Source organism: Orycteropus afer, unplaced genomic scaffold (assembly GCF_000298275.1).
Source record: "Orycteropus afer afer isolate SDZICR_OR568_19922 unplaced genomic scaffold, OryAfe1.0 scaffold00196, whole genome shotgun sequence".
NCBI classification, from domain to species: domain Eukaryota; kingdom Metazoa; phylum Chordata; class Mammalia; order Tubulidentata; family Orycteropodidae; genus Orycteropus; species Orycteropus afer.
Window position 1 is genome coordinate 4,299,557 of NW_006921783.1, and position 70,569 is coordinate 4,370,125.

The 70,569-nt window shown below is 45.1% G+C and overlaps 4 protein-coding genes across 4 annotated transcripts in view; 3 read left to right on the forward strand and 1 right to left on the reverse strand.

The window, feature by feature from the left end:
• The first annotated feature begins 586 nt into the window (after positions 1-586).
• On the forward strand, positions 587-6,826 carry ZNHIT3 (zinc finger HIT-type containing 3). Its single transcript, XM_007947883.1, has 5 exons — positions 587-672; positions 769-800; positions 2,921-3,007; positions 5,089-5,169; positions 6,645-6,826. Exons 1-5 carry the CDS (start codon positions 587-589, stop codon positions 6,824-6,826), a joined length of 468 nt encoding a protein of 155 aa, XP_007946074.1.
• A 936-nt stretch (positions 6,827-7,762) lies between these two features.
• MYO19 (myosin XIX) lies at positions 7,763-41,782 on the reverse strand. The gene is made up of 24 exons (XM_007947928.1): positions 41,771-41,782; positions 34,527-34,665; positions 34,034-34,182; positions 32,388-32,501; positions 27,586-27,718; positions 26,860-26,929; positions 26,186-26,288; positions 25,481-25,577; positions 25,266-25,342; positions 23,647-23,737; positions 22,767-22,941; positions 20,942-21,015; positions 20,055-20,176; positions 19,734-19,847; positions 19,282-19,458; positions 18,785-18,937; positions 17,620-17,727; positions 15,899-15,969; positions 12,991-13,094; positions 11,141-11,307; positions 10,903-11,032; positions 9,898-9,983; positions 8,932-9,237; positions 7,763-7,891 (listed from the first exon to the last, which is right to left on the reverse strand). The coding sequence occupies exons 1-24, from the start codon at positions 41,780-41,782 to the stop codon at positions 7,763-7,765; spliced, it is 2,901 nt and encodes a 966-aa protein (XP_007946119.1).
• A 5,394-nt stretch (positions 41,783-47,176) lies between these two features.
• Positions 47,177-48,685, forward strand: PIGW (phosphatidylinositol glycan anchor biosynthesis class W). The gene has a single exon (XM_007947929.1). It carries the CDS (start codon positions 47,177-47,179, stop codon positions 48,683-48,685), a length of 1,509 nt encoding a protein of 502 aa, XP_007946120.1.
• Positions 48,686-56,126: 7,441 nt separating this feature from the next.
• Positions 56,127-70,569, forward strand: part of GGNBP2 (gametogenetin binding protein 2) — a 44,947-nt gene continuing 30,504 nt past the window's right edge. Inside the window, exons 1-2 of the mRNA XM_042781926.1 lie at positions 56,127-56,219; positions 66,018-66,098. Of these exons, the coding sequence (XP_042637860.1) occupies positions 56,127-56,219; positions 66,018-66,098 (174 nt within the window). The remainder of the gene's footprint in view (positions 56,220-66,017; positions 66,099-70,569) is intronic.

The window sequence follows — 70,569 nt, forward strand, 5'->3', positions numbered from 1 at the left end:
GTAGAATTGCCCAACCTTCCTTCCGAGGAGTGGCTGGTGGGTTTGAACCGCCAGCCATCTGGTTAGCAGGCAAGTATCTTAGCCACTATGCTACCAGAGCTAGGAGCTCAAAAACATTTCTCGGTGAAGACGGCTTGCTTTTCTTTCCTCTGAGAAATAGCCTGGGCTGGGAAGGGTGGGTTCCTATGTGCTGGTTTGGTTCATTGTCTGGTCTTCTAATCAGCTACAGGGAGAACCTAATGCCCCCGCAGATAAAGTCCGAGTGGAAAGGCGCCTCAAAAGCCGTTTAATGCCACTCTATCACTTTATATACAGGACAGAGTCAGGGCTACAGAGCGAGTTCTTCCACAAAATGACCTAATCAAGAAAAGTCTCCAAAGCTATTACTTTCCTGTGTACGTCGAGTGCATCGACGTTCTACCTACCTGGGCTGGAACAACGAGCAGGCTCATTCCATTGCTTTTGTCTGTCACGAAACGCAGAGCGCTAATTGGTCCTGGTTTAGGAAACAGGAAGAAAGCGTGCACTTAGTATCTGCGCCTAGGGGTGGGCGTGCGTCCGGTAGGCGGAAGTTCTTGGATAGATCATGGCGTCGCTCAATTGTAAGACCGTTGTCTGCGTCGTCTGCTTAGAGAAGCCTAAATACCGCTGTCCCGCCTGCCGCGTGCCTTAGTGAGTGGTGGGGCGGTGGGCCGGGGCGGCGGGCCGGGGCGGCGGGGTCTGCGCAGTCAAAGGGGCGGACACGGACTGTGGTCTCTTTTGTTACAGTTGCTCGTTGACTTGCTTCCGGAAGCATAAAGGTAAAGCTGGGTGCCTCTTCCTAGCTTGGGGCAACTCCCCTGTTCCGCACCGCAGACATCTCGCGGAAGTAAACCTCTCAGTTTTGCGGAGCCTGATGCTGTCGGAGATCCTCACTAGCGTTTCTTGTCGCAGATCTCCCTTGCATCCGCGCAGGAACCTTCGTTCCTAGGACTTCATCTCTGGTGTCCTGGACCTTTGCCTGCCTGCGGGTCCTTCACCTCTGCCTGTAAATGCTACTGCGCACTTTAAATAATAGTAACAATAATAACTTTCGTAGCCTCTTTTCCTTCTGCTTGCCGCCCTGTTTGCCCTTTTAAGCTTAATCGACTTTAATCTGGCGTAGTCCCTCAGCATTTGGCAGAAATGTTACCAAGTACACTTTATTTCCTTTAAATAATGTGGCTGATTGATCTGTAGCATTTTCAAAAGAAAGCTTTCATCTCAAGATAGAAGAGGAATGGTACTTCCCTGCTGGAAACAGGGTTGGATTTTTGGATCCCACTTTTCTATCTGCAGCCTTTTGAGGGCCCTCCAGGAACACCCAGGGCAATCAGGAACCCCAGCTGCTGCCAGGGCTGATTTTTCTGGAAATGCAGATGTAGCAGTTCCTTCCCCTTTTGGAATCTCTACATGACTTTCTAGCATCTAGGGCACAGTGACTCTTATTCTGAGTTACTGCTTTCTCTAGGGCATATTTAGGTGCCCTGGTGGCACAGTGGTAAAAGCGTTTGACTGCCACCCAAAAGATTAGTGGTTCAAACTCACCAGCTGCTCTGTAGGGGAAAGAGGTGGCACTCTGCTTCTGTAAAGATTACATCCTTTGCAGCCCTATGGGGCAGTTCTACTCTGCTATAAGGTTGCTAGGAGTTAGAATTGACGGCAGTAGGTTTAGGGGACATTTGTTGTAACAGTAGCTGAGGAGGTGTTGGGCAGGTCAAGTAAATATCTTGTTAAGACAGCATGGTGCCGTCCTACACTGCTAAAGACCTTCCTACCCTGGATACACCAGTACTGTCCTTTTTGAGAGACATTCTCTTGTTCTGGCTTCCTCTTGGGTCCCTGCCACCTGCCAGGCCTGTTCTACGAATAAGTTGGCAGTTCCTCATCTCTGTCTCCCTGGCAACTCAATGCCATTGAGTTGATTGTGACTCATAGTGACCCTATGGGACAGAGTAGAACTGCCTCATAGGGTTTCCAAGGCTGTAAATCTTTACAGAAGCAGACTGCCTCCTCTTTCTCCCACGGAGGGGCTGGTGACCTTGAACCACTGACCGTTTTGGTTAGCAGTCCAGTGCTTTAACCATGATGCCACCAGAACTCTAGCCATCTCCCTGTACTTGATCCTAATCCTTCAAGTATCTGGTCCAAGCATAGACCTTTCTCTGCCAGGGATGCTGCTCCTTCCACTTGGCAAAGATTCTGGCTCCAAAAATCCTCTTGGTTTTGTCTCCTGACTTTCTGAGATGAATTTAGACCAGACCCTGCTTACCCTCGCTATGCCTCTAGCTGTCTTTCGTGATACAGTTGTTTGTTGACTTATTGCTACTCCCTAATACTGGGCGCTCTGGTAGCATAATGCCTAAGGCACTTGACTGCTAACCAGAAGGCTGGCGGTTCACACCCACTAGCCACTCCTTGAAGGAAGGCTGGGCAGTCTACTTCCGTAGTGATACTGCCTCGGAAACCCAAGGAGGGGTCGCTATGAGTCGGAGCCGACTCCATGGCACATAACAAGGCCCCCCCCCCCCAATACTACATCTCTTTGAGGATGGCCTGGTGTTTTTCTCACTTCTGTATTCCTAGTGGCACATGGCATGTGCAAATACAGTGTCTGAAATTCCTGAGAAAATTGAAGTTAGTGCCACTTAATCCTGGTGAAAGCCCTGTGAGATTAGTCAGGGCAGGAAGAATGGGAACAGGCTGTAGGGGTGCATGCTTCGTTAGCCCTCCTGACAGGTGCAGGGTTACTTGTGGTTTTCCTTACACTACCCCTTGTTTTGATCTCTCAGTACCTCCATTCATCTCTAGCCTACCCACATCCCTTACTGAGTACCTATGCTGGCTTTTGGGGGGGTGGGCAGGGGCAGCTTTGTGTGTCTAAGATATATGTGTCTTTCAGAGCAGTGCAACCCTGAAACACATCCTATAAAGAAAAAAAGAAGTTCATTTCTTCCTACAGACTCGACAAAGCCTGTGGAAAGCAAAGGTAGGTTGGTTGGTTTAAAAACCAAACAAGCCAACTGACCTAGAAAGGGCTTTCAAATAGAATATGTTGAAAGGAAAGAAAAGAGATTTGGTCTGGATAAGGGGTCAGGACCTGCACCCATCATTGGGGGGGAGCAGCTTCCTTACCCTGAGCACTGGGAGTGGGGACACACATTGTCATGGGTGGCATTGATAGGGCTGCCTGAGGGCATTGTTCAGGGAAAGAAAAATGGGGCCAGGGAGCTGAGAGAACAAAAGGCCATGGCAGAGGTTTGGGGGCATGGGGTGGGCTCTGCTGACCTTCTCTTGTTGTGGTGTTGGGCCTGGCTGGGGCTGTCAAGTCACCTGAGCTGGGCCTAGACAGGAAGCTTCCTTGACCTAGCTCACCTTGCTGCCTCTCACATCTTACAGCAGTAGCAGTAGCAGGTTGTCATCCTATCCATCTCTCTACACCTGCTGTAGTACTTCCTGAGTATCGGGTGCCACACATGCCAGGCTCCAAAAGCATCCTGTTCCAGTGCTACCAAAGAAGTACTGAAGCTTCACAGCAAAGGGATGGTCCACAGTTTCTCTTTGAGAAACTTTACAGGTTGAGCTCAGGCAGTGTTAAGCAGTTTTTGCAAATGCAGAAAGCAGAGAGGCTTTATGGTAGCAGGTTTTTACAAGCATTGAGGTTTTTTGCCCATGACAAGGCTGGGACCATGGTGCTAGGAGGTGGGGTGATTTAGAAAATTGGGCTCCAAGCCCAAAGACCACAGAATTGTGTGTATGAACACTAGGATGCATTTGTTAAATTAAAAGTCACCAATTCTTGCATGGGAGGTACAGACAACAAAGTTGAACCCTTTTGTACGTACAGTACTGCGTTGTCAGTGAAGGCAAACATTGATGTGTAGGTGGATAGATGGGTGGATATGCTGAATGATTAGGTAGGTCTATGCAGGGGGAATGTGCCCAAGATCATGTATAGGGTTGGTAGACAATGTTTCTACAAGTGTACTTGTATGTTCTGTAAGAATTCCCAGGTATATAGTAGAGCTAACACAGGATAAGGTGGTAGTCACTTCTTGGCCATAGCCAACTACCCAAAGGGAGTGAGTAGTTGGACCTGTGGGCTTGGGACCATAGTTGCAGGGGACATCAAGCTGAATTGGCGTAACATACTACACAAAAACATTGTTCCACATCCTACTTTGGCGAGTAGTGACTGGGATCTTAAAAGCTTGCAAGCAGACATCTAGATGCAATGATCGGTCTCTCCTCATCCAGAGCAAACAAGAATTAAGAAAACCAAAGGTGCATGGAAACAATTAGTCCAAGTGACTGGTACACCATGTGATCCTCAGCCTATAAGACCAGAACTAGATAGTGCCTGGGTACCACTGTCAACCACTTGGAGGGGGGGCTGTGTAGGAGATGTGGGATAGAGTGGGAGAATAATATGGAACAAAACTCAAAATCATTAAAAAAAAAAAGGGGGGGTGGTGGCAACCAGGTTTGCTGGTCTGTTAGAGCCTGATGGAACTACTGAGACTGTGGCCCCTAGCTGCCCTTCAGGTCTGGAATTGAACCCATCCTGTGGCTTCCAGATAAACAAAAGACAGTTTATATGAGCTGAACATTTGCATTAGGTAGATACACTCTTTGGAGAGATCAATCATGGGAGAATAGGGCTGTGTATGCACAGGGAGACAGCTTGGGGGTCAGCAGTGCATGGGAGGGAAGGGCACAGGGAAGAGGTAACTATGGGGAGGAAGTGGGAGGGGAGCTGTTGCTTTGTGGGAAATTGTAGTCAATGTCATGAGACAAAGTGTGAGCTGCTGTATGGAAAGTGAATTTGCTCTATAAACTTTCACCCAAATCACAATAAAAATTAAAAATTCTGATTTTCATTATCCTAATGGATGAGTGTGAGTATGGTCACAGTGCCAGAGAAGAAAGGGTGGTGGTTTTTATTTCAATCTACTGTCTACCCTTCTGTGTGTGTGTGTGCACATACATTCGTAATCTATTGGTAATTTTAAAAATCTGTGCCTACGCTTTCTTTCCAATCTTAAGCAGTTAACTTATATTTTTCTTTAGCTGATGAGTCATCTATAGCTGATTTTCTCAATAGTGATGAGGAAGAGGACAGAGTTTCCTTGCAGAATTTAAAGAATCTAGGTAAGTCTATGTTGTTTGTTTCTTTGTCAACCTTTGAGATACATTTTTTAAAACACACTATTTTATTTTATTGTGTTTTCCATGAAGATTTACGTAGTAGTTTAGGTTCTCATTCAGCAATTTCTATACAAACTGTTCGGTGACAGTGGTTACGTTTTTCACAATGTGTCAACATTCTCAATAATTTTGTTCCGGTGGTTCTGTTCCCGTTAATCTAGTTTTTCTGCCCTCTTGCATTTTTGTTTTGGTTTTAATTGTTGACCGTTTGTCTCATATAGATCATTTTTAAAAAGAGCACAGTACTCAAGGGTAATAGTCTTTCTTTTCTGAGCCAGTGTTATCTAGCTAAATGGTGACCTTTGGGGCTAGTTTTGTTTTCAGTGTGTTAAGAGTCTCTCAGGGCAATCATCGTGCGTAGTCTTCCAGTCTGTTACATACATATAACCTGTTGTATAGAATGTAATTTTTAAGAGTTATTAAATACCTTGGCATGGCAGGCAGGGCCCTTTTTCTCCTTCCTGTAAATATGCAGGACTTTTGTGGCCTCCCAGCCTGCCTGCAGTGCCATTCCCTCTGCCTGAATCCTCCAGCTGCCCTGTGTCTTGGCAAAATTTGGCTCCTCCTCCAAGGCATGGTTTAAATTTCCTCAGTGAAACTTTTGACCTCATCTCTCAGAATTGGGCCCATTTTCAGCTTCCCATAGTGGACTTACTGATACGCCACTCAACACGCTGTATGGTAATTTGTCACTCACCAGTCTGTAGGGCAGGGACCTGCATTTATTCCCATGTCCCTTGTGTTCAATTTATAGATGCCATTAGTGCAGATTGGTGATCATGGGATTTTTAAGGGGGAAATGGGTGTTAATCATGCCCAGCATTTTTGTAGCAGTTCATTCAGTTCCTCATAATGGTTCTGTTATGTGTGTAAGTAAAGGTGGACATTTCTTTCCTTCTGTTTTCTAAAATCAGGCTGAAAATCAGTTATTTGCACTTAGTCCCCTAGTATGAATTAGACCGAAGTAGGAACTGAACTGGTAATAGGTGTGAAACGTTTTGTAGACCGCAAAGTACTATATGGATATTAGTGTTTTTTACCTATGGGTCCTTCGCACTGGATGCCATGCTTTTCATATCAGTTAGAGTATTGGGCATAACTGTCCTCACCATTGAGAACCTTTACGCCTATAAAGAAAGTAAAAAGCCAACAATTTAATGCTGTGCTCTCTATTCGTGCCGATTTTCTTTAGCTGAAATGGCACGAAGCTGCAATATTTATAGTATTTAAATCTAACCTACAAAACATTTAATACGCTGATTTGACCTTGCTTATGTGTCAAGCATTGGGTTAACTTCTAGGTTTAAGGGTTAAGGGGATATATCTTTGAAAGTTGATCATTACCTTTGAAACGTTTAGCCTTCAGCTGTCTCCACCTATTCCCACTTGTACTCAGGCTGTCTTTGTTAATTTTTCAGGGGACTCGGCACCATTGAGGAACTTACTGCTCAATCCACACCTTAGACAGTTGATGGTCAGCCTCGATCAGGGGGAGGACAAAGCAAAGCTCATGAGAACTTATATGCAAGAGCCCTTGTTTGTGGAGTTTGCAGACTGCTGTTTGAAAATTGTGGAACCTCTTAAGAATGAGGATTCTTAAAGATGTCTTAGGCATGTGCTTGATTCCCAAAGCCTGTCCCCTTCTCTTGGGAGACCAGCTGTTATGGAGGGAGGCCTAGCTGGAGCCCTTTGGAAAGGAGGTTAGTTCCAGGATGCTGACCAGCGGAGGTGGTCATCTCCAGTGACACGAACTCTTGTTTCAGGCAAGTGGGAGGTACTCAAAGTGAAGAGAAAAGTCAACATTCAAATGGTTGTTCTAAAATGTTTTATTTTTGGTACATTTAAGATTAACATCATAAGAGATGATTGATTGTTTATCAAGTTTTTTTTATAACTGTTTGAGCTAAAAACTTGACCAGTGTTACTAAATAAAATCAGGATTTGGTGGGTCTATTATATATTTCACCATCTTTGGTTTATGATATCCTAATTACTTGACATTATATTAAATAAATCAAAAGCTTGTTAAATCCTACGGTTTTGTTCTTTTTTTAAGGAACTAAGTATGAAATTTCCCCCAGCCAAGATTTTAGAGTCAATAATTTCAGGCTGACTTTGTGTGTTTTCTTTCAAAAGTGCTTGTGGGAAGTTGGAGGTGTTCTGATGTAGTGACAGCACATTTATGTGTTGGACATTTATGTCCAGTGCTGAGTCTGACAAGTTGATGTAGTGAAGGTCTCCATAGCCCTGATAATGTCTGATTCCTGGTTTGGTAACTCCCAACCCTGATACTCTGTCAGTGTCTGAGAGGTAGTCTGGAGCCCCCAGACCCACTGGTACATTTACCACTGCAGTTTGAGCTCTGAGGCTAGAGCTGGCATGCACTCAACGTGCATTGTAGTCACTGTGGGAATAGTTTGGCAGCTGTGTGTTGATGATTAAATATCTTTGGCAAGGCAGCTAGAAGGAAAAGGCCTTGGAGAAACAAAGGCACCAAGGATCACCCACCCAAGAGAGGGCAGAGGGCAAGAAGAGCTCACACTTGGATCAGCCTGTGTCTTTCCAGCAGAATCTGGTTAAAGCCAGTAACACTGTAGGGTGAAGGTTCAGGGCAGATGTCAGCATGGCGGAGTGGAGACTTTCTGCAGTGAAACTTTATCGAACCCTAGGGAGAAAGAGATGCAGCTAAGGTTACCCCAGTTCCCCGGAGTGCCAGGGCCTGCAGGCGCCTCCCAGGGGGAATGCTGGAAGTGCAGTAAGGTGCAGACGAATCACTGCTGGTATGGGATTACGGCAATAGCAGGACTGAGTCAATCAGCGTGTTTTTTTCTTTATTCTAAAACAAGGGGAAACTGAAGCAGTATTAAAATATAAAATTTCACATCCATTCAGTGTGAGACTGATAAGGAAACACTAGGAGGGTGTCACCTTCTTGGGAGTGTTTATCCAAATTGTGACCTGTAGTAATTCCTCTGGTGTGGAAACAATGTTTCCTTCCTCCTGCCTTGTTGATTTCACTTAATACTTGCTGCAACCCTGGGTAATAGGTTGAGAGTATTAGCCTCATTTTATAGAGGAACTGAAGGTGCCAAGAAATGAGACATGACTTAACCAAAGTTATCCAGTGAATGGGGACAGACCAGGACCTGGACCCTGGGGTTCTGCCTCCAGCAAACATGCCTCTCACCTTTCCTCACCTACATCATTTCTGATGGAAATGTGGGACATCAATTTCCTGAGTGTGCTGGCTGACTGTTCTTCCTGGCTGCCCATAAGATAAAAAACATGGAGGCCTTGGACACCAACTCGCTTGTCATTTCCTCGGCTGGAAAAGGAGGTAAACTAAGTAATTTGAGAACACAGTGCCAAATCCAGTGATGTTTGAGGGAATAAGCTGCACTGTAATCCAATTTTTTGAAAATAGACTAAGATTCAGAGGAGATGCTAAAATACTTAGATACAGTATGAAAAATGTGAAGGGGCTCTGGAATATTCCCAGCTATAATTATGGAAATAATCCAAACCTACAGCCAATTGGGACACGCAGGCTTGTGGTTTACCCAGTAGGGCAGTGATGGCTCTTGTCACAGTCATAGTTCTACTCTCCCTATAGACTCCTAAGGTTTGTCTCCTGCCCTTTATGGTGGGGTGGGAGAGACCCAGAGTTGTAGGGCAGGATAAGTCATCCCATCACAAACAACCTACCTGAGGCAGCGCTCGTACAGATGTGACACCAGCGTGATCCTGTTGTGCGGTCTGGACGGTGTAGCTGCTGGACCTTCCGGAGGGAAGCTGGAGGCAGGCCCAGACCACCAGTTGCCTCTGAAAGCCACGCACACCTGTGGCTGAGTTGGCCAAGACCAGTCCCAGGGGCCACAGGCGGATTATTGCCCCCAGGAGCCTGGTCTGCGCTGGAGGCAATGAGGTGGAGCTCAGGGAATGGAGATCTCCAGACAAGTGTTTTTCCTCCGCACCATCCAGTTCTTTAGAAGCAAGGGAGGCCATCCTGATCTTAAAAAGAAAACATTCCTTATCATTTTATTTAGATTTATCTAAAAAACAAAAAACCAAACCCACTGCCAGTGGAGTTGGACTGACTCATAGCGACCCCTCCTTGGGTTTCCGAGGCAGTATCACTACAGAAGTAGACTGCCCAACCTTCCTTCCGAGGAGTGGCTGGTGGGTTTGAACTGCCAGCCTTCTGGTTAGCAGTCAAATGCCTTAGGCACTACGCTACTAGAGCTCCCTAGATTTATCTAGCCCTATGAATTAATTAAAACTAATAAATCAGTTTATCCAGGTAAACTGAAGGGCACATAGCTGTAAACACCTGGAGGCTTTGAACTAGACTGGCTCTGTGCGGTAACAGTTCTTTAGACAAGAGGCTACAAGGTCAGTGTGCCTGGCCCTAGGCCTACTCCTTTCATAATGAGGTACTTAAAAAAAAGCTTTACTGAGGTAAAATTCACATACCATAAAATTTACCCTTTAAAGTATCTACTTTAGTGATTTTTAATATAATCCCAGAGTTAACTATGCCAGTTATTTTATACACAAGGAACAAGGCTCAGGTAGACAGGTGACTTGGCCAGGCGCTCCACTAGCTATGGCAGAGCCAGCCCGCTCCCCCACCCCCACTGCCCACCCTGCCTTCCTGAGTCAGACACTCACTCTCCACCTCTGCCATGCACGCTTGATGACGGTGGCAGCTGTGTGCAGCCTCTGGATGCGCTTCCGAGTTAACCAGGAGCGAGTGGCTAAGAGGTTTGCCCAGAAACAGGAAGGAGATAACAAAATGTTCATTAAGCTCTTGGTAAGTACATGGAGTCGCTGTGAGTCAGGGGCTGACTCAATGGCAACTAATAGCAACAACCTGTAAAACCAAATAACCCCCTGCCATGGAGTCAATCCCGCCTCACAGTGGCCCCATGGGACAGAGAACAACTGCCCCATAGTGTTTCCAAGGGTGGAAATTTTTTTTTAATTGTGATTTGAGTGAAAGTTACACAGCAAGTTGGTTTTCCATTCAGTAATCCATACAGATTCTGTTTTGTGACATTCACTGTAATCCCCACAATACAACAGCATTCTTTCCACTTCTTCCCCAAGCCCTCCACTTCCTTTCTTCCTTCCTTCCCATTCCTTCCTGCCTTCTGAGCACTATTCCTGGGCAAATGCTGCCCTCTTAATCTCATGTGGTTGATTGTTGTAACAACATATGTTGATTGCTGGTATCACTGTTCACACCACTGCCTCAGAGCTCCTTAACAACCTATAGGGCACCCTTATTGACAGTGGTTTCCACTATACTGTGGAGAGATGGACAGAGAATTCAAATCCTATATGGGGACATGCATCCACCTACTGAGGCTGTGACGGTGAGCTTCAGAACGAGCAAAGTTCACAAGGAAACCAGTATCGCATGGGGTCTGTGTGCCACCACTGACAAGCAGTGGCATCCAGGCTCACCTGCTGGGAAGGCTTCCTGGAGGAGGTGATGTCATGTTAAATTGGATTAGCAGGTGAGGGGCTCTCCACATATCAGAGTTAATCTAAACACCTCGAAGTATGAGACAGTACTATGTGTATGAGGAGCCCTGAGCCATTCAGCACGATGCATAAAGACAAGGATGGTGGGAGGCCAGAGCCCCTGGGTTGTCTGGGTGCCACTCCTACCTGCTTGCATGAGCACAGCAGCCCGCCTCTGCCTGCCCTGCTTACGGCGCAGGTGTCGCCTCCAGCCATCCTGGATGCATCGAGCACACTGCCCCAGCACCTGAGTGCGCCCGCGTTCCAGAAGCTGCAACTGGGAGAAGAGGTGTCCACTGAGGCGCTGAGCCCTCCTGGCCCCGTCCTGAACACAACCTGCAGCTGGCCTTTGTGATCCCTGCCCCTCACCCCCAAACCAGCTTACCATGCAGTCAGTCATGAACACCTTGGTCCTGCCACAGTGTACTGGGGCTGGCGTGGCCTCAACTGGGTCACCAGGTGTGGCTGCTGACCAAGTTACAGCTGGCAGAGTGTGGAGGATGTCCTGGAGGCGCAGCTGCAGTGTGGTCTCCTCGGTGTGAGGGCGCCCTTCTAGGGGACAGGAGACAAAGGCCCCATCAATGCTGCTCATCTCCACATGTTCCTGTGCGTCTCCCCCTTTTCTGGCCTGAAGAAGCTGGGTCTGACCCCCCTAACACTCAGGAGCCTCTTTCCTGGCATTCTTGCTTCTAGTAATTTCTATTTCTGTATTTGAGGGGATAGGCCAGAGCCAGTTTGTGATTCTCTCAGGACCTCGGGGCTCTGGCTGTTCTGAGGAGTCTCAGAATCCCCATGGTGGCTGTGCTCTAAGTCTCCGTTCCCATGGGTCCCCCTTGGATAGGCTGGAAGAGGGTACTTGACGCTCGGTAGAGCAACTTCCAGTCTGGAATCCCAGGCTGCTCAGCATTTGTTTCCAAAGCCCTAAACATCCTGAGGCCAAACAGGGCAGCCAGGCCTCCTCTCAGCCCGACCCCTGCCATGAATGGGAAAAGGGACAGCAGCAATCTCAGCCCTGTGAAGGTCTGGAGGGTCCCTGTGCCTACCCTCCTGCATCTCACAGGTGCCTCCTGGAGAGGAGGATTTACCTGAGGGCTCTGACCACCTTTAGCTGCCCAGTGCCTCGCTGGAGACAGGCTGCCAAAGGAGACACCGCAGACGAGAATCAGCAGCAAAATCAACCAGGGGCCAGAGGGGCTTTGGGCACAGAGCAGGAGGCAAACCATGGAGAGGGAGGAGAAGAGAAGAAAAGAGAGAAGGGGGAAGAGAGGGTGAAAGGAAGTGACAAAAGTATGCCCAAGAGGGGCAAAAAGCAAAGTGGAATCGTCTCACTAGGGCCTCATGGGCCCCTGGGTAAGGGGTGGGGGAGCCGCTGCTGCTGGGCTGGGGTTCTGCTGAGTGGAGCCTCGTGCCCACCCTCGGCCTCTTCCCCACCCGTTCCCGGGCTGCCTCATTCACTCCCAGAGCTTCTACATGCCATCAACTAGTAAACTGTGCCACAGGCCAGACCTTCCTTAACACTCATCCAAGTGCCCTGTAGACACATCCACTGGATGACTCAAGGACCTGGGACTCGGGGCAGCAGGACCCCAGCTTCTCCTCCTCTCCCTCTAATCAATCAGACATGCATCATTTGGTCAGTTTCTTCTCTTAACATTTCCTGACTGTGCCTACACCTCTGGCTTCCATCTGTCCCAGCCTCCTAAGCAGCCTCCCTCCTGAGTCTTGCCTCACTCCTCTGCCCTCTGCAGGGCCCCAGAGTGGTCTCCAGAAAGCTGACAGAGACACTCCTTCCCTCACATATGGTATCTCCCCATTTGCCCAGAGAAGAAAATCCAGGAGCTTTGACCTCCCACCATCCTTGTCTTTATGCATCATGTTGAATGGCTCAGAGCTCCTTATACACATAGTACTGTCTCATACTTTGAAGTGTTTGTTTAGATTAATTCTGATATGTGGAGAGCCCTTCACCTGCTAATCCAATTTAACCTCAGAAACCACCTCCTCCAGGAAGCCTTCCCAGATTTCCACCTCCCCAGCACTACTATAAGCATCCTGTTTATAGCACTGCCTTCCCACTTTCCACACTATTTGTCTTTCTTAAGTTTGTTTCTCCCACTGAACCTAGAACTGAGGTCAGGGCTTTGAATCCCCAGCCCCTAGCCCTGAAGGAGCATGGGGGTGGTGCCCAGTAAACCACAGCTAAATGGAAAAACTAACAAATGGCCCCCGACTCACCTGAGTGCGCTTTGGCAGGAGATGGGCCGTGGGGGCCAGGGGATGCACGAGGGCGAAGCCGTCTCAGCAGTGAATATCGTTCCACAAAGTTCTGATGAGAGACCCTGGAACCCAAAGCAGATGGGAGAAGAGAATGAAGTGACTTCATCTGTGAGCCAGGCAGTGCTGGGGGCTCAATCCCATTGCCTTCATTTAATCTGCTCAACAACCCAGTGAAGTGCTGCTCCAACTCCCCAATCGGTGGATGAGGGCAGCCCCTCTGGGATGAGCCAGTGCAGGCCATTGTAAGCTGGTCTGCTGTTGCTCCTGCCTTGGTGTCTCTGACGAGTCCTAATTGGGATTTGCAGCCTGCTTCTTTCTGAAGGGCTCACAGGCCTCACGCCTCCCTGTGAGTGCTCTCTGCTCGTGTCCCCCACTCGGTGCTCATCTCTCTGCTCCGTCACAGCAGCACTCCTCTGAACAGGTGATAAGGCTGGTATGCGCACTTTCTCCACCCATTTGTGGATCAGCCCTCCTGAATGGCTTCTGTCTCCAACACTGCACTGATGTGGCTTGTGTCACAGCCATCACAGGCACTGTCACCAAATCTGGTGCTTGGTGCTCAGTGTCCCTCTTACCTGGCCTGTGGGCCATAGGTGCCTGCTGGCCCCTCTCCCTATAGCACACACTCAGCCACCAGGCCCCCAATCTTGGCTTCCTCCTTCACCCACGACCCCTTCCCGGCTGCCCTTGCTAACCAGCTGTCCTTGCTCATCACCTATCCTCTTTAAACGTGAGCACTCCTCAGGGTGGGGCCTCAGACCCTCATCTCTCCCAGGTGATTTCCTTCTAGCTCATTGTGTTAACATCTGACGTGCACCTCCAGCTCTTCAAGCTCTGCTGAGCCCCAAGCCCATCTTAGCCCTCTCAGCCCAGACAAGACCTTCAGAAAATTCCTGACCCTCTTCACCTGTCCTCCAGCTGGACTTTCCCCAGATAATCACATTTCAGTAAACTGTCTCCCAATTCATCCATTGGCTTGTGACAGATATGTAGAAGGTTGCTTCTGCAACCTGGAAGTTGACTGCTCCCATGCAACACCCTACAGTCAATGCAGGTCCTGCTATTTCTATCGCAAACCATTCTGCTGTCACCCACTTCTCTCCATCTTCACTGCTGCCACTCACCTGAGCTGTCACTCTTGCCTGGACACATGCAGCAGGCTCCTCACCATCTCCTCCCTTCTATCCTGACCCACGTCCAATCCCCTCACGCCAGCCACAGGGATCTTCTTAGAATACGAGTGAGATTACACCATTCCCTCTGCACAATGTCCAGCATTTTCCATTGCACTAAGGACAAGCTGCCAAGTCCTCCAATGGCTTACATGGCCCTCCATGGTCTGGCTTCTGCCATCTCCCTCTCCCGTCTTGTCCCACCCTGCCTATTCTCTGTGCTCCAGTCACTTTAGCGTCTCTCAGTTCCTCACCTGGAGCTTTATGATTGCTGTCCCTGCTCTCTGAATACTCCCTCCACTCCCAATCTTTCCAGGCTGCTCCTTCCCGTCCCACAGGCCTGAGGATCCTCTGTCCCGTTAGTCTATTTAATAGCATCTTTTGTTTCTTTCCCAGCACTGATTATACTTATTTTCTTGTTTCCACGGGAATGTTGCTCTAAGAGGGCAGAACTCACCTTCCTTATTGACTGACACATTACCAGAACCAGTGCCTGGTACAAAAGAGTGCACAGTAAGCAAATGGACACCGCCCCTGGAGCAGTGGTGGATTACCAATAAACAAGGTAAGCACAGGCTAACTTGTGCTTACTTACTAATCTGTAGTGAACAATTTTGTATTTTTTCACCATTATCAAAGATTCTGCTTTAGATAGGGATGGTATCTGTCTCTCTCCAAACCTCATAGCACCTTCCTACAGAAATACAGCCTCTTTTCAAATTTATAATCCCTCTTGGCCACAGCCAGCTACCCAGGGGGAGCAAGTAGTTGGACCTGTGGGCTTAGGACCATGGTCACAGGGGACATCAAGGTCAATTACCATAACATACTACAGAAAAACATTGCTCCACATTCCTACTTTGGCGAGTATCAACTGGGATCTTAAAAGCTTGCAAGTGGCCATCTAGATGCAATGATGGGTCTCTCCTTGCCCAGAGCAAAAAAGAATGAAGAAAACCAAAGACACATGGAAACAATTAGTCAAAGGAACTGGTGCACCACGCGATCCTCAGCCTATATGACTATGAGACCAGAAAAACTAGATAGTGCCTGGCTTCCACTGTCAACCACTTGGAGGGGGATCTGTGTAGGAGATCCTGGATAGAGTGAGAGAACAATGTGGACCAAAACTCAAAATCATTTTTAGAAAATGGACCGGGTTTGCTGGTCTGATAGAGCCTGGTGGAACCCCTGAGACTATGGTCCCTAGCTGCCCTTCAGGTATGGAATTGAACCCATACCTGTGGCTTCCAGCCAAATAAAAGAAAAGCATATGAGCTGAACATTTCCATTAGTAGATATATTCCTTGGAGAGAACAGTCATGGGAGAATAGAAGGGCTGTGTATGCACAGGGAGACAGCCTGGGGGGCAGTAGTGAATGGAGGGAAGGACACAGGGAAGAGGTAACTATGGAGAGGAAGTGGGAGGAGAACGGTTGCATTGTGGGAAATTGCAGCCAATGTCAGGAGACAAAGTGTATGTGAGCGGCTGTAGAGAAGATGAATTTGCTCTGTAAACTTTCACCCAAATCACATTAAAAAAAAAAATTGCAGTCCCAGAAGGGGACTGACTGAGTACTCAGCAATCAAGTACCTTGCTTACTGCCCTGGACCTCCAGGTTGACTTCTGAGCCCTGCCTCTTTCTCTTCAGCTCCACATCCCAAGTCCTACCCTAGCTCCTCTGCCCACTCACCGGATAGGGAAGCCAGCAGCACTGATGTGGATGGTTTCCACGAGACCACAGGCCTCCAGCTGGCTCAGGACCTGCAAGAGTGGGGAGATAGGGTGGGCACCTGCAGCTCGGGGGCCAACGGGCCACAAACACCATCCTTTCAGCCTTCTTCTGAGGCCCTCACCAGTGTAGACTCGCAGCTTCTCCCAAGGCTGGAGCTGGTGGGGGATTTCTCTCTGGGGCAGTGAGAAATCAAGGGACTGTGAAGGTATCTCCCCTCTAGAAAAGGTCCTGATAGTCCCCAAGTCCTTTTAATTTTAATCTGGTGCATGGCTTCAGATCCAGCCATGGCTCTGTCTCACCACTTCCAGCAGTGCCCGAGAACTCTCCAGCTCATAACACAGCCCAACCAAATTTTCCTTTTCTTTTTAGTAGGTGATACAGTGATTCACAGCTGAGGGGCAGAGAGGTTATATTGTGAAGATTCTTCTGTGACCTGAACTAAGGTTTTTACCACAGAGCAGAGTGGTCTGGCTATAGACCCCAAGGCCAGAGACGCTAGCTGACTGTGGGGTACTCTTCAGCATCTCCAGCACCCACACCTCATCCACATGCCTGAGTCTGCTACCAGGAGGAAAGGGCAGGGCTAACCACAGGGTGCTTCCAAGCAAATTAGAAAAAAATTACATCTCCAGCCAGAAACCATGGAATGTAAAGTTAAGCACACTTGAAGCTAATCACAAAAGATGGCCAGTCCTCAAGTAGCGACTGGGATCTTAAAAGCTAGCAAGCTGCCATCTAGATACAACGATGGGTCTCTCCTTGTCCAGAGCAAAGAAGAATGAAGAAAGCAAAAATTCATGGAAACAATTAGTCCTAGCGACTGGTACACCATCTGATCTGTAGCCTATATGACTATGAGACCAGAAGAACTAGATGGTGCCCGGCTACCACTGTCATCCACTTGGAAGGGGATCTGTGTAGGAGATCCTTGATAGAGAGGGAAAACAATGTGGAACAAAACTCAAAATCATTTGGAGAAAAAAAAAGGGGGGGGGGGACCAGGTTTGCTGGTCTGATAGAGCCTGGTGGAACCACTGAGACTATGGCCCCTAGCTGCCCTTCAGGTCTGGAATTGAACCCATACCTGCGGTTTCCAGCCAAACAGAAGACAGGCATATGAGTTAAACATTTACCTCAAGTAGATACACTCCTTGGAGAGAACAATCATGGGAGAAAGAAGGGCTGCTTATGCACAGGGAGACAGCTCAGGGGGCAGGAGTCCAGGGAGGGATGGACACAGGGAAGAGGTAACTATGGGGAGGAAGTGGGAGGGGAGCTGTTGCATTGTGGTAAACTGTGGTCAATGTCATGAGACAAAGTATATGTAAACTGCTATAGGCAAAGTGAATTTGCTCTGTAAATCTTCACCCAAATCACAGTAATAATAATAAAAGAAAGATGGCCAGTCCTCCGGAAAGCTATGGTCTCTTGTCAGGGTACATGGCTTGGCGAGTAGAGAGCAAGATGCCTCCTTGGCTAGGTCACGGTGCAGTGCACAGACCACACAACAATCCATGACTGCCCTGCAAGAGCAGGTGAGATAAGCCCTCCCCAGTGTCAGGCTCAGCCTGAGAGACCCCTCCAGTCACTCCACTGGAGCTGATGGCCCTGATATTCAGCCCCCCAGGGCCTTGGCAGATGGCTAGCATTCAAATCAGCTTTGGCCCAGAGTTAATTACCTCCTCCCGGACAAAGGTCTGCGCCTGGCCCTGGCTATTGGGCTTGATGCAGCGAATGTAGTGGGGTGTGGTACTATGCAGGACCTGTAGAAGCTGCTCCAGGGAGGCCTGCATTGGGGAGAGACGAAGGTTAGGTAGGGATTGGAACTGCCCAGGCATCAGCTAGGCCCTGTTGAGTGGCTGGATCAAACACCTCCTCGGGCCCTCTGGCCCCAAGGCAGGATCCTCACATGCCCTGTGGTCATGATGGTGGGCTTGCACTGAGCATGTCCAAAGCACACTCCTCTTCTAACCTTCCACTGCTTCTCAGCTCTGGCTCTGGGATGCTTCTTGACCTGTAGCCCTTCACCTGACTGGTCTCCCTGCATCTATTTTCAGTCTCCTCCCTCATTACATTCCTCCCAGAGCAATCTTCCTAGAAGAGAAAAATCTCATAATGCCCCTGCCATTCATTTAGACAACAGCTATTATTAGCATTACGCTCCTTCCTTGTGCTGGAAGTGGTACCAGGGTCCACTGCTCCATCAGATCTCACAATCCAACAGGTCACACAAATGTTGAATGGGTACCCTCAGTTCGTGTCTGAGGCTGGGACAGAAAATTGCTAATTATCATAGCTGTGTTTCCCAGGGTATGTCCTCAAGGAGGTGATAATAAAGCTGAGATTTGATGGATGTGAAGGAATAAACTAAGAAAAGCAGCATGGATGGTGGGAATAAGGGTGAAATTGAGGGGGCAGTGAGAGATGATGGCTCCGTATGTGCAATGGCCGAGTGACAGCAGAAAGCACCAGAAATTGGAGGAAGTAACAAAGCTGTTCTAGTTGAGGGTGGAGTCTGAGCAGGAGGCTGGAGAATTGGGAAGAAGTCGATCACCTAGGTTCATGCAACTACTGCTCTCCCATGACCACCTATCAACAGTGCATGGGAGGCTTCTGTGTGACCCACTGCCCCTGGGCTTCCATCAGACCAGTTATACCCCATTGTCTGTCTGTTTCAGGTTTCTGTCCTCCACACTGGACCATATACTCCGTGTGGACTAGGACCACATCTCCTTGGCTTATTACTATCCCCCAGCAAACAGCAGCAATTGGAGAGGTGCTCCAAAAACATTTGAGATTGACAGAGTAACCATGAGTACCTCAGGTTAGCACCAGGAGACCTACCTTGAACTTGGACACCACAGTCAACATGGGGGCCCTGCTCTGGACAGAGGGCTCCTCTTGGGACTTCTCCTTGGGATTAGTAGGAAATAGCACCTTGAGCAGAGGATCCTGGGACTGCTGTAGGAGTGTGGTCAGCTCAGGGGGGATGGGATCCTATTGGGAAAAGGAAAGGGCAGCAGGTGAGTGCAGGTAGAGCTGCTACCTAGGGTTGTCCACAGGCAGCTTATTCATGGCCACCTCAACCCCAGAAGATAGGGCTTCCAGGGAACAGCAGGGCCCAAGTCCAAGAGAAGAGTGGGTCCACTGGAAGGCAAGAGACCCAGTCTAACATGAATCATTTGTAATCAGGTAAGGCCTGGACTAGCCAAGAACTCAGGCAGATGGGCCCAAGAGGGTGATCTGGATTCTGGGAGGACATTCAGGAGGGAGAGGACACATGATGGGAACTCCAGCCTCTCACCTCACCCAGGCTCCCACGGCCAAGGTGCAGCACTCACCTTGTTCTTCTCTACCAGGCCGGCAGTATGGTAGGACACGGGCCCTGCATAGTGCACCACGATGAAACTGGGCTCCCAGCTGAGCTTGTTCTGGCCTAGGCAAGGGCTGCCTGCCAAGGCAGTCTCAATGCGTGTCTGGAGCTGGGCTGCACTGCTTGGCCGATTAAGGCGGCACTCCTGTGTGGGAGAGCAGTAGGTGCTCAGCCATGGAAATGAGAGGGTCTCACCACAGTACTCACAGTCCCACCCTGTCATCCCCATGACAGCAGAGTTGTCACAAGTATCTCCCCAGGCATCATAATAATCCTGAGAGGCAAGGAATGTAGAGACTAGCAAGCCCATTTGGCAGATGGGGAGGCAGAGGTCCAGACAGGGCATGGGCTAGTCACCAAGGCCCCAGAGAAAGCCCAAAGACATCTCTGATGCTCAGCTCACTAGCTGACCCTCCTCACCTCATTTATGAGGGAGCAGATGCTGATTGGGCTCCCCTCAATGAGATCCAAACAGCCCTGGTTGTCCTGGTAGTTGACAAATGACCACTCCAGGCCCTCAACTGCATATTCTTCCTAGAGGACAAAGGTAAGAAGGTCAGGAGAAGAGTGTGGACTGAGGCCCAAACTGGCCAGTCCATGGCTGGCCTCAGTACCACAGCATGTTCCAGAACAGCATCAAAGAAGGAAGAAAAGGCTGCTAGTCAGATCCTGGGATGGGGCTGGAGCCAGGAAGAGGTCAGAGCATCCAGAAGGACCACCCCACACTACGCTACCACTCACCTGCTGAGCCCTTAGGTAGTGAGCCACGAAGTGCTGCTGTAGCTTCTCGTTGGCGTAGTTGATGCACAGTTGCTCCAGACTGTTGTCAGGAAATGATTCAAATCCGTACACATCCAGCAGGCCTGCAAGGAGGGAGGGGAACCCATGGGGCCACTGTGAGGAGTAGTGGGGGTGGGAGGACTATGGGAGCCTGGAGTGGTTGAGCTGAGCTGCTGCCAAAGCCTCATGCTTGGCCTGGAGTTGAGGCGGAATGAGCGTGACACTCAGCAGTGGGCAGAGGAATCTCTCCCCCAAACACGTACCCAGGGGAGCCTCCATCTCACCCCATGCCTCCTCAGAACCCAGAAAAGGTAGAAAAATGTGTGAGGAGCAGCCCAGGGCACCAAGCCCACTTTTGAGTCTGAATCTTCTGGACACTCCTGAAAGGGAATGAGGTCTCAGGGGACATTTTCTGCATCAAATCCACTTTGGAGGGGCCTGGTCTCTTCTTCCCAGCTGGTGCTTAGAATTCCATCATTCCCTGTGCAAACTTCACTGGTAACTGAGCTTTACTTCCTCCCCTATCTGACAATCCCACCCAGGTTTCAATGATTTTGACCTCAGTCATGTCCCTCAAGTCCTTTCTAAACAAGCCCACCCATCCCCCACTACTCTCCTTGAGATAGACAAGGCACCATCCGAATCAGCCTGGAGAGCTATGGATGGGTCAGATGGCACTGCAGAGAACAGAGCTCTCCCTGCCCGACGGCGGATGGATGAGGAGACTTGGGCACAGACAAGGGAAAGGAGTTCCCTAGAGTCACACAGTGCATCCAGGGTTCCCGACCCTCAGTCCAGGGCTCTATTGTTCTTTGAAGGAATGCTCCTGGTATGGTGAGCCCTGCTACCTATGAAAGCGGTCCATGAGTTGGGGTCTGCACAGATGCTGCTGTTGATCACTGATACCAACCAGTCAAAGAGCCTGTTGAGGAGAGAGAGTGGACTCTGGTAAGCTTAAGGGCTGGCAAAATAGCTTCAGCAGCCAGGCTGCCACACCCTGGAAGGCCCTGCATTCTGAGCCTGACATGGGGGATACACCCTCTCCTCCTGTTTCCTGTCCATCTGTCTTGACCTCTTGCACCTGTAGGCTATGGCTAGGTATGTTCCCAGGGACACGTGAACCTGGACTATCCTCCCAGCAAGACTGAACCCAGGATCAACTGGAACACACGGCCTGACACCCAGCTGCGGTCTTGACTGGAAGGGGCTGGTTGGCAAGCCTGAGTTCGTAAATAACTGAGTTTACATGAGTTCCCTACAAAGCTCTACCGGTGCAGCCCAGAGCCCAAGGTCCTGCCACCTGCTGCAACTCAGTCCCACACAAAGGGGCCCAATTCACTCAAGATCAACAATGGCACCCTCTGCTCTGGAGCCACCCCCATCCCTGAGAAGATGACGTAGTTACTGTACGATGTGAGGAGATGTACAACACTACTGAGGTGTTTCTTCTTGACCACTTTTCTTAAAGTAATTGCCCTGCAGCTTTTCCCAGTTCGGTTGGATTTCAATGCTCTCTTTTTGCAACAGTGGTTTCAAATACTCTTTAAACCAAAAAACTCACTGCCATCGAGTTGATTCTGATTCATAGCGAACCCATTGGATTTCCAAGGTGGTAAGTCTTTAGAGAAATAGCTAGCCCCATCTTCCTTCCACAGATTGGCTGGTGGATTAGAACCACCAACCTTCTGGTTGGCAGTCAAATGCCTTAGGCACTACACCACCAGAGCTCCTTTAAGATACTCATTAGAGGTACCGAAATAAAGAAATACTCACTAACTAACCTAGTGCCACAATGACCTGAGTAATGGTTATCGTGTGTAAGATGCCTTGGTCAGAAACTCATTCTAATTATCACAATTTATCTGTTCACTTTTCAGTGACATGCAGGCAAAGGCTGTTAAAAGTCTTTGACCTGAAATTTGCTTGAAAACAGTGGTAACTGAGTCTCTTGCTGAAATGGTCTCGTCTGGGCCCAGCAGCTCTGGGCCATTCTCAAACTGGAGGATCTTGTCCCTCAGTGGTGCTTCTCAGACTCTTGGTTTTTTGAGAGGCTCTTAAAAGTGGAAGGGGAACCGTCTCCTAAAAAGAGTGCCCAAATTCCCATATGCACATGCTACACATACACACGTATATTCTGTCTCATAATTTCAGAGGATTCTGAGCCCCTGAAGCCCTTCTTAGGGAGAAACCAAACCTTAAGTGTTGGTGGTCCCCAATCCTTAAGTGGGCTCCCACTTACTGCTCAGTGTGTTGCCCAAGACTGTGAGTTGAGTTTCTAACCCTACCCCCAGAGAATAAATAAGGCCTTAAGTGAGACAAGGGTACAAGGAGACAGAGAATCCTATTCATCTAAGTGGAGTGCCAGGTGGGTTTCCATCACTAAGGGCCAAGGTCAAGGCAGGCTTCTGTACAGCAACTGGAGCTGAATCTAGGCCAGGTATGTGGCAACTTCCCCACTTAGAGCACTCAGGAGTAGAGGCCAAGGGTTCTACCTCAGGGAAAACTTGAGAGCTTCCTCCTGCCCTATCCCTGGGATCTGAGGAACAGGGAGAGGAACTGGGTCTGCTTTATCTGGTCGCCTCCACCCTGCCTTATGGCAGCTGGTCCAACCTCAGATGAAAGGGGAATGTGAGAGGAGCCCAGGGCAAGGCTGGGCCCAGAGGATCTGCTCACCGTGCGTAGATCAGTTTGGCCAGACAGTCCCTGCGGGTGTCACACTCGGCTCGGGAGCAGGGCTTCTGGAACACCTGTTGCTGCCGCTTGCCTGCTCTGATGGTTCTGATTCGCAGAGTCTCCAGCAGTGTGTCCTCGGGCAGCCACAGCAGTGAGGCCGATGTGCTGACAGCGCCTGGGAGGAATGTATCCTCCTTAGGCAAAGCACCCTCCATCTGAACAGTCCCCTCCATAAAGCACTGGGAAGTCCCCACAGTGCAGCCATGACTCACCTGAGTGGACAGGGGAAACCTAGGTTCTGATAGGTGAAGAGCCTTGCTGAAGGCCCCCTACAAGGGGCAGAGCCAGGATTTGAACCTGGGACTTTATGTCCTAGCCCACACTACCACATGTGGGATAAATCATTTTAAAAACTCTCTTAGTCTTATTTTCTCATCTGTAAAAACCAAACCCAACCCACTGCTGTTGAGTCAATTCCAATCACAGCGATCCTATAGGACAGAGAACTGCCCCAGAACGTTTCCAAGGCTATCAAACTTTATGGAAGCAGACTGCCTACTCTTTCTCCTGCAGAGCAGCTGGTGGGTTTGAACTTTTTGGTTGGCAGCTGAATGCTTCAACTCCTGTGCCACCTAAGCTCTATCTCATTTGTAAAGTGACTCCCTCACCAGAGATGGAGGGAGGAGTAAATTATTCAGAACAGAACTTGAGATTTAATTTTGGTGGCTTAACTGAAGGCACCAGATTCAAAATTAGTCAGAATCAACCTGACAGCAACTACAACAATGAAGAAACTTCCCACTCACCCACTCCCACCCCTACCCCCACCCCCACCTATGTTGAATGACTTCCTGGGAGGACCCCAGCCTGCCCTGCTTACATGTGGCATAGTCCATCAGCTGGCAGGGCTGGCCTTCATCCTCTGAGTCAGCGAACTGCATGTTGCCAAGGTGCAACAGCCCCGCTAGGACCTAAGGGAGAAGAGAAAGCATGAAGTGGCCACCTTTTCCTCAAGGGCTAAAGCCTAACCTGGGAGGCACCTCTTTCCTGCTGAATACAATCATGATACAGGATAATAACAGTAGCTCACATTTATTGCTCACCTACTAAATGTCTCTTCCAGGCACGATGGAAGCAAGTTCCATGAATCATCTCAATTATACTTTTCAACAATCCTATGAGGTATGGCCTATGATGATGCTCATTATTGGAGAAGAAAAAGGACAAGCCTGAGGCCATATAGTTAGTAAAGGGTAAAGCCAGGATTTGAACCCAAGCAGTCTGACTTCAGATGCTTCCCTGGGCAGCCAGTGGGTACCCACATCTACCCACTGTCCATCCCTCTGCCTCCCACTGTCAAGGAAGACTGTGTGAGTGGGAATATCACTTTTCTGTTACTTGTGGATCAGATTTAATGGACAAGCCCCCAGGGGCTGCAGAAAGGAGACTCTGGGCCAGGAACTCAGAAACCTCTGAACATGATTCCAGGAGACCAGGATTAGCCCCTCATCCCAGGCAGGTTGCCTCCACACATGTTCCTGGCCTTCTGGCCACAGGCCTCTTGCACACAACCTCTCCCAGGAGAAGACAGTCCAGAGGGCAGTGTGTCTGGGCAGAGAGGCACTCCACCTTCAGACGCGCACTCCTGCCTAGACTTCTAGCATTGTCCCCTCATCCTGGGTTTATCTCCATGTGCTGTCCTTCCGGCTGAGCTTTTCCTGGTGATGCCCACCCTGCTAAGCAGCCCCCACTGGGAGGTGGAGGCCACTTTCCAGAGAACTGCCATCTCCCTGCACTGGCTTCTCTGTCCTTGCTGCCACACCGACCTGTCTCCTCCCAGTGCTCTGGTGTGGGGGGCAATGGGACTCAGTCAGCCCTGTCAGCAAAGGCAGCTGGGACTAGGGAGGCCATGAGTAGGGATGAGATGGGTCCCTAAGCCAGCACTACATCCCAAGAAGGAGAGGTGGGGGACAGAGGCAGGAGAAAGATGGTGGGACTTGGGAATTATTAAGCTGGGTACAGACTCTATTTGTATCATGGAGGAATGTCTGACCTGGGGCAGGTCATTTTCTCTCTCTGATTTTCTCAAGTATAAAGGGGGAATATTAATCTCCACACACATAGGACTGTTGAAAAAAGTAAGTGAATTGTGATGTTTACATTTTAACATACTAGACAACCCCCCCAAAAAACCAAGCCCAATGCTATCAAGTTGATTCTGACTTATAGTGACCCTATAGGACAGGAGAGCTACCCCATAGGGTTTCCAAGGCTGTAGATCTTTACAGAAGCAGCCTTCTTCATCTTTCTCCTGCAGAGTGGCTGGTGGGTTCAAACTGACAGCCTTTTGGTTAGCAATCAAATGCTTTAACCACTACACCACCAGAGCTCCTTAGAGATTGCCAGCAGGGTTCAAGGTGCTGGATCCACAGGGAAGGGCCTTATGAAGGGGTCCCCATTGCCTCTGCCAAATGTAAGTGATGGGGAATTCCTTCTGACCTTAAAGATGTTGTTCTGGGTCAGGGTGCTGATGCCCAAATGGAGCATGGCCTCTCTGGTCACATCAAAACAATCCTCTGAAAAAGAACCCAAGTCTCAGCCCAGTGTCAGCACAACAGAAGGTCAGCAGGGTGGTGAGGGATGAGAGAGGCAGGTCCTGCAGAGTGGGTGGGAGTATTGGGCCAGCCCAGGGTGCTGGGTGAGGTGCCCCCTACCTTCCAAAGTCCTCTCTGGGTTGGGCAGCCAGGAGAAGGTGGCTCCCTCAGGAAGATGCCACTGTAGCCTCTCGTCTGCACTGGCTCCTTTGCAGATCTGTGGGCAGGGGCAGGTGGGAGGCTGAGCTAGGGGTACGAGAGAAGGCCAGGCCTGCATAGGCCTGGGTTTAGGAAGAGATGAGTGAGAAATGGGGGCAATATCACAAAGCTGAAAGGTGCCGGTAGAGAGCCCGGGGCAGGCATGGGGACAAGAAAAGAAGCAGAGCTCTGGATGTCTCCAATCTAATGCAAAACCCACAAAAACCCCTGCCGATAGCCTGAGGAGGAAAGCACAGCACTCCCACCCTGGGGAGCCTCCAGTTCTGACTGAGGCGGCATAAAGTCAGGGGAGACAGACCACCCGTGCCTTGGGGAAGCCTTCATTGTTGGAGGAGATAGCTGCCATTCTAGGAACCCCCAGTCTGATGGGGTGACATAGCTTTCATCCTAGAGATGGAATTCCAGCTTTAAGGACCTTCTGATCAGATAGAGGAGTCAAAACATACACCCAGGACAAAACCATACAGGGAATCAAGGTCCAGTGTGAGACAGAGGTGCCACAGAGTCTACAGGAAGGAGTGGTGGCACTGCTCAAAGGTTGGTGAGGGAGGGGGCAGGCTAGGTTGGGGGAAGCAGCTGTGGCCCCCACAGGTGGTGGTCACAGACCTGGTAGAAGATGTGGAAGTTCCTCTCACTGGAGGCCTGGCAGGCTACTCGAGTTTTCTCTAGTAGGTAAGTCTGGACTGCAGCTCCAGTCATCTGTTGAGCCCTGGGTACACACAGCAGAACCCATTGTTCATTCATTTCATAACCATTTATTAGGCACTTACTGTGTGCCAGACTGCAACCCACCAACTCCCCCTACACTCCTCTCCAGGCTCTTTTACTTAGCTAAAGGGGCCCCGAGGGCTGTGGACTGCTTAGCACGTTCTGGCGGTCGGGACATCCCCTTGTACCCAGCTTAGGTAGGAAGGACCAAGGCCTCTGTGCATCACTCTGCTGTATCCCAAGCAGGAGCAGAAACCTCACCTTCGGCTCAGGGCATGACTCAGAGAGGCAGCAGTTTAATTAGAAGTTCCTGAGCAAGGCTAGAAGCCACGAGGAACACACAAGCCACCCAGGACAAGCACAATGCCGCAGAACTGCTATGGTCAGAGCAGCTACAGCTCTCCAGGTCCAGTGACCACCCTCAGGGCTCACTGATCCTAAAGAATCCTATATATATATACATGCCTGAAGTGGGTTTTGCCCAGAGGGTGGTCCAGGCTAGACCTTGCCCCAGCCACTTCCTGTGGTGCCGCTCCCCACCCAGTATTAGCCACGGTGGCAGCACCTGTTACCTGTTCAGTTGCAGCTGGATGAACTTCCCAAAACGACTGCTGTTGTTATTCCTCAGCGTGCATGCATTCCCTACAAACCACACCTATGTTAATATTGTACACTTCCTGCCCCCAAACTTTACAGAGTTCATGTATGTCAAAATAGCTGCAGGTTCCCTATCAAGTCACCTTTGCTAATTTCCACGTCACAGGGGATGGGAGTAGGAGATGGGTACTCAGGCTTCAGCAAGTGGCATTCAGGAGAGTTAGAACAACTTCCTGGCAGAGAAGTGGGATGAGCAAGCCTAGGCAGTCAGGGACCACCTCCTCTGAAGGGAAAGGGTTGAAAGCAAGCTGTCACTTGGCTTAGATAGTAAGGCATAGTGTCTGGGCTCTAGTCACAACCTGGATACTCATTACTGTCTGTCCTTAGGTCCTTTTCTTCTCTGGACCATCAGGAAACTGGATGGTGGGATAGGATTTAGACTAGATGAGCCATGAGGTGCTCTCAGCACCACTGTTATATGTGCTTTGGCTGGAGGGAGGGAGATGATAGAATGACAGGCCTATATAGGAGGGAAGTCCTAAGGGATACCTGGGAGGAGGCTGGGGGTCCAAGCCAGTGAAGGATACACTCATCTTCCAACCCTCTAAGAGAAAGTATCAAAGCTCTACCCCACGCCCAGGAAGGTGGCAGATCCCACAGGAAATGGGATGGAGGTGCTGTGCAGAGAACACTGAGCTCACCAAAAGCTTCCATGACAGGGTTGGAGTTTAGGATCCGCTGTTCAATCCTCTCTGCGACCTTGTAGCTTTCCCAGGACACAGGTGAGGAGGCCACCACGGCATAGAACTTCATTAGGCAGCGAGATGTCCATGTCTGCAGCAGAAATAAGTGTGGGAACTGTGCCCAGGTTCCTTCCTGCTCCTGACACAGCTGAGGGACCAGTCCCCACCAGAGCTCTTCCTCATACCCATGCATGCTGCTGACCAAATGGGTAAATGCTGAATGAAACTCTGTGGCCATGGGCAAGGCACTTCCCTACCTGTGACATGGAGGTGCTCATCTCTGCTTTTCTCGGTTGCAGAAAATGCACTTAATGGATCACAGCAGTACTATACATAGTAGCCAAAAGGTGGAAACAACCCAAATGTCCATCAATGGATGAATGGATTAATAAATTGTGATGTATACATTAACAGAATATATACAGCCATAAAAAGGAATGAAATACTGATACAATGTGCATGGGCCTTGACAATATCATGCTAAGTAAAGGAAATCAGACACCAAGGTTACAAACTATATAATTCCATTTATGTGAAATATCTAGAATTTTGTTATACAGATTTCACCTAAATTAAAAAAAGAAAGGAACAAGGGGAGCTGGGACAGAGAAGGGACAAGGCCCCTGACCCTAGCTATCCAGTGTCTCTGAGGCCTCAGTCAACACTGCTGACTCCATGGCAGCCATCGAGCTCTGGAGGCTTTCTGTGCATGTCTCACCAACCTTACAGATGCTGGTGTAAGCATACAACCTAAGGTTTTTTTTTTTAATTTTTAAAAAATTTTGCAGTGTTTCCTCCTCTCCCTTTCCACCCTTGGTAACCAACAAAGAAAGTTTCCTCCCATGTATAAACCTTTCCTGGACTTTTTACAATAATGAACTAATACAATATTTGTCCTTCTGGCACTGATTTATTTCACTCTGCATAATGTCCTCCAAGTTCATCCACATTCTGTGGTATTTTGCACATTCTACATTATTCTTTAGTGTTGCATAGTATTCCACTGTATGTATGTACCATAGTTTGGTTATCCATTCTTCTATTGATGGGCACCTAGGTTGTTTCCATCTTTTTGCTATTGTAAATAGTGCTGCAATGAACATGGGTGTGTGTCTATCTGATATTGTCCTGGCTCTCACTTCTTTTTTTTGTGTGTGATTTGGGTGAAAATTTACAGAGCAAATTCACTTTCCATACAGCAGTTCACATACTCTGTCTCATGACATTGACCACAATTTTCTCACTTCTTTTTAATTTTTATTGTGATTTGGGTGAAAGTTTGCAGAGCAAATTCACTTTCCATACACCAGCTCACATATGCCTTGTCTCATGACATTGACTGCAATTTCCCATAATGCAACAGCTCCCCTTCTACTTCCTCCCTCTGGCTCTTACTTCTTTAGGATATATACCTAGAAATGGGATTGCTGGATCAAATGGTATTTCTAATTCCAACTTTTTAAGGAATCACCATACTGCTTTCCACAGTGGTTTATACAAATTAGTTTTAAAATGATGAAACCAAGGCCTAGAAAAATTAAGACACCTGTTGAAGATCACACATCTACTAAATGACAGGGTTCTGATTTAAACTCAAAACAGTCTAATTATAAAATTCTTACTCTTGTTTTTAATCAGCTAAGCTGATAGTTTCATTTTCATTTCCAATTGTTTATTGCCAGGACACAGAAATACAATGAATTCTTATACATTGTCCTTGTATCCTGTCACCTTGCTAAACTCTGTACACTTCACTACGATTTAGTTGTAGTAGCTTTCTTTTGTAAATTCTTTAGGTTTTTCTATGTAGAAAATCATGTCATTTGCAGAGAAAACAACTTTATTTCTTCCTTTCCAGTCAATCTTTTCCTTATTGCATTGTTTAGGACTTCTACTTCAACACTGAATAGAAGTGGTAACAACAGACATCCTTGCCTTGTTTTCCATTCCAGGGGGAAAACATTTAGTCTCTTACCATTAAATATGATGTTAGCGATGTTGTTGTTAGGTGCCGTCAAGTTGGCTCCCGACTCATAGTGACCCTTTGTGCAAGAGAATGACACACTGCCTAGTCCTGCACCAGCCTCACAATCCTTGCTTTACCTGAGCCCATCATGATAGCCACTGTGTCAATCCATCTTGTTGAGGGCCTTCCCCTTGTTCGCCAACCTTCCATTTTACCAAGCAGGTATCTGTCTCCAGGAGATGGTCCCTTCTGGCATGACCAAAGTAGGTGAGACGAAGTCTGGCCATTCTTGCTTCCAAGGAACATTCCAGCTGCACTTCCAGGATAGATTTTTTTTTTTTAAATATAGAAGCCCTTTATCTGTTCCCTTCTATTTCCAGTGTGACTATAACATACCTAAGTGTGTTTTTCTTTGTATTCATCCTGAGCTTCTTGGATTTGTGCTTGCTATCTTTTATTAATTTTGTAAAACACACGTTCTCTTTCTTTTCTTTCTGGGACACCAATTACAAGTATGGTAGACCATAAGACACCGTACCATAGCTCTTGGATGCTCTTTTGAAAACTCTATGGAATACAGCTCTACTCTGAAACACAAAGGGTCACCATGAGTTGAGACTGATTTGACAGCAACAAGTTTGGTTTTGGTTATACAGAAACTAAGCAAGTGAAAAAATGGGACAATTATTAAGTAGAAGAAAAATAAAAAGTATACAAGAAAGGAAATCTATTATATTACATGGCTCATCTGTAAATAACAGATACATGGTCATAATAATATAAATATTGCATATTGACTTAATTAAAAATTATGGTATAATTACATATGGAGTATGGGGCAGGGTAATAGGGGCTAAGTCCTCATCAAAATAAGAAGCTAAAAAAATCTGAGAAATCAAGAAGTAACAATATACTTATGTTGTTTAGAAAACTGGATGTATATACACTCAAACTGCTAAAAGATGTGGAGAGAGGAAAGAGGGTTGAGAGATAAAGCAGAGTTGATGTTTTTCTTTGTAAACCCTGTAGTATTGCTTGATTTTCAACTATGCAGTTATATTTCTTATTTAAAAATAAATTAAATTTTAGCATGGGAGGGAAGAACATAGGGAAGGGGTAACTATGGGGTAGAAATGGGAGGGGAGCTGTTGCATTTGGGAAATTGCAGTCAATGTCATGAGACAAAGTGTATGTGAGCTACTGTACAGAAAATGAATTTGCTCTGTAAACTTTCACCCAAATCAAAATTAAAAAAAAAAAAAATTAAAAATTAAATTTTAAACACATACTAGGCTCAGTCTATGGCCACAGCAGCTGCTTAATAAAGGGTTGCTGCTCTGGTTGCATGGGTCTCCGGCCAGGTCCAGCCTCAGCTCCCTTGAGCAACTCCAGTAGACAGTGGGCTTTGTCAGTGAAGCTGGGTATCACCTGGGCCCCTTGAGATAGCTCTCAGAAATACCATCTCCTCACCTGAGTCCAAGCCCTCATCCCTGCACCTTACTGTCTTAGAATGTTTCCTTGTCTGTTTTGTAGTAGACTAAGTGGCCCCTGAGAGTTGGATGTTACATTTTCCAATCTCTGTTTCTCTCTCTGCCAGACCTCAGTGTCTAGTCCAGGTCTAGAACCTGGCAGGTGCTCAATGCTCAGCAATTTTCTCATACATGGGTATAAGCAGAATGAGTTCATGGTCCAAAGAATCTCTTGTGAAGATGGAAGTCCTGTGGAAAGGCTGGGTGAAGCTTAGTGAGACGGTGGTGAGGCCTGGGCCATTAGCCTCCCCGGACCAGCTATGCAATTCCTCCCTCATCCTTGTACAACATTCTGTCTCATCTGTTGTGCTTCTGCCACCCTGCAGCCACATGGCCACACCAGGAGCTTGTCTGCTCCCATGGCTGGCACAATGCACTACCCTTGCCAGCATGAGCAACTCCGAGGACACAGGGTAGACTGCTCCAATAAACCCTTTCTCATAAGTAATCCCAGTCACTATTGGAAGAGCACAGCCATGTGCCAAGCATGCCAGCAAGTGCTTTATGTACACTGGCTCATGTAACCTTCACAGCAGTCCCCAAGTTGGGTGTTGGTCCCAGTAGCAGATTACCCAATAAGCGAGGTGAGTATGGGTTTACTTGTGCTTACTTACTAATCTGTAGTGAACAGTTTCACATCTATGGATAAATAAGCAAGCACAAGTAAGCCCATGCTTATGTTGCTTTATTGGGTACCCTGTCCCTATCAGTGATTGTAAATTTAAAAAGACACTTCCGTTCTGTAGGAAGGTGCTGCAGAGCTGAGAGAGACAGATGCCAGCCATACCTAGAAGCAGAATCTTTGATGTGGTGGAAAAAGTGTGAAATTGTTCACTACAGATTAGTAAGTAAGCACAACTAGGCCTATGCTTACTTTGCTTACCAGGTAATCCAACACTGTTTGGTCCTCTCCTCCAAATCATTTTCAGGCAAGAGAAGTGAGGTTTGCATAAGCTAAGTAGCTTTCCTGATGTGCTATTAACCACTATGCTGTAATCCCCAAAAGTTGGCTTTTGTTTTCAATGGCATCAGAGCTTAGAGTGACTTTCAATGAGGAAATGATGGCCCAGAGATAAAATAATCTTACTCAGAATTATATCAGAGCTAGTGGTAAAGCCTGGACTAGAACTCTGTGTCTTGACTTCCTATCCAGTGTTTGCCCAGCAAGCACACTGACTCCCTGCTTAAGCCAACCTATCTGGGAATGACTAGGCAGCCATCCAGCCAGTCATGATGCTGACAGGATGAGGAAGAGGCCCTCCTACCTTTCCAGCACCACTCTCTCCACTGACAACAATAGACTGGTTAACTGGCTCGATCAGGCTCTTGACATTCCTGTAGGTCTGTTCACCCACAGTGAAGACGTGGGGCTTCAGTTTCTGAAACATCAAGGAATGAAACGTCAGGTAAATGAGCACCTTTCTTTAAGGAGTGGCTGACCCAATGATGGCTGAGAAGAGAGGCTACCAATGAAAGTGCCAGGATGCTCCCTCCAGAAAAATCTCCTAACATAGTGTCAGGCCCAAGTGCGGGACCCTCATGGTGGCTTTACCCACTCAGCTTCTCTCAGCCTGGATGCAGTCCTGGCTTTCATCAGTGTATGACATTAGCACCTCATTACCCTGTCTTACCCTGCCTTAATAGTTTTATTCTACTGTTGATTATTTTGTTATTGTTCTTTGCAGTTTGCAAAGAACCTTCTTACAAGTTACTGCTAAAGAAATCTGTGCATCAGTGGGATAGCTAATCCTATAGATGAGAAATCTGAATTTCAGAAGAATTAAATAACCTTCCCCAAACCAGTCAGCTAGTAAGGCCATCGACGTGATTTGAACTCTAAGGCCACTGTTCTCCTTTCCTTCCACAAATATTAATTGTCCTCAATGTGCTGGGCATTGGGAAAACAAAGGGGACTGTGGCATGGCTTTTGGCATTGAGGAGACACCTAACAGGTGAGATATGGGGCTCTCAGGACACATTTCCCCCAGAGTCTCCTTGGACACTTAACCAAGCCTGAGCTTCTGGAAGAGCTTATCTACCTGCAGGATGCCTAGCCTGGTGCAGCATCACGACTATCTGATCACTTACTCACAGCTTCCTGAAGGGAGAGGGCACTCATTCTCGATGGTCTCAGAGCCGTCCCCCTCTCTACTTGCCCTCGCCCCAGACGCCTCTCACCAGGACTATTACAAGCCTCCAATTATTCTTGCTGCCTCCCGTCTCACTTTCCTGAACCAGCTCCCCCAATCTCCCAAGTAATTATTCCCACAGCAGGTTCGGTTCACCACTTCTACCTCCACATATGGTGAAGAAGCTTAGTGGCCTCTCTGCCTGCTGTGGACTCCACAAACTTCCCCAGCTTATCTCACCTTTCTACCCTCATCTGTCCCTCTCCCCATAGCTCCCCTCCTCCAACAAGTTTGCTCTTGCTTCTACCTGAACACATCATGCACTTTAACACCAATAAGCCCATTTCCTGCCTGTACCACCACCTACCTCTAAAGGAATTTATTCCTCAGAACATGTGCTGGATTTTCTACGGCAATTCTTATGTCGTGTGATTTTATTCTTTTCCAAAAAGGTGGCTTGTTAAATATACAAATTTACCTTCACATAACTTTCCTTATTAATAAACCATAACAAGAACATAAAAGTCCTTTATCTTATGTCCCTATTTTAGGCTCTAAATTCAGCTAAACAAAGATTGATTTATCTCCACTGACTACAACTCTGTGAGCTCCTGTTGGTACCTTCCTTTCAGCCTCCCTTGAGCCCAGACAGGGGCCAGCCACCAGGAGACTATAAATGACTACATTGCTGGTAGACAGATGGGTAGGGATGGGGAAGTCACAGGATGGCTGAGGAAGAGGGCAGGGAACCCTGAGGTGACAGGAAGGAGGCTGAGCTTTACCTGAGGCTGAGGCGCAGTGTGGTACTCTCTCATCAGCTCTGGAGAGTAGAGTTGAGGGACCGGCTTGAAGGGGTTCAGAGCCACTAGGGTGCAGCCAGCATTGGTGTAGAAGGTGTCTATTGTGTACCGAGCCTGCAGGCATCTCAGGACTGAGGCATAGGCACCATTAGCAAAATCTGACTTAAATGCAGACAAATACTCATACAGATACACACCTGCCTAATAGCCCTCCCTCTGCAATTAGCAAGTGCCATTAGATCCCTGATGAATAGGTACAAGATCTAATTAAGATGAATCCCAAACTGAGAGTTAAGGCTGCTCTGGGGAGTCCCAGGTACAGCTGCCAGGCTCCCAGGGGCAGAGGTCTGGAACAGCCCACCTGGCTCCAGGAGACCTGCCTGCCTTGGTCTGCATCCAGGGAAGCTAGGCCAAATGTCCTTATCATACCTCTACCTACTTGAACATGGTACTCTTGGGGACAGGGAGGCCATACCTGTCTCCAGTGTCACAGGATTCACCTTGGTGAGGTCATCGAGCTGGTGCAGCAGGGTTTCCCCATCCAGAAACTCCTGCAGCTCTCCTTTGAGGGGTTCTTCAGTTTGGGCATCAGAGCCCAGGATGTGGCCATTAACCTGGAAGGGAATAACATGAGTGTTGTAATGGTCATGAGGGATTCAAACCAGCTAACAGCTACGTAAGGGTGGGAACTTGTATAGTAGAATAAGCTTCTAGTATCACAGTCTGGTTTGGTTCAAATTTCAGTTTTGCTACTTATTAACCATAAGTAAATTACTTAACCTCTCTGAGATGCAGCTTATTTATAAATAAAGGAAAACAAACCCAACTCATAGTGCTACTGGGAAGGAAAATAAGTGGGAAAATACAAAGGACTTAGTGCCTGGCCCAAAGTATGTCATCAATAAAAGAAATCCCCTCTCCTTTGCCAAGAACTCCAGCCAAGTTGGCTTCTAGACTGGTTAGCTACCAGCCTTACTGGGGCCAGCAGGCGTTGGCCCCAAGGAGGTAGCTGCTATGGGAACACTGAAAAGGAAAAGATCCAAGGGCTGGGCCTTTTTTGGAAGAGACCATTCAGCTAATAATGAAAAAAGCAGAGCTGTATCTTCTTAGAGAGGTAGCCGCATGCTTTCATCACCTGCTTTCTGGGTCTTAAATTTAGACTGGCAAGTTCCTTCTGCTCTGGGTCTATTTGAGGGGAAGCCTGGCTCAGAAGGTTGTGTGAAGTCAAGAATGGCCACCAAGGGGAACAGGAGCTTTTTCCCTCTGCCATCCTCAATGGCAAAACTTTGTACATGCTTCCTCTCCCCACTCTACCCCACAGGTCTGTGGGCTACAGAAAAGATGGACTGGGGAGTAGAAGATAGGGACTTGGCTGAATCTGGTTTGGAGGAAAACATCTATAACATGACATGATTGTGGGTTTCCAATGAGATTGTCCTTGTTGTTAGGTGCTATCAAGTTAGTTCCAAGTTATGGGGACCCTAAGTACAACACAACAAAACACTGCCTGGTCCTGCACCATACTCAAAATTGTTGCCATGCTTGAGCCCATTGTCACAGCCACTGTGTCAGACTATCTCATTGAAGGCCTTCCCCCCCTTTTTTTTATGACCTTCTGCTTCACCAAGCATGATATCCTTTTCCAGGTACTGGTCCCTTCTGACATGACCAAAGTACTTAAGACTGTCTAGCATTCTTACTTCTAAGGAGCATTCCAGCTGTACTTCCTCCAAGACAGATTTGTTCATTCTTCTAGCAGTCCATGGTACATTCAATATTCTTTGCCACCATCACAACTCAAATGCATCAATTCTTCTGTAGTCTTCTTTATTCATTGTCCAGCTCTCACATGCATTTAGGCTACTGAAAATGCCATGGTTTGGGTCAGGTACACCTTACTCTTCAAAGTGGTATCTTTATTCTTTAAAACTTTAAAGAGGTCTTTTGCAGCAGATTTGCCCAACACACTATGTTGTTTGATTTCTTGACCGCTGCTTCCATGGGCATTGATTGTGGATCCAAGTGAAATGAAATCCTTGAAACTTCAATCTTTTCTGCATCCATCATGATGTTATTAGCTGTGAGGATTTTTGTTTTATGTTGAAGTGTAATCCACACTGAAGGCTGTAGTCGCTGATCTTCATCAGTAAGTGCTTCAAGTCTTCTTCGCTTTCAGAAAGCAAGGTTGTGTCATCTGCATATTGAAGGTTGTTAAAGAGTCTTCTTCCAATCCAGATTCCACATTCTTCTTCATATAGTCCAGCTTCTCAGATTTTGCTCAGCATACAGATTGAAAAAGTATGGTGAAAGGATACGACCCTGATGCACACCTCTCCTGATTTTAAACCATGTGGTATTCTTTTTGAATGACTGCCTCTTGATCTATGTACAGATTCCACATGAGCACAATTAAGTGTTCTGGACTCCCCTTGTGTGATAGTTGGAGCTGTGTGTCAACTTGGCTGGACCCCAGTTCTGTGTGGTTGTTCCCATAATGGGATTGGATGACAGTGTTCTGAGTGTGTTCTGTTCAAGGGGAGTTTCCCTAAGTGTGTGGCCTGCTTCCAGGATATCCAGGGACATCCTGGGAAGAGAGACATTCTTCTGTGGATCGGGATTCTGTTGTGCTGACTACATCTGTCCGTGAGTGAGCAGTCCACCGTTTGGCCTGGAGAACTTGGATTCGTCATTCGTTGGAGTCAACAGTCGGTGTACTGCCTGCCAGCCTTGAGCTTCTTGGCCCCTGCGGTTGCAGAAGCTAGGAAAAGCCTCCAGCCTGACGTTTGCTCCAGGGACTTTGGACTTGCCGGCTTCTATACGTTTGTGAGCCATTTTCCTAAGATAAATTTCTCTCTCTCTTTATATATATATAAGCTTTGCTGGGTTTTGTTTCTCTACAGAACCCAGTCTAACACACCATGCTTCAAAATACTATCCATAATTTGTTCTTATCCACACAGTTGGATGCCTTTCCATAGTCAATAAAACACAGGTAAACATCTTTCTGATATTTTTTGCTTTTAGCCAAGATCCATCTGACATCAGCAATGATATCCCTCACTCTACATTCTCTTCTGAATCTGGCTTGAATTTCTGGCAGTTCCCTGTTAATATACCGCTACAATTGTTTCTGAATTATCTTCAACAAAATTTTACTTATGTGGAATGGGTACAAATATGAATCTCTTCTAGCTGGTTGGCCAGGTAGCTGTCTTCCAAATTTCTTGGCAGAAACAATTAGTGCCTCCAGCACTGCATGTTTGTTGAAACACCTCAATAGGTATTGTATCAATTCTTGGAGCCTTGTTTTTCACCAATTCCTTTAGTACAGCTTGGACTTTTTCCTTCAGTACCGTTGGTTCTTGATCATATACCTCCTGAAATGGTTGAATGTCAACAAATTCTTTTGGAGCAACTCCATGAATTCCTTCCATCTTCTTTTGATGCTTCCTGTGTTGTTCAATATTTTGCCCATAGAATCCTTCAATACTACAGCTTGAGGCTTGAATTTTTTCTTCAGTCCTTTCAGTTTGAGAAATTTAGAGTATATTCTTCCCAATTGATTTTCTAACTCCACATTAGAAATGCACATTTCACTGTAACACTTAACTTTGTCTTCTCCAGCTGCCCTTTGAAATCTTCTGTTCAATTGTTTTACTTCATATTTCTTCCATTCACTGTATTTATTTTTTCTCCATAATTTATTGTACAACCATTCTCACCCTTCTTCTCTGAGTTGTTCTTCCCCATTAACAAAAACTCACTTCCCCTTAAACTTCCTATCTTTTAAGTTGTTGTAAATTTGTTTTATTTATTTACTTATTCTTCCATTCACATTAGCTACTCTCCATTCATAAGCATGTTTCAGAGTCTCTACTGACATCTGAGATTCGTGAGCTATGAAAGTTCAAACTCCTCAGAGCGACAAGCCAAGTGGTCAGTAATGAGTTTCTTTCCAAAGATGTTGTCTGTTTCTGAATTTGGGCCACCATTAACACACAAGGCAAGCTGTTGGTTTCCAGGATAAGTGCTGAGGTTAGAGCACGGCTAGATTCATACAAACTCCTCTCCTCCACGAAAAAACAAACAAACAAACAAACCAACCAACCTCACTCACAGAATGAAACCTGCCACAAGCTATAAACTCTGATTTAATAAGAAAAGCAATCTAGCATGGTGGTTAAAAGCCTGAACTCAAAGTTAGATTTTTTTGCCTGGGTTTGAATCCTGTTTCTACCACTTATTAGCTGCATAACTTCATGTAAGTTTCTTAACCTCTTTGTGCCTCAGTTTTTCTCATCTGTGAAATGGAATTGGTGATAATACCTACCTTATAGTTCCAAAAAACATAAGCCAAACCCGTTGCTGTTGAGTCAATTACAGCTTATAATTACAACAGTGACCCTATAGGACAGAGTAAAACTGCCGCATAGGGTTTCCAATGCTGTCCATTTTTACAGACGCAGACTGTCACATCTTTCTCCCATGGAGCGACTGGTAGGTTATAACTGCCAACCTTTGGTTAGCAGCCAAGCACTTAACCACTGCACCACTAGGACTCCCTGTACCTCATAGGGTGTTGTTGATGTTGTTATGTGCCGTCCAGTCAGACCTGACTCATAGCGACCCCTCCTTGGGTTTCCGAGGCAGTATCACTACGGAAGTAGATTGCCCCATCTTCCTACCAAATAGCAATGGTTCCTTCCTTCCTTCCTTCCATGGGTTTGAACCGCCAGCCTTCTGGTTAGCAGTCAAGTGCCTTAGGCACTATGCTACCAGAGGTCCTATACCTCATAGGCACTACCTCATAAATACATAAAGTATTTGAAAAGGGTCCCTGATGTAAGCTCAAAAATGTTCGCTATTATTATTGTTTTAAAAGTAGCTCAGCCGGTAACCAAGAGGTTGGCACAGTTTGAACCCACTCAGCAGCACTGCAGAGGAAACAGGCCTGCTAATATGCTTCTGTAAAGATCACAACCAGGAAAACCCTGTGACACAGTTCTACTCTGTAACACACGGGTCTGTCCAAAGTCACAAACCAACAACAGGAACAAAATCAACAACAAAGAAAAGTGGTTCTTCTAAATAGACAGTATATATCAAAGGCCTTAAAACTATACATTCTCCATGAGCTTGCCATTCTACTAGAAAATGATCCTAAATAAAGGTCTTAAGAGCTATTATTAATTATAAAAAATAGAAAACCACCAAGATGTCCAAATAGTGAGTTGCTTAAAGTATCTATTATTCATACAGTGGTAATACAAAATATTCATACAATGGAATAAAGTAAGTTACAAAAAAGTCTGATATCTTTCAATGCTTTTAAAATGCTTATTCAGGAAAAAAAAATTCTGAGATATTCTCTAAAATATTGGTTATCTCTGGGTGATGCAATTATGAATAATTTTAATATTCTATTTGTCTACATTTTCCAAATTTCTTAAGAGTGAATGTGACTTTGAATAAGTCACTTAACCTCTCTGAGTCTTATTTCCAAAATGGGAATATAATAATATCATATATATAGTACTGTATCATCTTCATATGGTTATTGTGCAGAGTAAATTAAAATTGTATGTGTAAAACTCTTATCTTAGGGCCCTACCAAATGGCAATGGTTCAACACAGAATAGCTCCTGCTATGATTATGGTGAATATCATTGCTTTTTTGATAAGAACAAATAAAATTAAATAATAAAAAAGCCCAAAGCAGACAACTGTCCTGCCTGTTTCTTTCCAGCTCTCAAGCTTTTTATGAACCAAGTGGCTGGAAGAAGGTCAGGCAGCACTGGCTACCTTGGCTACCTTGGCTCCCTTGGCTGGCTGGGCCAATACTGTTATCCTGGTGAATCTCAGACACTTACCTGCTTGGGGTGCCAATAATGGGTTGCAGTGCGATGGATTCTCTTATACATGGTCTTTCTGGCTTTGGGTTTATAAGGCTGCCAAAATGATCAGCTAGGCCATTATCTTGCAAGGGATTGGTTAGTTTAGCATGCAAATAGGGTATATAAAACAGAAAGATTAAGTGATGTTGTGGGAACTGGCCAATTACCATGCAAATTGATTGATTATGGTCTACTGAGGGGATTGGTTAATTTGTGATCTGGCTGAGAGGGCCATGCTTTGAAATTGAATATAAAGGCCAATCCCACAGAGGTTAAAGAGGAACTCACTATCATCAAGAGCCTGGAGTGAGCCTGCCCTTTAGACCTGGGGTCCCTGTACATAGAACCTTAGATCCAGGAAAAAGAGAGAGCTATAACAACGAAGACAGTGAGAAATGGTGGTAACCACAGCAGAGCCCAGTGGCAGGGAAACAGTGGCAGCAGTGAGTGGTGGGAACCAGGAGACCAGTGCAAGGCAGCTGCAGTGGGCTTCCCAGCCCACAGAGCCAGAGAGCTAAGTGCTTTCAGGCAAGAGGTTTGCTGGTGGAGTGGGGTGGCTCTGGGCACTTGTTGGTGGAGCTAAAGAATTGTAACCTTGTTCAAGCAGAGTAGAGGCCAAAGAAGGGCCTGTTGGCTGGCATGGCTAAAAGAAGCCTTTGCCTGTAGACACAGCTGAGAAGAATCTGAGAGTTGTCTTGGTTGGAAGCTATCCTGACTGAAGAATTATATCCTGTCTCCTGAGTTATATCCTGTTACTTCCAAGTTGATCCTGATACTGAGTTGTAGCCTGCCACTTCCCTAATAAACCACGTAATTGTGAGTATGGTCTGTGAATTATGTGGTCATTGCAACGAATTATCAAACCCAACAGAGAAGTAGAGTGCTGTAGGGAGGATGGCTGGTATCAGAAATGTTGATAAGTTGGAGAATGGAGGTATATCTGACCTCTGCTGCAAAGAATCAGTTTTGTGGTGATCTTGATTTTCATCCCTCCTCCTAAAGACAGATAGGCCCTGAGGCTAGATTACACGGGTGTACTCTACTACACCACCTTGAGGGCAGGGACCATCTTAAACATCTCAGCTCAGTGCCTGGCAAGATTAAAAAAAAAAAAAAAAAATTCAGCAAATATCTATAGGCATTCTTCCTAGGCAAGGAGCTGCATATGAGGGAGAAGATGGGTATGAAATGGAGCTCCACAATCAAAGGTGATTTGGAATCCAGCAGCCTGGCATGATGACAGCCTTTCCAGAAAGGCCTGGAGTGACGGCAGGTTTTATGTCTCAATAGTAATGCTCTCCATGATCTATTCATCAAAATCCTTCTAGATTTCCACGTAGGTCATCTTCTCCCACAGTTCTATATAGGCTGATCTCTTTGCCTAACCTGTTTATTTTCCTTTTTCAACCTGGCTAACTCCTTCTTATTCCTTAAGGCTCAGCTTCAAGGGACACATTCTCTTGGAAGCCCCAGGCTTCCAATTGTGCTCAACAATTCAGCCTGGCAGGGACATCTCTCAGGGTCCCTCTCCAGTTCAGTTTTGTACCAAAGTAGCCTATGGATTCCTTAACCCATCCCACCTTATCCACTTCAAGGAAAAGAATTAAAAACCACAACAGGAGAGATTCAAATTAGATATGATGAAGAGTTTTTTTGGCTATGAACGGTAAAAGGCAATGGAGAAAAGAAGAGACATTTAAGGGGTCTTTCTCTTCCTCCCTCAGGTATTCAGATAAGGGCAGTGGAGCCTTCATTTAGGCAAGCAAAAGCTGAGAAGGTGCCTCAGGTGCTTGAGGATCTAGGTTACCTAAGATTGAGGTTTTACCTGCTGAAGCATCCTGCTTCACTGTGGTCAGCCAGGGTTCTGGATTCCAAGCACGAGGAGTCGTGGAGCACTGGCTGGGGCATGGATCCAGCCAAGGGCTTGGTTCTGGAGGAATTGGAGACAAATCACCCTAGAGCCTGTAGCATGAGAGAGGAGACAAGGGCCACATGTAGATGAGGGCTTCTCCAAGTTGACTCACTTCTGCTCCTCCCACCAAGCTGGAGAAACTGACCTGGAAACCAGAGTTGGCCAGGGAAAAGAGAGTCAGCCCTAACCCCTACCAATTAGGAAATAAGAGAAACTTTTACAAGAGCCTCCAAAGGCTCTCCTAGCTCCTTCTTGCAGCTTCAGGGCCAATTTTACTACAGGGGTTGGGGTGGGGTTACAAGTCTTTTGGGTCGTGTGCCAGTAAGGATACAGAAGGCACACAGGAAACAGAGAAGCCTCCTGCCCTATCCCTGTTAGACAGAAAGGGAAAGGGAAATCACAGCTTTGCTACTTGTTGGGTGTGTAACACTGGATAAACCTCATCACCTCTCTGATTCACCTTGGTCCCTCACTTTGAAAACAGGGACAGTAAAATCTACTTCACAAGGAGTGCTTCTGAAGGTCAACGAGGTCATGTTTTAAAAGTATTGCACAAAGTACAGTTATATAAAAACTATATATTCACTCAAAGGGTACTGTTAATAAGAATTGATCATCCATTAGGGAGGCTGATTAGGTGGGACAATCCAATCAACTTCAAGGAGGTGAGGAGAGAATGTGTCTGAGAGAGGGGGTGTTATGAGCCTAGGTCTGGCTCAATCTCCAATGAACCATAAGTGAACCTCAGATTTGGAGTCTTCTGGGCAAGGAAGGATGAGGACAAAAAATGTTTATCCTGGCAGAAATTTTCTTGGGGTTCTGAATGCAGAGATGAGGACTTCTATGGACATTAGCAAAAAGACAATGCAGGCTGAGAAAGGCATCAGGACTGTGCTGGACCCATTTACCCTGGACAGTGAACGTGCCAGACTGAGGGACAGCCATTCAGAGGGCTCCAGGAGAACAAAGGAGCTCCTTTTAAGATAGAGATTGAGAGAGAGAGCACAACAGATGTTGTGCCCACAAACCCACAACCCCCCTAGCACACAGATAGATCATCAGAACTCTCTAAACCCTATTCTGTTCCTCATCTGCAGAATGTATTATCTAGACCTCACAGTGCTGAGTTAAGGATTAAATAGGATAGTACCTGTAAAAACACTTTGAAAATGTTAGTTGCTATGATGCAGTCTCAGCTCCGGTCCGAGTGAAGGCAGTTTAGAGCAGTTTCCTCTAGTTCTCCTGGCTCTTGGTCTCTCCGAAACTTCGCAGTTAAAAACCTATGGCTATGGAGGTGATTCCGACTCATAGCAACTCTAGAGGTCTGAGTAAAACTGCCCCGTAGGGTTTCCTAGGCTGTAATCTTTACAGAAGCCGATTGCCACATCTTTCTCCCGCGGAGCAGCCAGTAGGTTCCAACCGCTGACTTTTTGGTTGGCAGCGCAGCGCTTTAACCACTGCGTAACCAGCCAAGAATTTCTGGAAAGGGTGTGACCACTGTGGGCAAGGAGAGAGACAGTAATGAGTAGATGAAATAACGAGTCAAGGCAAGCGGCAACCTGATCACCACCTCCTCCTCCCTAGCCTGTACCTGTTTTCTCAGCAGTGGGAGGGCAGACGCGACGTGAAGCCTGGGAGAGGTCGGGGGACCCAGCGGGCTCCGCCTCCGGGTTCCTGGCGGGAACCTGGGACTCCCCGTCCAGGCAAGGTGCCCGCCGGGCCCAGGGATGGGATGCCGCCCGGAAGCACCTGACACGGGGTGAGTATGTCCTTCCCAGGAAGGTGGACGTGACCCCAGCCAAGGACACAACTGCTCTGACGCCTCCCGGGGCCAGCCGCCCCTTGCCGGTTCCTTGGGGAGTCCGAGAAAAGAAAAGGAGCCCGGACCACCCTGCCACAGGCGACCCTCGCCCCACCCTGGACCAGTTCCTGTCAGCAAGGTGGAAAGGTCCTGAGTTTAGGCAGGGGCTCCAAGTTGGGCCAACTCCTCCCTGGACAGGAGAGGGTCAAAAGGAAAATGGGAAGGGCTCTTGGGAAAGAGAACGGGGAGGCGTCCCCTTCTTCCTCAGCTCTCTGGGCACACTGGCCTCCCTCTGTCCCGCTGGGGTCGCGACAAGCTGCGGATCTGGGCTAAGGTTGGCACTCACCGGTCCCACAGCCCGAGCTGACGAGCGAGCGGCCCCCGCCCGGCCCGCCTACAACTGCCGGAGGTCCCGGAGAGGCGGCGGGAAAAGCCCGAGGGGAGGGAGCGGGTGGAGTAAAAGCCGGGACCCGCCGAGAGCACGCCGCTGGCTGAAGCAGGGGCCGAGCTGCCTGGAGCCAGCCGGCTCCTCCCCAGGGGCGGTGCTCCTCCCCCGGGGCGGGCCGCCCCCGCCGCCCCTGGCGCACGTGGCCCACCCAGGCCTGCCAAAACCAACCAAACTCACTGCCTTCGAGTGAAATCCGTCGCATAGCGACCCCTCCTTGGGTTTCCGAGGCAGTTGTTATGAGTCGAATCCGACTCAACCGCAGTGAGTTTTTTGTTTTTTCTTTTTATCTCTATAGAAGTAGGTTGCCCAACCTTCTTTCCAAAGAGGGGCTAGTGGGTTTGAACCACCAGCCTTCTGGTTAGCAGTCAAATGCCTTAGGCACCCTCTACCAGAGCTCCCGAACTCCAGGCCTAGGAGCTCGATTTGGGACAAAATGTTGAGACCCTGGGGTAAAATGAAGCTGGGGTCTCCCGCGTTCCCGGGGCAGAGGGACCGGAAGCATCCCTCTGGGTCAGTGCAATGTGCACCAGAGCCGTGTTGCCTCACAACTGCCCTCAGACCCTATGGCGAGGCCCTATCAGGCTGTTGGGGTCTGAGGGCAACGCGCAAGATTCGGCCACGGCTTCCTTTACCGAAAGACCCAGCAACAATACCTCACTATAAAATCCCATACGAATCGGCTGGTCTGAAAAAGTGCTTTTTCCTGACACATGTCCGCCCATATTTCCTGGGTCTCCTGGCCAGGGATTGGGGTCTTTCCGTAGAGGAAGCTGTGGCGGAATCTTGTGCCGGGCACTCAGACACCAACACCCTTACAGGGCATCGCCATAGGGGTCTAAGGGGCAGTTGTGAGGTGACACGGCTTTTCCGTTCCCGGGCACTCCTCTGACAGACCAACCCATGGCCACAACCCAAGATGATCTGCCCTGGGTGAGCCCAAATTAGAGGACAAGTACGTAGACCCAGCAGATCCTGCAAAACCCGGCTGGCGGGCAGGGGGCGTGTGCAGACTCTGGCGGCCCGGAAGAGCAGGCTGCCCCGCGCCGCCCGGAAGCACCTCCTCTTCGAAGGCGGAAGCGGTCTGCTCCCGCGTTATGCGGCGGGTAAGATTGGACCTGGGTCGCTCGGCCCGCGTAGAGGAGCTTCTGCCCGGGGGCAGACGGGACCACCAGGAGCGTGTGAGCAGTACCGGCTGGGCGTAGTTGGGCGGAAATATGTCGGGAAAAAACACTATTTCAGACCAGCCGATTTGTATGGGTTTTTATAGTGAGGTATTGTTGCTGGGTCTGTCCGTAGAGGGAGCCGTGGCCAAATTTTGCGCCTTGCCCTCAAACCTCAACAGCCTGACAGGGCCTTGCCATAGAGTCTGAGGGGCAGTTGTGAGGCTACAGGGCTCTGTTGCGCGGTGCCTAAGACATTTGACTGCCAGCTAGAAGATTGGCAGTTCAAACCCACTAGCTGCCTGGCGGAAGGAAGATGAGACAATCTACTTCCGTAAAGATTTACCGCCTTGGAAACCCAGTGGGGGTCTCTCTGAGTCAGAATCAACTTGATGGCAGTGGGTTTTTAATTGCTGCTGGGCCCAGATCGCCTATAATGAGTTCATTCATTGTGATTGTTTGACCAAAAAAAAAAAAAAATGCACCACTTCTCAGGTATTTATGTGCAGCAGAAAGTTGTTTTATCTCTCTTAAAAAAAAAACAACACTATTTTACACCCACAACCCCAATGTTTAGCATCTACTTACCTACACCAAGAGCTCTGGTGGCATAGTGCCAAAGGCATGACTGCTAACCAAAAGGCTGGCGGTTCAAACCCACTAGCCACTCCTTGGAAGGAAGAATGGGCAATCTACTTTTGGAGAGATACCTCCTCGGAAACCCAAGGAGGGGTGGTATGAGTCAGAAAGGACTCCACTGCAGTGATTTTTTTTTTTTTTTTACCACCTACACCAAAACCAAGAACCAAGTGAGTTTCACTGCCATCGAGTCAATTCCCACTCATAGTGACCCCTTCTTTGGTTTCCGAGGTGGTATCTGTAGGGGAGTAGATTCCAACCAACCTACCTACACCATGACCTGAAAACAGGGCTATCTGTAAAAGGTGTGGCTAGGAGGTAAGGGGCTCAGTTTACTGCAGGACTGGCCTGTTGTGCCAGAGGCAGTAGGCTCAGAGAGGTTCTGAACAGAAACACTCAAGTGTACTTAGAACTAGCTAGCTACACACACGTGAATTCGGCTTTAAGTCTTAGTTAAAAAAACCAAAACTAAACTCACTGCCATCAAGTTGATTTTAACTCATGGCAACCTCCATAGGGTTTTGGAGGCTGTCTTTACCTAAGTAGATTGCCCCATTTCCTCCTGCAGAGCAGCTGGTGGGTTGGAAACCCTGACCTTTGGGTTAACAGCCAAATGTCTTACCCACTATGCCACCAGAGCTTCTTCAAAGTCGTCGTTGTTGTGTGTCATCGAGTCTGACCCGACTCATAGCAAAACCATAGGTTTCCGACCCCTCCTTAGGTTTCCAAGGCAGTATCACTATGGAAGTAGATTGCCCCATCTTCCTTCTGAGGAGTGGCTGGGGGATTGAACCACCAGCCTTACTGGTTAGCAGTCAAGGGCCTTAACCACTATGCTACCAGAGCTCCTTCAAAGTCATTAGTTATGTGTATTCAATTTTCATTCAGTAATATTCTGACATAGTCTATGCTCTGTAACAGAAATTCCTATCTGGCTGTGATGCCATTCTCAGGGTTTGTATTTCAAATTCACTTTCTTTATGCATCTGCTTCATACTGAGAATAACTAAAGCCCCTTAGGTGGTGTTTAAAATGAGCTTTTAATGAATAATTTCATAACTATTAGTTATGACATTTCTGTTCTAATACATCAATGCTAGGCTTCTTCCTAGAAGCCTTAGGAGGAGAGTCACAAGTCCTAGGTTCTGGCATTGATTTGAAGTCATTAATAAGAGTAAAATCACACTTTTACATATATGCCAATTCCACAAGAACACTGCTTTCTGTAAATCCATTCCTTTGCTCTGTTTTTTTCACAGGAGGAAAAAAAAATGTCTCAAAAGCAGATGAAGGAAGCTTTTGTCAGTAACCTCAATGGAACCACCATCCTGGAAACTATGCAGGTCTTGTGCTTGCCTGCACCTTGTGTCCTATGCAGAGGGCTGCTGATCGTTCTCTTACAGCACTTCTGTTCTTCATATACTTGGAGAACCCAGTTCTTCATTGACTTTGTTGTCCTGATAGTTCCCTTGGTGGCCACTTTAACCATTTTGTCTTCATTTCTCCTCCTTGAGCAGCTCACTATAATTACTTTTGTGGCAGGATTGGCCTATCAAATATACTGCAAGAGGACTTATTATGCCAGAGTGCCTGTGCAGAAAATCATTGAAAATTTCTTGAAAACTAGTGTAGAATCAGAATACATTCCAGCCATCTCCTGTTTCCGTGTAACTAACCATGTATTTACTGCTATTGCCATTTTGGCTGTAGACTTCCCACTTTTTCCCAGAAGATTTGCCAAAACAGAACTCTATGGGACAGGAATAATGGATTTAGGAGTAGGTGGCTTTGTTTTTGGGACTGCAATGGTTTGTCCAGAGGTTAAGAGAAAGTCCAACATAGAAGGATCCAGATTTTATCACCTTACAAAGTCATTGCACTCTGTTTGGCCATTAGTCTTCCTGGGAATAGGACGACTAGTCATTATAAAATACATAGCGTATCAGGAACATTTAACTGAATATGGAGTTCACTGGAACTTTTTTTTTACCTTGGCAGTTGTGAAACTGGTAACGTCACTGCTTTTGATTATTTTTCCCCTAAATAAATCCTGGATTGTGGCCATCAGCATTGCTGTATTATACCAGCTAGCACTTGACTTTACCCAACTAAAGAGGCTAATTCTGTATGGGACTGATGGCAGTGGCACAAGGGTTGGTTTATTAAATGCCAACCGAGAAGGAATAATCTCTATTTTGGGGTATTTGGCAATATACATGGCAGGTGTGCAAACAGGGTCATACCTGCTTAATAAAAGATCACACATCAAAGACTGGATCAAAGTAATATATTGTCTTCTACTGACAGGTATTAGCCTCTTCATGTGTCTTTACATAGTTCAAGCAAATACAGAAGCAGTATCTCGAAGAATGGCCAATTTAGCATTTTGTGTTTGGATAGTTGCTTCTAGCCTGATTTTTCTTAGTAATTTTATAGTGAGTGATATAATTTTGAGTTTTGCCAAATTTCTGTTTAAGGGGCCTCTAGTACCATGTTCTTGGAAACTTATCCAGTCATCTGCTACAACTGAAAAGCAGTCTGAATCTCTAGTCTCTGAAGCTGAAAAGAGAGCCAATCTTTGTTTAATCACAGCTATTAACAGAAACCAGTTATTTTTTTTCTTGCTGTCAAATGTAACAACTGGCTTGATCAACCTGATGGTAGATACATTACACAGCAGTACCTTGTGGACCTTATTTGTGCTGTATCTCTACATGCTTACCAACTGTTTAATTGTATTTCTGCTACATTTGCAAGATAAGACTATAAAACTTTGGTGATCACTAATGGATAAAATTTATCTGTATTTGAGCAGTATTTTAATGGGAAAGAAATATTAAATGTGAAGAAAATGTGCTTTTGGCAATCCAATGTTAACCTTATTTTATAAAATTAGAATTTCAACTCTCCTCTGTAACATTAGTCATACTACCTTTTTTAACGTATTTCAACACTATATAAACCAAACCAACAGAGAAGAAACAAAGCCTGTATTTTGTTAGGAGTATTTATTAAATTTCAGTATTTCAAATAAACTGTTTATAGAGTTGAAACACTGAAAGAGTGGAGGGTGGGGAAGAGGATTTTTATTTTTCATCTTATATCATTCTGTATTTTTTTACTGTATACATTACTATTTTTTTTTTACTGTGATTTGGGTGAAAGTTTACAGAGCAAATTCACTTTCCATACAGCAGTTCACATATACTTTGTCTCATGACATTGACTACAATTTACCCCAATGTAACAGCTTCCCTCTCACTTACTCCTGATAGTCACCTCTTCCCTGTGTCCATCCCTCCATGCACTCCTGCTCCCTGAGCTGTCTCCCTGTGCGTAAACAGCCCTTCTTTTTTCCATGATTGTTCTCTCCAAGGAGGGTATCTACCTCAGGTAAATGTTCAACTCATATGCCTATATTTTGTTTGGCTGGAAGCCACAAGTGTAGGTTCAGTTCCAGACCTGAAGGGCAGCTAGGGGCCATAGTCTCAGTGGTTCCACCAGGCTCTAGCAGACTATCAAACCTGGTCCCCCCCTTTTTTTTTTCCAAATGATTTTGAGTTTTGTTCCACATTGTTCTCCCTCTCTATCCAGGATCTCCTACATAGATCCCCCTCCTAGTGGTTGACAGTGGTAGCTGGGCACCATCTAATTCTTCTGGTCTCATAGTCCTATAGGCTGCAGATCACATGGTATACCAGTCGCTAGGACTAATTGTTTCCATTAATCTTTGGTTTTCTTCATTCTTCTTTGCTTTGAATGAGGAGACCCCCATTATTGCATCTAGATGGCTGCTTGCAAGCTTTTAAGATCCCAGTCGCTACTTGCCAAAGTACGAGGTGGAACGATGTTTCGTGTAGTATGTTATGCCAATTGAGCTTGATGATGTCCCCTGTGACTGTGGTCTCCAGCCCACAGGTTCAACTACTCGTTCCCTCTGGGTAGCTGTCTGTGACCAAGAAGTGACTACAAACTTTTCCCTTGTTAGCTCTACTGTTGTTGTTGTTGTTGTTATGTGCCGTTGAGTCGGCCCGACTCATAGCGACCCCTCCTTGGGTTTCCGAGGCAGTATCACTACGGAAGTAGGATTGTCCAACCTTCCTTCCGAGGAGTGGCTGGTGGGTTTGAACCGCCAGCCGTCTGGTTAGCAGGCAAGTGTCTTAGCCACTATGCTACCAGAGCTCCCTACTGTACACCTGGGAATTCTTAAATAACATACAAATACACTTGTAGAACCATTGTCTGCCAACCCTATACCTGGTCTTGGGTACACTCCCGCTACACAGACATTTACTGTATGTATTACTTTTATAATAAGGTTTACAATAAGATATTTCTGTGTGAATTGTGGAATTGTTGACCCTTTATTGCTCAACTTTAATAAAGCCTAAGTATTCAAAATCAACTCAATGGCAACATAGGAAGCAAATGTTTTAAATCAAATACTTACATATTATGAAATCAGAAAAGTGCTCTAAAGAATAGACTGAATTGAATGATAGTTTATGTACATGCTAATTATGAGCGAATAGAACCTAATTAGACATAATTATTTTAGCCTACTCTGTGTTGGGAATATGTTGATGAGCAAAGTATAGTTTCCTGTTACCTTAAGACTTTGCAATCTAGTGGAGACACACTAGTCAACTTTAAATTGTAGTAAGTCATGGAAAAAAAAGGATAGATTGCCAAGAGTGTAAATGGAGAACTGATCTAGTAGAGGGGAGTCAAAGGTTTCTCCACAGATGGTTCCTTAGAGTTTATGGGTGTGGAGAGCAGTTAGAGTATGTGTGGGGAAGGAAAGGGAGTAATGAAGAGGGAAGCGGCAAACAGCAGAGGATATTCTAGATGGATGAATCCTTCAGCAATGGTCCTGAGTTAGTAGGGAACCTAGCACATTTTGGAACGGAAAGAAGGCTAGAACTTAGAAAAAGAATGGAAAATAACTTGGCAGCAGGCAGGGGCTGTATCAGGCATGCCTCATCAACCATATTAATGGGAAAGATGAGAAAGTCATCAAGTACCTAGTCTAATAAAAACTTAGCTATATTAAGGTCTAATATCCTGTTACTATCATGCTTGGTAAAGTGGAGAGTCAGCAAAAAAGGGTAAGGCCCTCAATGAGATGGACTGACACAGTGGCTGCAACGATGGGCTCAGGTATAGCAAGGATTGCAAGGCTGGCACAGGACTGGGCAGTGTTTGTTGTACATAGGGTTGGCTAGCAGTTGGATCCAACTTGACAGCACCTACAACAACATCCTATTAAGAGTATTTTTAAAAATTTACTCAAAGTCTAAGATTTAAATAAAATCCCATTGCCACTGAGTCTATTCTGCCTCATGGAGACCCCAGAGTGTTTCCAAGGCTGTTAACTTTACTGTAATAGACTGCTATGTCTTTTTCCTTTGGAGTGCCTGGTGGGTTCAAACGGCCAAGCTTTAACAGCCCAGTGCTTTAACCAATGTGCCACTAAGGCTCCTTAAGATTTAATAACCCCCCATAAAATCCTTTCCAATTCAAATGTTTATTGCATATTACTTTAAGTAAGCAAAAAATAAACCAAAACTTGCCCTTAGATGTAGTTTCCAGTGGAAATCTGATTACTGTGGAATTAGCTAGGGGTCAGAATGTTCAAGTTAATTTGATATTTGGTAGCAATCTGAATTTGTATAGTGTAGAACAGGAAGAACTGCTTCCTACATTAAATTGTAGGTTTGCTGTTGGTTTTAATTAGTTGTCTCTAATTTAGTTGAAGATTTATTCTCTAATTTGTTAAATATGACTTAAGACTAATTAGTTTACTTCCATTTGTTATATTGTTGATGGTTAGTATAGCATTTATGTGGCATTTTATATTTGCTAGCTACAATCAATTATACATGGCACTACTCAATTATTGAAATAAATTTTCCCCCTAAAGAAATCAGTATGTTGAATAGTTACACTGGTATAAAAATAAAAGCCCAATTAGATTTTATTTTCAATTAAAAAGGAAGACTTTTGAAGGTTAACCAATAAGAATAAAATATGTGAATTAAACATGACTAGGAAAGCTGATTGGTTTTCCTGCTAACGATGTCACAGTGCCAATACTCTACTCCACACAACCTATATGTTGAAAGCACTCGGAAAGGCTCTAGCCATATTCTCTCACTTAAATAATAAAGTAAGTTATCTGATGATTTAATAAGTATGTTGTCTGACTAGACTTCTGCTTGTCACCAACTCTCTTAAGGTTTAAGTATCTCACTAAGTTTATGTTTTAACAATTACAGATGTTGAATCAAACTTAATTAACTATACTCTCTTTTTACACACCTCCAACTATAAAAGTCACGTAAGAGAAAGTTACTGAAATAATGTTGTTATGTGCCATCGAGACGGACCCGACTCATAGCGACCCCTCCTTGGGTTTCCGAGGCACTATCACTACAGAAGTAGATTGCCCCATCTTCCTTCCAAGGAGTGGCTGGTGGGTTTGAACCGCCAGCCTTCTGGTTAGCAGTCAAGTGCCTTAGGCACTACATTACTGAAATTGCATATATAAAAATAAGAGGAATTAGTATGTAAAGACATCTCTTTGAGTTGACCTAATTTATAGGAGATTCAACAAAGATTTATTAAGCTCCTATGTATCAGGTATTAAGTGCCAGACATAAAACAGAAAATAAAACAAAGTCTTTGTCCTCAAGGAGCTTACATATTAACTTGTGAACATTATTTTTGCTTTTAAAAAAATCTAAATGGGGAAAATGTACATCTGTTTTTGATAGATCAACAACCTTCCACTGTCAGCTCAGAAAAAAGGAAACCCAACTAACAGATCCACACATTTGGACAACCGAGATAGTTTAAATCATATTTTGCTGTAGATTTTACTACCATATAAAATAGCGTGGTTATTGTATTCAAAATATAAGGTGCTCTAATCAATGACTAAGTTTTAAGCATGTTGTTGTTGTTATGTGCCGTCGAGTCAAACCCGACTCATAGGGACCCCTCCTTGGGTTTCTGAGGCAGTATCACTACGGAAGTAGGATTGCCCAACCTTCCTTCTGAGGAGTGGCTGGTGGGTTTGAACCGCCAGCCGTCTGGTTAGCAGGCAAGTGTCTTAGCCACTATGCTACCAGAGCTCTCAGTTTTAAGCATAGAGGACTAAATTAGTTAGGAAGAATATAATCTGATCTAGGACCTTATCCACTTCAGAAAGTGTCTCATTCCCATGACTTTTATATTATACAATTATAAACTGGGCATATCTACATTTGTGTGTGGAAGATGACAATCAGTTTTATTTTAACAAACCATCTATGTCCAGTATGCTATAGAGGTAACACAAAAGCATCCTACGCTGCTCCCCTGGATTCACATATAGTCTATGAAGAAAAGATATATTAAGAATTACATTGCTCTTCATTTCTTCTAAATCTAGGTAGCTTGAGGAATATTTCATTCATGGCTGAGTTTTGTGGCTGGCTTCTCAGACACTAGGAAGGTAAAAAGATCCCCCAAAATACCAAAGAATGGTATTTTGCTGATAATTTACCACATCTCCATCACTCAAACTGTCCATTATTAGATACTAGCAGAATGTCCTTTGCTGTTCATTGTCATCTTTCCTGGCCTTTCAGATACTTTCATCTTTCCCTTCAAAGTACTGATATCAAAATTAAAAATAGGCAACAACTGGCTTTTTAAGTAGTAATCATTTATTTTGTTAATTAGAGATAAGCTCTCTATAGGCAGAACTTGTCATTTTAAACTGCATAAATACTTCATATTTGCTGTAGCATAATGGTAATAACTGAAGATAGACCAATACTGCAAATAAAAATGTGTGCTTTAAAACCTGGAAGATACATAATAAAACTGTCCTAAAATTGTTTTTGCAATGAAATAATTTTGTAAGCATTTTCCTTTGAACATTGATTTTACCCTACTTGTAGCACCCAGGCTATCTCTTTGAGAAAAGCAACCCATCCAGCAAGTTATTCAGCTTTTTAGTCTTACATAAGTTATTTACTGAATGCCTATATGTGAAATGAGCCCTGGTGGCACAACAGTTAAACGCTTGGCTGGTAACCTGAAGGTTGGCAGTTCAAACCCACCCAGAGGCTCCTCGAAGAGAGATCTAGTGATCTGCTTCTGTAAAGACTGCAGCCAAGAAAACTATGGGACAGTTCTACTCCGTCACATGGAGTCGCTATGAATCAGAATCAACTTGAAGGCATAAATACATAAAGGACATACTGAATAATCATACCATTGGGATTGAACAATGGATCTTCCAGTTTATTATGTCACGTACACTAAAAGTGACCACACAATGTCATAAGTCAACATGGCTAAGGATGCACTGTGGGTTTTGTTGTTGTTGTGAATGTCTAAGACTTCACATGATGACCAAAACACATTTCAAAAGTCAGTATCAAAGCGCTCACCTATTCTTCCTGGAAAGACAGATATGTCTTTAGGATTAGTTAGTTGTAGAGCAGTAATTGGATTTACCCTTAAGATCTTGAAAACTTTCATAGGCAAAAGATTTCCCAACTATTTAGGCTTTACAACAGGCCTTCAAAGACTTCAAGGTAGGAACTTAGTAAACGGTGGCGACACAGCAGCTGTTTCTCAGGAGGTGGCCAGAGGGTAAGTCCTTTGGCCGGTACCAGCACTCTGACGAAGGTAATTGTCCTCAGTCCGAGTTCCTAAATCATTATTAACCAGGCCCAAGAAGTTCCTCTGGCCAGGGCACATACACAGCCACTTCCATAAAAAGGATAGTAGGTTTTCTATTTGCTTCTAGTGTAAAACAAAAAATAACTGTCAGCTCTTAAAATACTTTCCCATCAGTGGGACTTCTACGCAGTTCCATTGGGAAGCAGTTAGCGGCTGGCTCCGGGTGAATGAGGGTGATAGGGCCAAGGAGACGGCCTTCGCCTCCAATCTCCCCGCAGTGGAAGGCAGATTAAGAGGTGTGAGGTACCTGGAAACCGAGCTCAGAGTTTGTTTCTTTCGCGCCAGATGCTCGTCTGCCTTTCTCCTAACTCTCGCCCTCCGTTCTCAACGATCACGAAGGCTTGAGATTCTCACTTCTTACCCAAGTTCTCACTCGGCCTGAACCCTGGGTCGGGCCTGAGTCGGTTCGGCTCGGCTCCTTCCGCCCACCGGCCCTCCAGAGAGAGCAGTTTCCAGCCCGCGGGGCAGAAGACTGAGGTTGAGGTCTGCTCTCCTCCGAGCAGCCTTACTTCTGTTTTACATCGCTAGGCCAGGGAAAAGGTGCCAATCCGAGTTCCCGCTCTGCCCGTGCTTCAAAAGCTGCAACCTGGGCGCAGCAATCAACAGTCTCGCGAGAGGAGGCGGGGCTCCGTCCCGCGTTCTCGGCTCCTCCCTGCCCCACCCTCCCCACGTCCAGCGCCCTCCCTCCCCCACTCCCCGTGGCGCGAGCGGCTGACTGAACCTGGAGAGGAAACAGCATTCGGAGCCGCGCTCCCTCCCAGGCCGGCCTTGACGCGGGCTTCGTCAGCCGGTAACGGGGAGCAGAGGTGGGGGTCAGGGAGGAGACCGAGAAACGGTGAAGGTCAGACCCGAGAGGCCTCCTCCAAGAAGGGTGAGGAAAGAGTCGGAGGCCCCCTTAGGCCTCTGCAGAGCTGAGGCGGGGTCGACCCCTCCCAGGGGCGGGGTCGCACTGGGCAACTGTAGCCCTGGGGACTGACTGGGCGGGGCGCTCCAAGAATGGGGAACAGGGGGTCAGCTGTGGGCTGAGGGCGCCCCAGCGGCAGGAAGCAGGGAGTGGGCTGTGGCGCTGAAGCCAGGGTGGGGTCTTGGGGCCGGGACTCCCGTGACGGGTTAGGCTAGCCCCAGGCCGGTAGGGGTCCCTTCCGCCTCTCCTTTGGACCCAGACTGGAGGCCGGCGAGGGGGGTGGGGAGGGAGAGCGGCGCGAGGGGGCGGGTCCCGGCGCTGCTCGGCGCTGATTGGCTGAGCGCGTGTGGAATCGGGTGATGGGAAACGCCGCCCGGCTCTCCCGTCCCCTCTTGCTCTGCACCCTCCTGCCTGTGGTGAATGTGCTGCGCGGCGGCTGGTGCTTAACGCTTGCGGGGTTTGGCTGTTGCAGGCAGGAGCTGGGAGGAGGCGGCAGCGGCGGCGGCAGCAACAGCAGCAGCAGCAGCAGCAGCAGCTGGGAGGAGGTGGTGACGGTGGCAACGGCAGCGTCGGCGACGATGGCGCGACTTGTGGCAGTGTGCAGGGACGGGGAGGAGGAGTTCCCTTTCGAGAGGAGGCAGATTCCCCTCTACATAGACGACACCCTCACGGTGAGCGGGCCGGGCCGGGCTGGGCTGGGCTCACCGCTTCCCTGGCAGCTGTTTTCCCTCCTCCCCCTCCCCCAAGCCCAAGCGCGGCGCACTGGGGAAAGAGTGTGTTGCAACTCCTAGGCGAGGCCTTCTCTTCTAGCAGGCCCCACAAACTCGCCTTTGCAGTGGGTCGCTGGGTAAGCTCTGCGGGCCCCAAGTCTAGCGCTCCGTACACATTCTGAGCCCTTCTCTCCAGGTTTTCCTTCCTTTTTGAGCTCTCTACCTTTATCCTTTTTCTCCAGGAGACGCTGCTTTTGCCCAAGCACGCGACTTGGAGAGGGGTTGAAAAATTTGGGGCGTTTAGGGCCTATCCCTTACAGAAACCTCCGACCCTCAGGGAGGCTTAATTATCTGGCAATGTCGCAGCTACACTTTTATCTGTGTATTTCCATTTTAATAATACAGTTCTCAGTATATAAGCATAATTACTGAAGGTAGAGTGACATGCACTTGCAGAGTTAAGGTTCCACTACAGGGATTTGATTTCGTTGTAAATAGCCTTGTATTGACTAGTACCTTAAACTCTTTGAAATGAATGTATTGCTAGGCCGTGACTCTTCAAAATGAGCTTTCTTGGCATTAGTTATTCTTTAGTTTACATACAGTTACGTTCCCCCTCCTTTTTTTTTTTCCCCAAAGAAGCCAGATTGTTGGATGTGTAAGTACTGTGAAAAGCTGATTGCTCATCTGGAGTGTCAGGACCTGGTTCTGGGTAGTTTTCCTTTTTAGAGTTAGTGGTTGTAGAGTATTATGGACCTTCTACTCTGTGTTGCTGTACTATTTCCTTTAAAAGGAAATGGTAGAAATTTGAACTGAATCTGAACAGGAACTAAAGAGAAATAAAGAGTGCAGTTACTTGCCACTATTTGTTAAGAAATTTAATGAACCTTTTTTGAGTATCTTTTGAAATTTTTATTTTGATGATGTTGAAGATTTGGATTATTCATTTCCCTCTTTTGGCAAGATACAGATGAGCTTTTTCATTTTGCTATCTTTGATTTTATACCATTCAAAGGCATTTGATCTATTTTGTTCCTGATTTGTGTGTGTGTGTGCAGATATCTACTGAGGGTTTTTCAAATTTTAAATAAAATGCAAGTCATTGTAAAGAAGTCATTCCTTGCCTTTCTGTTTGCCAATCTCATTAAGACATAATTGTAAGACTTTTAGTAGGATTAGAAGAGTTATTGAATGGCTTCATTTGTTAGAACTTTTTAAGTGTGAAAGCATCTGTAATCACCCAATACATTTTCCCCCCATGGAAAGGTGGAATAATTTGGCCTGACATAAAGTAAATGGAATTTCTGTTAATGCTGCATTAGGAATTACTCGTGTGTATCCCTTGTCATGGTTTCTGCACTTCAAAGTATAGTGGACTTGCATTTTAAATAGTAAAAAGCAAAAACAAACTGGTGCTCTGATCAAATTGTATGATGCATTTCTCAATTTGAAAACTCCTGATGAGTTTATTGGTTGATATTTTCTTGCTTCTTTCCCTCCCCAACATAAACACTTTTCTAAAGCACATAGGTTGATATAAGCCTTTTAGATTTATTGTCCTGGAATGGATTTGAAGTTTAAAAAAAAAAAATCCCACGGATTTTAGATAAAAGATTTTTCTTGAGTGTATAATACCAAAACAAGGGAAGTGAACATGAATTTGATGACAGAATTTTAAAAGACTTAATGATTTCCTCATACCCACATAACCACCTTTAATGTGAATGCAACATTAATACATCCATCACGTAGTACTTTGAAGTGGCCAACTTTTTGAGTGCTCTTAGAATCTGTTCTTTCTCCAGTGATGTTAATTTTAAAAATTTTCCAAAGGAAAAGATGTAAACTTGGACAGTGGTTTAGTGTACTATACTTATTTTTCCAGACAAGTTTGGATTGGACTACACCTGTTTGTTGAATGCTGCTTTTAATGTAACATGGACTTGTGACCATGGCAAATAAAATTTGGGCTTATTTAATTGAAATAGTTCAAAATAGCATTTCATTAGGTAAAGGTGCAGTTTTTCTTTGCTTTGGAATAGGTTTCATTACTAGAGAATGAGTGGGACATTTTATTTATTACTTTATCTTGGAATTTCTGTAGTCACTGAATGCTCATTTGTGAAATTTCTTGTCAAGAATTCATCATAGTTAGGGAAACAAGTTTATTTCAGGACCATTCTGTCAAGTGCTACTTAAAGGAAGAATGCAAAGCAGAATACTTGTTGGGGAAGAGGGAGGAAGAGGGAGGGAAGATACCTATAAAAGAAAATCTTGCTTTCTGCTCTGTTCTTATCCATCAATAGTTTGGTGTGTGCCTGAAGTTAACGTTTGGATTGGTCTCTCTTCCCGGGTTCCATTGGTAGTGTGCACTGTGCACTGAGGAAACTGTAATCTTTGGGAGAAGAAATAAAAGATCATTATTTCAAGTGGTCTTAGAATTTTTAGCAGCTAGATGTTACCATCTAGTTATAATGTTTACAATCTAGCCTTAAACTGGATAGGTTTAACTTGGATTTGTAAAATGAAATTAAGAAGCTCCTTTTTTATATGATGTTACAGCCAAGTTTAAAAGACTCAGGTGGTGGTTTACTGAATTTGAACACTTGAGCACAGTGCTGATATAAGTGTATTTGAAAAAATCCCAAGTAAGCAAGCTGATGGACTGTATAGGAAAATAGTATGCTTTGTAGCTAAAATGCTGTTGAAGGTCATTAGAATTGTAAACCAGCAAATAGAATTGTTGCTGTTGTTGTTACGTGCAGTTGAGTCGAACACGACTCATAGTGACCCCTTCTTGGGTTTTTGAGGCGGTATCACTATGAAGTAGATTGCCCAGCCTTCCTTCTGAGGAGTGGCTGGTGGGTTTGAACTGCCAGCCTTCTGGTTAGCAGTCAAGTGCCTTAGGCATTACGCTACCAGAGCTTCCAATAGACAAAATAGAGGTTTTATTTTAGCAATCTTTGAAGAAGTAAAAGATTTTTTTTCCTTCAAAAAGAGAACTAATGAAAAACCAAAATCAAACCCAATGCCATCGAGTCGATTCTGACTCATAGCAATCCCCTTTGGGTTTCTAAGGCAGTAAATATTCATGGAAGTATATTGCCTGTTTTCCTTCTGCATAGTGGCTGGTGAGTTTGAACTACCAACCGTTGGGTTAGGAGTCAGGTGCCTTAGGTACTCTGCCACCACTCTTTATAAAATAAGTCTTGATAAATAACTGCAAAACAAATCATCTTAATTTTGTTTCCCAGTGGTAACTGAAACTATAGCCTACAGTATGGTGTAATTCCAGTCACAAATGCACACGTAGGTGCAGAGTTGAGATATATTGTCTCCCATACTGGGTTTTTGTGGTTTTTTTGTCTTTTTTTAATTTTATTTTTATTTGGGTGAAGATTTACAGAGTAAATTCACTTTTCATACAGCAGTTCACATATACTTTGTCTCATGTCATTGACCAAAATTTACAATGCAACAGCTCCCCTCCCACTTCCTCCCCATAGTTACCTCTTCCCAGTGTCCATCCCTCCATACTCTTCTGCGCCCTGAGCTGTCTCCCTGTGCATAAGCAGCCCTTCCTTCTCCCATGATTGTTCTCTCCAGGGTGTGTGTCTACTTGAGGTAAATGTTTAACTCACTTGCCTGTTCTTTGTTTGGCTGGAAATCACAGGTGTGGGTTCAATCCCAGACCTGAAGGGCAGCTAGGGGCCATAGTCTCAGTGGTTTCACCAGGCTCTATTGGACCAGCAAACCTGGTCCCCACCTTCTTTTTTTTTTTTTTTTGCCTCCAAATGATTTTGAGGTTTGTTCCACATTGTTCTCCCTCTCTATGCAGGATCTCCTACATCCCTTCCAAGTGGATGACAGTGGTAGCCGGGCACCATCTAGTTCTTCTGGTCTCATAGTTGTATAGGTTGCAGATCAGATGGTGTACCAGTCGCTAGGACTGATTGTTTCCATTCATTTGGTTTTCTTCTTTCTTCTTGACGAGGAGACACCCATTGTTGCATCTAGATGGCAGCTTGCTAGCTTTTAAGATCCCAGTCGCTACTCGCCAAAGTAGGAGGTGGAACAATGTTTTGTATAGTATGTTATGCCAATTGAGCTTGATGTCCCCTGCGACTATGGTCCCAGGCCCGCAGGATCAACTACTCTGTCACTCTGGGTAGCTGGCTGTGACCAAGCAATGTCCATAACCTTGCCCCTTGTCAGCTCTACTATACACCTGGGAATTCTGATCACTCACATAAACTTATAGGACCATTGTCTGCCAACCCTATATATGATCTTGGATAAACTCCCCATTTAGACATACCTAATTGTTTAGCCTGTCCACCTATCTATCCGTCCATATACCCCTGTTTGCCTTCACTGACAACTCAGTACTGTATATGCAAAAGGGTTCATATTTGTTGTCTGTACTTCCCATGTACCTCTCTATGTCTTTCTCATCCTCACTGGTGCCATATTGGTCACTCCCATTTGGTACATTGCCCGTCTCTTCACCCAAATCAATATTTATCACTATCTATCTAACAGCGTTCCCTCCCCCCCCCTCCCATCCCTGGTAACCAACAAAGAAAATTTCCTCCAATAGATAAATCTTTCCTTAAGTTTTACAATAACGGACTTATACAATATTTGTCCTTTTGTGACTGACTTATTTCACTCAGCATAATGTCCTCCAAGTTCATCCACGTTATGCAGTGTTTTGCAGATTCTACATTATTCTTTAGCATTGCATAGTATTCCATTGTGTGTATGTACCATAGTTTGGTTATCCATTCCTCAGTTGATGGACATCTAGGTTGTTTCCATGTTTTGGCTATTGTAAATAGTGCTGCGATGAACATCGGCGTGCATATATCTGTTCTTGTCATGGCTCTCACTTCTCTAGGGTATATACCTAGTAATGGGATGGCTGGGTCAAATGGTATTTCTAATTCCAACTTTTGAAGGAATTGCCATACTGCTTTCCACAATGGTTGTACCATTTTACAGTCCCACCAGCAGTGTATGAGAGTCCCAATCTCTCCACAACCTCGCCAGCATTTGTTATTTTCTGTCTTGTTGAACTTTGCTACTAGTGCTGGAGCAAGATGGTATCTCATTGTTGTTTCCCATACCGTTTTATATTCTCCTTTTTTTTTTCATTAAATGTCATATTGAGAACATTTTCTCTTGTTATTCTTAAACATATTTAATGGCTATGTAATATTATGTGACATCCCATAATTTTTTAAATTTTATCATTGAATCTATATAAGAGTAAATAATGTATAAACCTTTGCATTTTATGTTTTTTTTCTCAGACTTCTGGAAGTTGAATTAGTTGTTACAGAGCTCTTGATACTTATCGTGAAATTGTTAAAATATTTCTAGAAGCAGTTTACTGTCCTACTTGAAATGAATCTAAATGCACTAGAAAGTCTGATAGTTTTTAACTGTCTGAGACTTTAAGATAATAATAAATGGAAACATATCTCCTTGGGAATTGGGTGTTTATCTTTTGTTGAACATTTAGCATGTAACATTTTATCTTTCAACTCCTGATTTAATATTTAATTTTACCAAGGATGACAGATGTTACAAATAGCTGTGAGGATGAAGAAGTAAATGAATGAAAGTAGAGTGAAAATGGTTTTGAAATACAAACTTGATACAGTTGGTTAGAATTTGTGAGACTGTAATAAAAACAGATTATTTGTGGTCAGGAGAAACCAGGACAGATACTTAAGAGTGAAAGTGGGTAATGGATTTAATAAACTTCATAAAGCAGTAATTGTAGTACAATGACTAGTTCTATTTTTGGCTAGGCATCCTCATCATGAAGCCAAATACTAATGATTCCTCTGTAAAGCCACACCTGAAATACTTTACAGGACTGTCTTCTTTAGGTAACCTAGAATCGGAAAGTTGAGGAAGTGATTTTAAAGAATGGGGGGAAATGATGCTATCTTCTCTGTCATCTCCTTGTTTTTCTTTTTCTTACTGTCATTTCTTAAGACAAAAAACATGATTAGTCAGAAAGCAGCAAGGAAGAAAGTAAATTTTCTAAGTGTTTGAAAGGCATAGATGGTAATTATTCATTGTTGAGTGTAGAATCTGTAACTGGGGTGGTTTAGAATAAGTACAAGAGAAAATAAAGTTTTGGTGGTGGTTGTTGTTGTTATGTGCCATCGAGTCAGACCCGACTCATCACGACCCCTCCTTGGGTTTCCGAGGCAGTAACAGTACGGAAGTAGATTGCCCCATCTTCCTTCTGAGGAGTGGCTGGTGGGTTTGAGCCTCCAGCCTTCCGGTTAGCAGTCAAGTGCCTTAGGCACTACGCTACCAGAGCTCCTAAAGTTTTGTTTAGATTGATAAAACCCAGGAAAGATACAGTAATATACCAGCTCTTTGCATTTGTAGACCTACACTAGTTAGAAAAGGAGCTCTGGTGGCATAGTGCCTAAGGCATTTGACTGCTAACCAACCAGAAGGCTGGTGGTTCAAACCCACTAGCCACTCCGTGGAAGGAAGACTGGGTAATCTACTTCTGGAAAGATTTACTGCCTCAGAAACCGAAAGGGTTGCTATGAGTTGGAATTGACTTGATGGCAGTGAGTTTGGTTTTGGTTTTTTTAATACTAGTTAGATGAAAATGGAAAGATCTAAAATTAGTGTATTTTTTTTAACCTTGTTCCATACTGAGTTTTGAAAAGGCGTTCCGAAAAGAAGTATTACTCATATAATTAGATTTTCATTTTTTAGTTGGTAAGTCTTGTTATGTTAGATGTGTTCTATACTCTGCTTTATTAGAATAATAAAGTTAATCAAATAATGTAGTTGATCAAAAGAAAAAAACTTATACACAGAGTTTAGTATTTCCTCTATGGCGTAGGTTGTAAATACTTTGATTTTGCTAAATAAGGACCATTTGAATGTCTCTAAAATTGATAGCTTTGATCTTAAAATAGCATAGGTAATTGTCTTAATTTTTGTTGTTGTTAAAAATGGTGGCAGTTGCTTTTGGTGGTGAAGTAGTGTCTATTTGTATCAAGTGAAATGCAATCAAAGTGTTGCTTAACTGGTAGTTTCAAGTGACTTGTGGTGTTCTATTGAGTTACATGTTTCTAAAAGTATTTTACACCGTTTTTATGACTTAACAGTTAAATTTTTGTGTCTTAAACCTACTGATAAGTGCAAAAAACACAATAAGTTAATTGTACTATTAACTATTCTTTTTATCGGTTTTCTAGACAGCTAATACCTGGATTATTAATTTCTTTTTTTTAATTTGAATATACTCTAGTGACTTAAATAAAATGGGTGATGTGGATCATTAGCTATTTCATCCATTTACTTAAGTCACTTCTCCAAATCATTTAGAGCTACAGTGTTAAAGTAGACTAATGACTTTAGTTTTGCTTTATATTGTTGGTAAGGTTAATATATGAAAGTGCTTAAAACAGTGTCCAATATATATGAAGTTACCTAAGTGTCTTTATTATTACCATCACCCTTTGGAGATATTAATAAGAAGGAAAGCTAGAAACAAGATACCTGACAATTAGATAATTAATCCTTGAAAATATGAGCTTTAGATATATAGGCTATATGTTTGGAGGAAGAAATTTTAGAACAGGAAAAGCTATTGAGATAGAACTGTGTCTCTGAATGTATTAGAGTGGATATAGAATTGAAAAAAAGGCACATCAGCTTTTTCCCTAATGTTGTGTGCTGTCGAGTTGATTTCGACTCGTGTTGTTTTTAAGTGCCTTTGAGTTGGTTCCGACTCAGTGACAAAGGTATGAAACACTGCCCAGTCATGCACCATCTTCATAATCATTGCTATCTTTGAGCCCATTATTGCAGCCACTCTGTCAGTCTATCTCATTGAGGGTCTTCCTCTTTTTCACTGACCTTCTACTTTACCAATCATGATGCTCCACTCAGGACATCTAATAACATGTACTTTGGATGTTTTGATAATATGTCCAGTGTACATAAGGCAAAATCTTGCCATTCTTGCTTCTGAGGAGTGTTCTGGCTGTACTTCTTCCAAGATAGGTTTGTTCATCCTTTGGGAAGCCTGTGGTATATTCAGTATTGTTTGCCAACACCATAATTTGCATGCATCAGTTGTTGCATTTTGACTCATACCCACTGCCGTCAAGTTGATTCTGACTTGTAGAGACTCTATAAATAGACAGAATTAGAACTTCCCCATAGTGTTTCCTAGACTATGAACTTCATGGGAGCAGATCACTAGGTCTTTTTTCCCTCAGAGCCTCTGGATGGGTTTGAACTGCCATCCTTTCAGTTAGCCAAGGAGTGTTGTATATATATGCATTGTAGTAAATTTTGGAAAGATAATACATAAAGAAAAAAGTCCTTTCACTACCTAGAGATAGCCACATCTAATATATTACATGTTTTCTTTTTCTATAAAGAAAAAAATCCACATACAAATATTTGAATAATATTGTATATGCTGTTTTGGTTTTATGAGATAACAGTGACATCCTCTGGAGTAAGTCACTGTATGTGAATATGTTAGTGTCCTTCCACTTAGTATCCATTTGTTTTTCTGTCTTGTATGCAATATTCCACCCTTATCAAATCAAGAAAAGATACTATGCATTGTTTATACTTGCCTTACTTTGAAAGTATCTTAGTCAGTTTATTACAGAATAAGCATTTAAGTCTTTCAGTGTGGAGAGGAAGGAATGATCACCTCCATTAAAGAAGGTCTTTGTGGTGCTGGTTAGGGAAGGGAGGAGTCTTTATAATATCACATTCAAACGGGTGGGTTTTTTTTTTGTTTGTTTGTTTATGCCCTAAGTGGGTCTCTTTATCCTGATGTCACTCTTCTGAGAGTAATTGGGTATTGTAGGAGTTTGTGGCTCTTGTCTGGAAATAGAAGTTTGGTCCTAGTATAGTATGCTTGATACATTTAACATTGTTTTATTAAGATATAAATGTGTTAATTTATTTCATTGTTTTAAAGGCATACTTTTTTTATATTTTAACATCTCTGAAACTGGGATGCATCTTAACTTGGATGTCATCCTTCAGTTATAATGGCTTTTTCCTTATTGGTATGTAACTATGCTGCTTCTTAAAATCTTTGTTATCACAGATCAGTAAAATGTGCTAATTACTAATTCCCATTATCCAGCATCCTGAAATATCCTTAAGCTTCAGGTGCCTCTTCCTCTGGGAGTGAATTTTGATAATTGAGTAAACGACTCCATGTATCTTTTTTTGTTCGTAATTAGATCAAGTATTTACTGTGCACCAAATGCTGTTCTGAGTATTTTATGTAAGACTCGACGGTACACAACAACAACTCTTAAGAATTACTGTGTCCATAGTCAGAATAATAGCTAAAAATATCATATTATTTCATTTACTAAATGCCATTATTAACAAACACTATAAGATATTATTTAACTCTTGCAGTGACACTGATGGGTAAATACAAGCAATTATTACTTAACCTCATTTTACAAATGAAGAACTGAGAATCAGACAGTTTAAGTTAACTTGGTCACAGTTATGACAGATTATAAGTGGTAGAGCTTGGATTTGAACTTAAGCCTCCCTGATTTCAATGTCTTTGATCCTAATTAACGTCAATAACATTTTTTGGTGTGTGTGGGGGCAAATCTGACTTTGGGATCTATTTTTGTCCTATGAATTTAAAAACTTAGCTGTATTGTGTGTTTAAAGAGGATAAAATAATTGATTTTTGTTCTTTTGTGTTTTAAGATGGTGATGGAATTTCCTGACAATGTGTTAAATCTTGATGGACATCAGAATAATGGTGCACAACTAAAGCCGTTCATTCAGGTAATAGTTTTTTAATCAGTATTTTAAATGGTGTGTGGTCTTAAAGAGACACTGAAAATTCTAGCTATAATATTAATTTTGTTTTACCTAAGTGTTAAAATTTCACCACCAGCCACTCCTCGGAAGGAAGATGGGCAGTCTACTTCCGTAGTGATACTGCCTCGGAAACCCAAGGAGGGGTCGCCATGAGTCGGTTATGACTCGACGGCACATAACAAGCGTTAAGATTTCACTGAAATTGCTGCAGTGAATAAGCTTCAGCATCTGATATTTGTACCTGTCGTGTTAAAGAGGTTTTGTGGTGCTGTTGTTAACATTTTACATGTCTATAAGGTTCTACTTTCACAATGTCATCTTTTTTTTTCCCCCAGTTAGCTAGTGCCGCTGTAACATACACTACAAGTGAATAGCTTTAACAAACAAATTTATTTCCTCATAGTTTAGGATGCTAGAAATCCAAATTTAGGTAGTCGCTATGAGTTGAGTCTGACTCGATGGCACATAACAACAACAACAACAAGCTGTAGGGGAAGGCTTTTCCTCTCTCTCTCTGCTCTGGTCCTTGGTTCTTCTCTCCCTGGTGATCACATGTGGCATGACTTCTACCTTCCCCCGTCTCTGCTTCTTTTTTTTTACCTTATTTAATCTGCTCATTTTATATCTCCAGTGAGATTGACTCAAAACACACCCTACACTAATACTGTCTTATTAACATAACAAAACCCATTCCCACTGAGATTATAACCACAGGTTGCTTTGAGGTCTCAGGTATACCTGACCCAAGCCATTTGCAGTCTCTTCCTATGCATGCAAAAGCTGGAGAATGCATAAGGAAGACTGAAGAAGAATTAATGCCTACGAATTATGATTTTGACAATGAATATTGAAAATACCATGGACTGCGAGAACAACAAACACAGCTGTCTTGCAAGAAGTATAGCCAGAATACTTCTTAGAAGCAAAGGTGTCAAGACTTTGTCTCCCATACTTTGGACATGCTATCAGGAGGGACCAGTCTCTAGAGAAGGACATCATACTTGGTAAAATAGAGGGTCAACAAAAAAAGAGGAAGCTTGTCTGTGGTGCAGTGAATTACTTGGTATGGCTGTTATAGCCATGGTCTTTGTGACTCCCACCAGATTTGTGGGTGGAACTATTCAAATGTAAGATGATCATGGTTCACCAAGGGAATTGGATAGCTTGTTAGTAATGTAAATAAAATACATGACACCCTTGGGGGAGTGGGACCACAGAAATAAGGTATATGGAACCCTGATTTTGGGATTGGTCAGTTCTGTCCTTCTGCTAGGCTTAACGTGAGCCTTCCTAGAAGCAGAAGGGGGGGATCTCACAGACATTATGAGACAAGAGCTGGAGGTGGAATGCAGTGCATCCTTGGACCCAAGATCCCTGCAGTGGACTTCCTTGTCTGAGAGATGGCAGTGACGACAGGCTGAGATAGCAGCAGAAGAACTAAGAGGCACGAGGCAGAGGAGTGGGCTTGCTGTTGCTGGCCCATGGAGTGAGAAAACTGAGTGCCTTTGGGCAGAAGCCTTGCTGTCTGAGGAGGGTTCACCTAGGTGCACCTGTCGGCAGCACTAAAAGAGCTTTGTAACACTTGCCTGAGCAGGGCAGAGGTCAGGCAGAGAGGCCAAGGGCCAAAGAGAGTATGCCTGAGGGTTTAACTGAGGGGAGGCTGTCCTGATTGAAGAATTGTATCCTGAGTGTTCCTGAACCTCAGTTGTAAACTGTTAACTCCTTAATAAACCCCATAATCATGAGTATTGTCTGTGAGTTTTTTGTGGCCATTGCAATGAATTGTTGAACTCGGCAGAGAAGCATTGAGTGCTGAGAGAGAGGGACAGTTGGTGTCAGAATTAGTAAAAGTGTTGGAGAGTGGTGGCATGTCTGACTTCGGCTGCATAGTAAACAGCCTTGAGCTGCTATGGTGAGTCTGTCTCTCCCTTGTGAAGTTAGAGAAGGGCAAAGGAGGATGGCCATATCCTTTTCACACTCTCAAGGTGATGGATTAACACAGTGGCTGTGATAATGGACTCAAAAACAGCAGTGATTGTGAGGATAGCACAGGACCAGGCAGTGTTTTGCTCTGTTGTACCTAAGATCGCTGTGAGTTGTAACCAACTTAATGGCACCTAACAACAACATTAAAAAAAACAAACACCTAAACCCATTGCCATCCAGTCAGTTCTGACTCATAGTGACCCAGTAGGACAGAGGGTTTCCAAGACCGTAATCTTTATGGAAAAGAAGCTCTGGTGGCAGGGTGGGTAAAGCATTTAGCCGCTAATCAAAAGGTCCGCAGTTAGAACCCACCAACCACTCTGCAGGAGAAAGATGAGGCAGTCTGCTTCCATGGAGATTTACTGCCTTAGAAACCCTATGGGGCAGTTCTACTCTGTCTGAAAGGGTCATTATAAGTCAGAATTGACTCAGTGGCAGTGGGTTTGGTTTGGTTTGGTTAATCTTTATGGAAGTAGACTGCCACATCTTTTTCCTGTGGAGCAGCTTGTGGGTTTGAACTGCCAACCGTTCAGTTAGCAGCCAAGTACTTTAACCACTGTGCCACCGGAACGCATAAACCACATGTATAGGGGTTAGAATTTAAAATACATATTTTTTGGAGGACATAGTTCAGTCCATAACATAGAGAATACAACTTTTCATTAAAAAGTTGTTGGTTTTCTTCTGTGGAAGTGGTTTTGTTCAAGTTACAAAAAATGTTATATTGTGATTTTTTTATTTAATTCCTGAGCAGTATGATCCTTCATTGTGGATACAATCAAAATAATGAAAGATAAATTGTTGGTACTCCAAAACACTGTTCTTTATCTATGTGGGATCAAAATGACCACAGTAACTAGAAAGATAAGATAGGAGTCTTAGAGGGCAATGAGTTTATGTTAATGGAGGCGGAGCATCTCAGAAAAGGAGAGTGAAAATGGTTGCTCAACTTGGAAAGTGTAAATCATTGTCACTGAATTGTACATTTAGAAATAATTCAGTTGAGTATGTTTTGCTATAGGTGTGTACTTAACTTTTTATTGTTATTTGGGTGAAAGTTTACAGGGCAGATTGGTTTTCTATTCAACAATTTATGCACATTTTGTGACATTGATTGCAATCCCCATAGTGTAACAGTATTCTTCCCACTTCCTGTGTTACCGTTTCCATTCTTCCTTCTTGTCTATGCCTTCCTGCCTTCTGAGTTTTATCCCTAGGCAAATGCTGCCATTTTGTTCTCCTGTGGTGGTTGTTATAAGGAGTGTATACCTCCCTGGTGTCATTGTTCATCTTATAGCATGTCTTAATGTTTGGCTGGAAGTTGAGCCACGGGTCAGGGAATGAGTTCAGTTCCAGGCTTGAAGGGTGTCTAAGGGCCATAGTCATGGGTTCCACCAGTTTCTATCAGATTAGTAAGCCTGTTCTTTTTTGTGATTTTGAGTTATGTTCCAAATTTTTCTCTTACTCTGTCCCTATCCAGATCTTTTTCAGAGCAGTCAGCAGCGTTAACCAAGCACTGTCTAGTTCTTCTGGTCTCAGGTTCATGGATGCTGGGATTCGCATGGTCCATTAGGCCTTTGGCCTACTTGTTTCCTTGTATCTTTGATTTTCTTCACTTTTCTTTGCTTCAGACAAGGAGACACCAGTAGTTGCACCCTAGATGGCGTTTGCTGTGTGTTAACCACAGGAACAACAGTTGATTTAGGAAATAATAAGAATGTTGATAGGTTAAGAAAAATGTAACTATCATCACTGAATGGTATGTGTAGAAATTGTTAAATGAGAACTAACTAAGAACCCAATAAAATAGTAAAATGAACAAAAAAACAGTAATAGTAGAAAACAAAACACTATTCTTATTTTTAGAGGAAATTTTTCAGTGAAAGGTTAAGGGCTGTCATGGATTGAATTGTGTCCCAAAAATATGTGTCAGCTTGGCTGGGCCATGATTCACAGTGGTTTGGCATTTAGTTAATGTAATGATACAAGTTGGTAGTTATGTAATGATGTGATCAGCCAATCAGTTGTAAGGATGTTAGGGTGGGATACAACACTTTTACTCAGGTCACAACAATGATCCTATGTAAGGAGAGTTTCCCTGGGATATGGCTTGCATCACCTTTTATCTTACAAGAGATAAAAGAGAAGCAAGCAGAGAGAGACAAAGAGACAGACCACCAAGAAAGAAAAGTTGGGAGTAGAGCATGTCCTTTGAACCTGGGGTCCCTTCACTGAACCTCCTAGACCAAGGGGAGATTGATACCAAGACACATGTAGCTCTCCAAGGAATGCTGGGCCCACATATCTTAAAATGAGACAAGAACCTTCCTCCAGAGCTGATAGAAAGAGAAAGCCTTCGCCTTAGAGCTGCCAATCAATTCAGACTTCTGTCTTCCTAACCTGTGAGAGGATAAATTTCTGTTTACCATCCACTTAGGATATTTCTGTT

Bases quoted from the DNA above. Each gene is read 5' to 3' on its own strand.
- ZNHIT3 (XM_007947883.1), top strand. From the start codon at position 587: ATGGCGTCGCTCAATTGTAAGACCGTTGTCTGCGTCGTCTGCTTAGAG. The intron at 801-2,920 runs GTAAAGCTGGGT...TGTGTCTTTCAG, and splicing joins TTGCTTCCGGAAGCATAAAG to AGCAGTGCAACCCTGAAACA. The intron at 5,170-6,644 runs GTAAGTCTATGT...TTAATTTTTCAG, and splicing joins GCAGAATTTAAAGAATCTAG to GGGACTCGGCACCATTGAGG.
- MYO19 (XM_007947928.1), bottom strand. The intron at 18,938-19,281 runs GTGAGTGCTGCA...TTTTCCCAATAG, and splicing joins GCCTGGTAGAGAAGAACAAG to GATCCCATCCCCCCTGAGCT. The intron at 13,095-15,898 runs GTGAGTGGGCAG...TTTGGGTTCCAG, and splicing joins GCTGCTGGCTTCCCTATCCG to GGTCTCTCATCAGAACTTTG.
- PIGW (XM_007947929.1), top strand. From the start codon at position 47,177: ATGTCTCAAAAGCAGATGAAGGAAGCTTTTGTCAGTAACCTCAATGGA.